General features: G+C 40.7%; 2 protein-coding genes and 8 non-coding genes across 10 annotated transcripts; 3 read left to right on the forward strand and 7 right to left on the reverse strand.

Moving 5' to 3' along the window:
• The first annotated feature begins 9,755 nt into the window (after positions 1 to 9,755).
• On the forward strand, positions 9,756 to 9,828 carry trnav-uac (transfer RNA valine (anticodon UAC)). Its single transcript has one exon. It is a non-coding gene; the product is annotated as a tRNA-Val (tRNA).
• Positions 9,829 to 10,184: 356 nt separating this feature from the next.
• Positions 10,185 to 10,257, forward strand: trnav-aac (transfer RNA valine (anticodon AAC)). Its single transcript has one exon. It is a non-coding gene; the product is annotated as a tRNA-Val (tRNA).
• A 348-nt stretch (positions 10,258 to 10,605) lies between these two features.
• On the forward strand, positions 10,606 to 10,678 carry trnav-aac (transfer RNA valine (anticodon AAC)). The gene has a single exon. It is a non-coding gene; the product is annotated as a tRNA-Val (tRNA).
• Positions 10,679 to 30,189: 19,511 nt separating this feature from the next.
• Positions 30,190 to 30,262, reverse strand: trnav-cac (transfer RNA valine (anticodon CAC)). The gene has a single exon. It is a non-coding gene; the product is annotated as a tRNA-Val (tRNA).
• A 348-nt stretch (positions 30,263 to 30,610) lies between these two features.
• trnav-uac (transfer RNA valine (anticodon UAC)) lies at positions 30,611 to 30,683 on the reverse strand. Its single transcript has one exon. It is a non-coding gene; the product is annotated as a tRNA-Val (tRNA).
• A 1,404-nt stretch (positions 30,684 to 32,087) lies between these two features.
• On the reverse strand, positions 32,088 to 32,160 carry trnav-uac (transfer RNA valine (anticodon UAC)). The gene has a single exon. It is a non-coding gene; the product is annotated as a tRNA-Val (tRNA).
• Positions 32,161 to 32,301: 141 nt separating this feature from the next.
• trnav-aac (transfer RNA valine (anticodon AAC)) lies at positions 32,302 to 32,374 on the reverse strand. Its single transcript has one exon. It is a non-coding gene; the product is annotated as a tRNA-Val (tRNA).
• A 142-nt stretch (positions 32,375 to 32,516) lies between these two features.
• On the reverse strand, positions 32,517 to 32,589 carry trnav-aac (transfer RNA valine (anticodon AAC)). The gene has a single exon. It is a non-coding gene; the product is annotated as a tRNA-Val (tRNA).
• A 3,110-nt stretch (positions 32,590 to 35,699) lies between these two features.
• LOC115186513 (zinc finger protein 2 homolog) lies at positions 35,700 to 48,370 on the reverse strand (the record flags this gene model as incomplete). The annotated part of the gene is made up of 2 exons (XM_029746134.1): positions 35,700 to 36,242; positions 48,077 to 48,370. Coding segments are annotated over 2 exons (837 nt in total), but the record flags the coding sequence as incomplete, so codon positions are not given.
• Positions 48,371 to 66,147: 17,777 nt separating this feature from the next.
• On the reverse strand, positions 66,148 to 66,819 carry LOC115186562 (zinc finger protein 180-like; the record flags this gene model as incomplete). The annotated part of the gene is made up of 1 exon (XM_029746158.1): positions 66,148 to 66,819. A coding segment is annotated over one exon (672 nt), but the record flags the coding sequence as incomplete, so codon positions are not given.
• Between the last annotated feature and the right edge of the window lie 5,270 nt (positions 66,820 to 72,089).

Here is a 72,089-nt window from a genome sequence, read left to right on the forward strand (position 1 = left end):
AGGAGAGAGGGGTACACCTACACAGAACTGAACTGGATCAAAGATGGCAGACAGAAATACTAGGAGAGAGGGGTACCCCTACACAGAACTGAACTGGATCAAAGATGGCAGACAGAAATACTAGGAGAGAGGGGTACCCCTACACAGAACTGAACTGGATCAAAGATGGCGGACAGAAATACTAGGAGAGAGGGGTACCCCTACACAGAACTGAACTGGATCAAAGATGGAGGACAGAAATACTAGGAGAGAGGGGTACCCCTACACAGAACTGAACTGGATCAAAGATGGAGGACAGAAATACTAGGAGAGAGGGGTACCCCTACACAGAACTGAACTGGATCAAAGATGGAGGACAGAAATACTAGGAGAGAGGGGTACCCCTACACAGAACTGAACTGGATCAAAGATGGCGGACAGAAATACTAGGAGTGAGGGGTACCCCTACACAGAACTGAACTGGATCAAAGATGGAGGACAGAAATACTAGGAGAGAGGGGTACCCCTACACAGAACTGATCTGGATCTAAGATGGAGGACAGAAATACTAGGATGGAAGCAAATGTAAGAGATTATAACTTCATAACGAATCATGCAAAAACATGTACAGTTGACAGGAATGTTAGTTAATGTAGAGACAAACGATTATGCATTTTTTTTATCGTAAAGTTCATTTACGAAAATTGCGATTTAGCCAGCTAGCTGACTAGCTAACATTAACATTAACCAGCTAGCTGATTAGCTAACATTAACCAGCAACCTGACTAGCTAACATTAACCAGCTACCTGACTAGCTAACATTAACCAGCTAGCTGACTAGCTAACATTAACCAGCTAGCTGACTAGCTAACATTAACCAGCTAGCTGACTAGCTAACATTAGCCAGCTAGCTGACTAGCTAACATTAACCAGCTAGCTGACTAGCTAACATTAACCAGCTAGCTGACTAGCTAACATTAACCAGCTAGTTGACTAGCTAACATTAACCAGCTAGCTGACTAGCTAACATTAACCAGCTAGCTGACTAGCTAACATTAGCCAGCTAGCTGACTAGCTAACATTAGCCAGATAGCTGGCTAGCTAACATTAGCCAGCTAGCTGACTAGGTAACATTAGCCAGCTAGCAGACTAGCTAACATTAACCAGCTAGCAGACTAGCTAACATTAACCAGCTAGCTGACTAGCTAACATTAACCAGCTAGCTGACTAGCTAACATTAACCAGCTAGCTGACTAGCTAACATTACCCAGCTAGCTGGCTTGCTTTATGGGTGTTGTGACATGAGTATGAAATTGTAATTCTGGTTGTTTTAGGGACTCCTGAAACAACCAGCAAACCAGGCGGTCGTTTTGTGAAACAGTGGATGTATAGAATCTAGCCAGCTGAAGAATTCACTGCAAATTGAATGTACAATTGTGTAAGCTTGCCTTGCTGATATTTGCCATGCAGATAGATGAAATAACGTAGCTAGCTATGTTCTTGCTTATTGTGCAGTGGATGATTAAAATACCTGTATGTCTATGGATGTGTAGCTAGCTATCTAGCCGATCTGTGTATGGACCAAACGTTTGGTATACATATTAGTTCAGAACCTATGAACCTCAGCTATCATAGCCAGTTGTATCAACTTCAAAACAGCCTGAATGACATTAATGAAGCCTATGGATTGAGTAGAATATAATATCATGTTGTGCCAAGGATGCAAGTCGTATATACATGTAGTTATTACCATGCATGAGATCCCCACATTGTAGCCTGTACATTTAATATATTCACTGATCATGTACTCTACCTTGGCAAATAAAGGTGCAGTTTAGGTATGAATGTCTTCGAGATTATTTTTCAGTCATATCCAATACCAGGAGGATCAAATTCCAGTCTTTGAATGACGCTGTGTCTGCATGTATGGATTACAATTATACACTTCAACAGTGTTTACCAATCTTGGTCCTGGGACATCAATGGTTACACATTGTAACTAATAGACTAGAAACAGGATTTAACTAGTTAATTCATATATACAGAAATATAATGTTAAAAAACAGAACACTACACTTCCTATGCATCATGTAAATACTCTAACACTGGTTCATCTCAACATCTAATGCCCTTCATCTGCATTGATCTGATAAACACAGGATAGGTGGAGTATTTCATCACATTACACTTCATTTCAACCAGTAGAGAATGTGAAACGCTTTATTGAAAAGCTCATTAACCAAGTGTTATAAATACAAGTTTAATCTGTCCTTCAATGCACATCTGTTGTGCATTATAAAAACAGAGGAAGAAAGAGGAGGTGGTGAGAGAGGTGTAAAAGACAGAAAGGGAAAGAGGTAAGCACATAGGAGCAGGGAAGGCAGCACATGATTAATGAATCACAGTGCTACCTAAATATTCTCTCAGTTCATCACAATTACATAATAGTGTCTCTCGTCGGCCCAAAGGTTCTTAAAAGCAGGTGAGGTGGCGATGATGGGACTGGGGGTTGGCATCCTCTCACATCAAAACATACCTGCAGACGAGAGACAGATGGAGAGAGAGAGCATGTTTAAACCTTGTGTTTTTATTTTTTATTCTAACATTGTTAGTCATCAATCAGGAGGTGAAATGTAAAACTGACCTTGGATCATTAACTCTGGGACTACTGCATCTCTATCTGTATTTCAATGTAAAGCATCTCTTTAATAATACTTCCTGTATAATATAAACTGACCTTGGATCATTAACTCTGGGACTACTGCATCTCTATCTGTATTTCAATGTAAAGCATCTCTTTAATAATACTTCCTGTATAATATAAACTGACCTTGGATCATTAACTCTGGGACTACTGCATCTCTGTCTGTATTTCAATGTAAAGCATCTCTTTAATAATACTTCCTGTTGACCTGACCAAGTGACCTCTCACCTCTGATCATGCGGTGCCCTCTATGTAGCCAGTTCAGATGCAGGAGGGGTTCACCGACACAGCTGATATAACCTAGAGTATTTAGGGAGAAGAGGAGAGAGGGATGAAGTGAAGGAGAGAGACTGTTATTGAGAAAATAAGGTAGTTAAAGCGACAGTGTTCAACAGGAATCTGTGTGTGGCCTCACCTGGGGTCCACACCACACTAAGTGGCTGCAGAGTACTTTATGCTGAAAAACATGAACGGACACACGAGGACAAACAATATAGCGTAGTTATAGAAATAATGAAGTGTCTTACTATTCTCCATGGTTGGCCCTCTTGCCTATTCTTTGAAGGTGGAAGGAGCCACAGTTATACACCTGAACCTGCTTACTGCACAACACAATCCATCAATCAGATTGATACATGAGTGTGTAGGTGTGGGTTATAGGGTGTCTAATTGTTCTACATTTTTTCAATATGGGTGATTTAAAATAGCTTGTTTTGTTTTTGTACAGACATCACACCCTTACCTACACAGCACCCTCACATGAGAAGTAGAAATCAAAGGGAGATAAACTGTGAACTGAATAACTGCAGTTGACATAGCTCAGTAAATGGAAGAATACTCTTATTGCAATGTGAATGGCTCTTAAAATAGCTTTTGGTTGTGCATAGTGACGTCTATGGTGTTGCCAGGGAACAGCACCCTCTTTGAAGAAGTAGGAGGTGAAGATCTCCTGCACACGGATTGCCTCTCTTGCTGCGTTGTTGGACCCCATCCTTGAAACATCCTGCAGAGCAGCAGACTCCTCCTCTGGCACACGGCGGCGAGCAGCAGATCCCCTCCTGGTCCTTGGTCACCCAACCTTGCAGTGTCCTACACGGTAACTGTAGGCAATCGTTATGAAGGAATCTCCAGTTACAAGGTATCTGTAGGAATATGGAAGACAATGTAATTATTAGACTGTTACATCACCAGGTCATTGTGGATTACTAAAGTATAATATCGCTGATAACAAATCATGATAACATTGGATTGATAGATGCATGGGCACACATATGTACATGTGTAGCATGTGACAATAACAGGATCATATCAAGGATGGCATCACAAATGAATACATAAATACCACTTGAAGCTTGATAATGAGTTGATCATTTGAATCAGCTGTGCAGTGTGAAGGCAAAAACAACAATGTGCCCCTCTGAGTCCCCAGGACTGAGAACCACTGTTCTTCATTGAGACCTCTTCATATGTAGACTGGCTTTCATAGAGCTCTTTATCTGAGGACAGAAATCCTCACAAGAAACAGACTTCATTATAGTCAAATTACACCACACTGAATATTATGTTACTATTATCTCCGTCCTCAATTCTAGGGACAGGAACTACACAAAAGTACCTGCCCTATCCAGAATAGCCTCCTCTCTCACTGACAGTTGGGGCTGCTATCCTTTCACCCTCCTCCATGGCTGTTAGCTAGCTACCTACAAATGCATGTGGAGTTTGTTTTTTACAGTGATACAGTGCCTTGCGAAAGTATTCGGCCGCCTTGAACTTTTCGACCTTTGCCACATTTCAGGCTTCAAACATAAAGATATAAAAGTGTAATTTGTGAAGAATCAACAACAAGTGGGACACAATCATGAAGTGGAATGAAATGTATTGGATATTTCAAACTTTTTTAACAAATAAAAAACTGAAAAATTGGGCGTGCAAAATTATTCAGCCCCCTTAAGTTAATACTTTGTAGCGCCACCTTTTGCTGCGATTACAGCTGTAAGTCGCTTGGGGTATGTCTCTATCAGTTTTGCACATCGAGAGACTGAAATTTTTGCCCATTCCTCCTTGCAAAACAGCTCGAGCTCAGTGAGGTTGGATGGAGAGCGTTTGTGAACAGCAGTTTTCAGTTCTTTCCACAGATTCTCGATTGGATTCAGGTCTGGACTTTGACTTGGCCATTCTAACACCTGGATATGTTTATTTGTGAACCATTCCATTGTAGATTTTGCTTTATGTTTTGGATCATTGTCTTGTTGGAAGACAAATCTCCGTCCCAGTCTCAGGTCTTTTGCAGACTCCATCAGGTGTTCTTCCAGAATGGTCCTGTATTTGGCTCCATTCATCTTCCCGTCAATTTTAACCATCTTCCCTGCCCCTGCTGAAGAAAAGCAGGCCCGAACCATGGTGCTGCCACCACCATGTTTGACAGTGGGGATGGTGTGTTCAGGGTGATGAGCTGTGTTGCTTTTACGCCAAACATAACGTTTTGCATTGTTGCCAAAAAGTTCGATTTTGGTTTCATCTGACCAGAGCACCTTCTTCCACATGTTTGGTGTGTCTCCCAGGTGGCTAGTGGCAAACTTTAAACAACAGTTTTTATGGATATCTTTAAGAAATGGCTTTCTTCTTGCCACTCTTCCATAAAGGCCAGATTTGTGCAGTATACGACTGATTGTTGTCCTATGGACAGAGTCTCCCACCTCAGCTGTAGATCTCTGCAGTTCATCCAGAGTGATCATGGGCCTCTTGGCTGCATCTCTGATCAGTCTTCTCCTTGTATGAGCTGAAAGTTTAGAGGGACGGCCGGGTCTTCGTAGATTTGCAGTGGTCTGATACTCCTTCCATTTCAATATTATCGCTTGCACAGTGCTCCTTGGGATGTTTAAAGCTTGGGAAATCTTTTTGTATCCAAATCCGGCTTTAAACTTCTCCACAACAGTATCTCGGACCTGCCTGGTGTGTTCCTTGTTCTTCATGATGCTCTCTGCGCTTTAAACGGACCTCTGAGACTATCACAGAGCAGGTGCATTTATACGGAGACTTGATTACACACAGGTGGATTCTATTTATCATCATTAGTCATTTAGGTCAACATTGGATCATTCAGAGATCCTCACTGAACTTCTGGAGAGAGTTTGCTGCACTGAAAGTAAAGGGGCTGAATAATTTTGCACGGCCAATTTTTCAGTTTTTTTATTTGTTAAAAAAGTTTGAAATATCCAATAAATTTCGTTCCACTTCATAATTGTGTCCCACTTATTGTTGATTCTTCACAAAAAATTACAGTTTTATATCTTTATGTTTGAAGCCTGAAATGTGGCAAAAGGTCGAAAAGTTCAAGGGGGCCGAATACTTTCGCAAGGCACTGTAAATACATCAAGATAGCTAGCTAAAATGTAGTTAGGTAGCTGGTGATATTTAATTATATCTATACAGAATGTGATATTTAATTCTATGTAGCTATCTATCTATACAGAATGTGAAGTTGGTTAGATAGATAGCTCATTTAGCAGCTCATCTGAGTTAGCCTGCACTGTAGCTAGTTAGCTAATAATACATTGTTGTTTTTTACATTTTCAAAATCTATTTACTTACTTAATTACTTGAATAGGTTCTCCCAGCCATGTGGACAACTGGAAACAGGGCAGTAAAGTTTGTCACCAGGGCGCTTTAGAGGATATTACTATTGAACTATGTACCCATTTAATAACCAGACCTTCATACAAACTTGCTCTGCTGCATTCTTGATGGAGTCACAATGGGCGGCCTAAGAGGCATCTAGTCCATCTGCTGACTGGACGCAGTTCAGTAAAATGTACATTTTATTTTCAGACAACAAGTTAAAGTGTAGGAAGCATGAGTTTTTACTCACCAGTGTAACAACACAGTGTGGTTAAAGACTTAGTAACTGAGTTGTAGTCACGATCTGGTTTCCTATAAGTACAGTTATATTTTTGTGTTATTACATATTTCTTAACTTATTTCTGGATATCTTCTAAACTAGCCACAATGCACTATTTCTCTACGTCATATGGAGGATCTACTATGTGCTACAGAGTTTGTATGCTAGCTCGGTAGCTAGCTCCAGCTTGTCAACATTAGCCACACCTCATGCGTTTCATTTACTGTGTGGTTGTGTTATCTAGTGGGAACCCATGAGTGCAAACGATTGGTTTAATATGAAGTTATACATTTGAAGTTATTTCTGTTGTAGTTTACATCATAGGGTATAGGCTGGTCCTCCATATTACATCACTCCTGACTTTGTCATTCATCTGTATTCTGATTGGTTTTATGTAAGAACTCCAAAAATAGAACAGTGAGGTGTAACTTTACATTGGGACTTAAAAATATTTTATTTGATATTTTATAAACAATAGAAAACATACACATACAAATGACAACATCATATAAACATTAACTACATCACACCTGCCCAGACCCACTAGAACACACCCCCAGACCCACAAGAACACACCTCCATCTCCATTAACTACATCACACCTGTCCAGACCCTCTAGAACACACCTCCATCTCCATTAACTACATCACACCTGCCCAGACTCACTAGAACACACCCCCATCTCCATTAACTACATCACACCTACCCAGACCCACTAGAACACACCCCCATCTCCATTAACTACATCACACCTACCCAGACCCACTAGAACACACCTCCATCTCCATTAACTACATCACACCTGCCCAGACCCACTAGAACACACCCCCATCTCCATTAACTACATCACACCTACCCAGACCCACTAGAACACACCTCCATCTCCATTAACTACATCACACCTGCCCAGACTCACTAGAACACAACCCCATCTCCAGCGCCCGCATCAGCACCATTTAATTTCTCTTAGAAAAGTATCGTCCAACCATCGGATATCTCACTGTATCCCCAAATGCCATGTCTTGAAATATACAGACAGACAGATTAAAAGTAATTTTACATTTATAATACTGTACTTCTGACAGCCAACTTTCTAACTCCTCCCATAACTTTATGACATCATAACATTCCCAGAAGGATTATTGAGTCATTGTTAGATTTACACTGAAGACATGACTCTGCCGTTGTGCTGTAGAATTAGGGGATTTTGTCTCTTGTATAATAAGGGACTATTATCTGTCCCAACATCACAGGCCACAGACTTTGATATAGTTAAAGACTTCCAAAAGTTTTTCCGCCGTTTGAGATCGACTGAGGTTTTTTCTTACACCTGCCAATGTTATTCCATTGAACTAGACAAGTTACTAGACAGGACATATTGCTAATGCTCTTCCTATTGATAACCTGAATGACAATTAACTTGTGGGCGGTGGTCGTGATGACGGCCTATTCGATGTCCATCGGGATTCCCCCAAAAAAGAAGACGCTCTGGATTGATCACTGGAGTCAGATGTGAAGGAGGAGGTTGATCACCAGGAGTCAGATGTGAAGGAGGAGGTTGATCATCAGGAGTCAGATGTGAAGGAGGAGGTTGATCATCAGGAGTCAGATGTGAAGGAGGAGGTTGATCACCAGGAGTCAGATGTGAAGGAGGAGGTTGATCATCAGAAGTCAAATGTGAAGCAGGAGGTTGATCAGCAGGAGTCAGATGTGAAGGAGGAGGTTGATCACCATGAGTCAGATGTGAAGGAGGAGGTTGATCATCAGGAGTCAGATGTGAAGGAGGAGGTTTATCATCAGGAGTCAGATGTGAAGGAGGAGGTTGATCATCAGGAGTCAGATGTGAAGGAGGAGGTTGATCATCAGGAGTCAGATGTGAAGGAGGAGGTTGATCATCAGGAGTCAGATGTGAAGGAGGAGGTTGATCATCAGTGAACCTATAGGATTGTGGCTGGGCTGGCGTTTACACTTCCAGCTTGGTCATATATTTTGATACATTGAATGTTGATATTGTGAACCTATGTTATATATTTTTCCTCCTGTTTCAGGAAGTGATGTCACTAAGTACTGCCCCTATATATACAGTGCATTTGGAAAGTTTTCAGACCCCTTCACTTTTTCCACATTTTGCTACGTTATTCTAAAATGAATTAAATCAATATTTTACCCTCAATCTACACACAATACCCCATAATGACATCACAATAGTTCATAATGACATCACAATACCCCAGAATGACATCACAATACCCCATAACAACAAAGCAAAAACAGGTTTTTATAAATGTTTCAAATGTAACAAAAACAACTGAAATATCACATTTACATAGAGTACCATTCAAGGGTTTGGACACACCTACTCATTCAAGTGTTTTTATTTGTAATATTTTCTACAATGTAGAATAATAATGAAGACATCAAAACTATTAAATAACACATATGGAATCATGTAGTAAGCAAAAAAGGGTTAAACAAATCAAAATATATTTTATATTTGAGATATTTTAAAGAAGTCACCCTTTGCCTTGATAACAGCTTTGCACACTCGTGGCATTCTCTCAAAAAGCTTCATGAGGCAGTCACCTGGAATTAATTTCAATTAAATGTTAATTTGTGGAATTTCTTTCCTTCTTAATGCATTTGAGCCAATCAGTTGTGAGTACTTTCGCGGTAAAAGAGAATTTTATTAATGCCTTATTTTTGAAATTCGAATACGTGCCATGAATATCTGTATAATTCGGTTTACTCCTTGCAGAAAAATCAAGCAGCAGTTTCTGTAGTGTAGTTGTTACCACGTTCGCTTCACATGCGAAAGGTCCCCGCTTCGAAACCAGGTGGAAACAACGCTCATTGACACATTCAATTAGTACCACAGAGAAGTTCATGAATACCTTACTTTGGAAATTCGAATACGTTCCATGAATATCTTTAAAATTCGGTTTACTCCTAGCATCTAATTGTAGCAGTAGTTTCTGTGGTGTAGTGTTTATCACGTTCGCTTCACACACGAAAGGTCCCTGGTTCGAAACCAGCGGAAACAATGCTCATTGACACATTCAAGAAGTACTATAGCGGTAACAGAGAATTTCATTAATCCCTTATTTTGGAAATTCGAATACGTGCCATGAATATTTGTAAAATTCGGTTTACTCCTTGCAGAAAAATCAAGCAGCAGTTTCTGTAGTGTAGTGGTTATCACTTTCGCTTTACACGCGAAAGGTCCTCGGTTCGAAACCGGGTGGAAACAACGCTCTTTGACACGTGCAGTAGGTACTGTACTTTTAACAGAGAAAAGTTATTTTCATAAATTCTGTATTTTGGAAATTCGAATACGTGCCATGAATATCTGTAAAATTTGGTTTACTCCTTGTAGCAAAACGTAGCAGCAGTTTCTGTAGTGTAGTGGTTATCACGTTTGCTTAACACGCCAAAGGTCCTCGGTTCGAAACCGGGTGGAAACAGTGCTCTTTGACACGTCCAGTAAGGTACTGTACTTTTAACAGAGAAAAGTTATTTTCATAAATTCTGTATTTTGGAAGTTTGAATACGTGCCATGAATATCAGTAAAATTCGGTTTACTCCTTGTAGCTAAATGTAGCAGCAGTTTCTGTAGTGTAGTGGTAATCACGTTCGCTTAACACGCGAAAGGTCCTCGGTTCGAAACCGGGCGGAAACAGTGCTCTTTGACATGTGCAGTAGGCACTATACGTTTAACAGAGAATAGTTATTTTCATAAATTCTGTATTTTGGAAATTCGAATACGTGCCATGAATATCTGTAAAATTCGGTTTACTCCTTGTAGCTAAATGTAGCAGCAGTTTCTGTAGTATAGTGTTTATCACTTTTGCTTCACACGCGAAAGGTCCCTGGTTCGAAACCAGGCGGAAACAACGCTAATTGACATATTCATGAAGTATCATAGTGATAACAGAGAAATTCATTAATGACTTGTTTTGGAAATTCGAATACGTGCCATGAATATCGGTAAAATTCGGTTTACTCCTTGCAGCTAATTGTAGAAGCGGTTTCTGTAGTCTAGTGGTTATCACGTTTGCTTAACACGCGAAAGGTCCCTGGTTCGAAACCAGGCGGAAACAACGCTAATAGACATATTCAAGAAGTATCATAGTGATAACAGAGAAATTCATTAATGACTTGTTTTGGAAATTCGAATACGTGCCATGAATATCTGTAAAATTCGGTTTACTCCTTGTAGCAAAATGTAGCAGCAGTTTCTGTAGTGTACTGGTAATCACGTTTGCTTAACACGTGAAAGATCCTCGGTTCGAAACCGGGTGGAAACAGTGCTCTTTGTCACATGCAGTAGGCACTGTACTTTTAACAGAGAATAGTTATTTTCATAAATTCTGTATTTTGGAAATTCGAATACGTGCCATGAATATCTGTAAAATTCGGTTTACTCTTTAAGAAATATATTTGATAAACTGGTCTATTGCGCAACACTTATCTGCTGATACAAAAGACACATTCTGTGTTGAACTGATACTAGCTATACACGCACACCTAGAAACAGATTGGCCGAATTAGACCTTACACAGCACTGATAAAATAGGAAATGACCTGATCACAGGGGTCAACGTCCAGTTTCGCAATAATATCTTGTGACTACAGAGATACACAGACAAGGACTCAGCACAAAGTACACACACACACACACACAAACCCATCCCAGAGGGCTGGGTCAGCGGAACAAAGAACACACTCATGGACCAATGGGGAGTCGATACCGACCCGAGACCAGATCGTCACTCCACTCATCGACCAGTCAGGAGGACGAATCTACAAGACTCAACATACGTCATTACATTACAATCATGTTGTATAAAACAGATGCACACTATGTGTAGGGGCTCGCTTCCGCTAGTTCCATAAGAGCTAAAAGAACGAGTCCGTGCACTTTTTGCCAAATATCTTTGTCTCTTAATAAAGCTGCCTTACGATAATTGAATCCACCCGGTCCAGCGTCTTGACTTGGTCTCCTTCTCAAGTAACTGATCATCAACAAAACTTGGTAGCAGAGGATAGTTTCATACTTCTGAATTCGGTCCATAGATGGTTGATGTGAGAGGGGACAAGTCCAGGACAATCTCGTGAGGACGGGTGACCTGTCCGCAGGAGCCATCGGTGATTCTACTTGCCCCGGGAAACTGATCAACGAGCTCGACTAATAAAAGGTAAGCAGAGCCTGTTAAAACAAAAATCTGCATATTGTATTATAGTCATATCCAAATTTTGATCAGAAGTACCGGGCGTGAGTATGAATTACTGTTAATATTGTATAGGATTGTAATAACGAAATGTAAGGGCTGAGTACAAGGATATTTGTGGTAATAGGCTTGATACCAAGTAGCATCAGTAGAATCTGGGATTGGTACAAATGTATACCGTGAGATTATGACCATTCACCGTGGCGTGTGGATTAGGGACATCAATAGAAAGTCGGATACATAAAAATGGAATAGAGAGATCGTGAATAGAGTGAACAGAGAGATTGTGTGTCGGTCGCCCATGCTAAATTAAAAGCATGGCGAAATATTGATAGTATACATCTGCTAACTAGAGAAGGCCTACTGGAATAGCTGACCAGAAGGGAACACTCAGAACAAGCGGATTCAGTAAAGTAAATATAACTAAAACATATTAATCCTGTTAAAAATTATTTAGTTTCGTCCCGGAGATCTGGAATTTATTCTGGTTCCGGTTTTGACTTTGCTTAGGGAATAATTGAAATAGCAAGTAGATAGATAAACCGATTTTGGTCGGAAGCCCCGTACATTGTAAAATTATTTAGTTTCGTCCCGGAGATCTGGAATTTATTCTGGTTCCGGTTTTGACTTTGCTTAGGGAATAATTGAAATAGCAAGTAGATAGATAAACCGATTTTGGTCGGAAGCCCCGTACATTGTAAAATTATTTAGTTTCGTCCCGGAGATCTGGAATTTATTCTGGTTCCGGTTTTGACTTTGCTTAGGGAATAATTGAAATAGCAAGTAGATAGATAAACCGATTTTGGTCGGAAGCCCCGTACATTGTAAAATTATTTAGTTTCGTCCCGGAGATCTGGAATTTATTCTGGTTCCGGTTTTGACTTTGCTTAGGGAATAATTGAAGTAGCAAGTAGGTAGATAAACCGATTTTGGTCGGAAGTCCCGTACATTGTAATAACGTGTTTAGTTTCGTCCCGGAGATCTAGAAATAGTTCCGGTTTTGACTTTGTTTAGGGAGGGATTTGTGCGCCTCCAGTGCGTCTGGAATTTGTTTCCAGCCCTGTTTGAGTGTGCTTGTTTGTACGTACCCCGAAGGTCCGAAACTATACCAATAGTTTGGGTTTCAGCCCGGGTGTGCGATCTGTCTGTCTATAGAACTGAGTGAGGATTTGATTTGCAAGTACTGCGGGGGACCTAAATAACATTGAACACCAAATTGGGGTAATCACCGGGGAGTTGGTATTGACCGGGTTAATGTTTTAGCCTATTCAAAATATTAGTCCTAATATTTCAAAAAAACTTTGTTTACGAGGGTGGGGCACCAGAGATAAGTCTGAGTCAGCACCGTGAATACATCGCTGGTCTTGACCAACGACGAGCTAAGTATACAAAGATAGAGGGACATTTATACAAATAATAACATGGCAGCTATTCCGCCCACCAAACTTAAATTCAGCGAATATTTGGAACAAAAAATACAGGATAGAGCTGGAGGAGAGGAACAATATAAAGTAATAAGAAAAGTGTGGGAGGAAGTGAAGTTGAGATGGACACATGCGGGCTATTTTAGCGGGGGAGCTCCCACTAAAGGCCAGCTGATGGTGATGGAGGAAGGTTTGAAGGAGGCAGTTCAGAAAGGAATAGAAGGTGAGATAGAAGGTAATAGAAAGCATATGTTTAAGAAAATAGGGACTAAGAACAGAGAAAAGGCAGAAGCAGAACTGAGAATAGGGGTTTGGGCAATAGAGGAAACCAGGAGGACACTCCCATATAAAAAAACAGATATGATGGGGATTGTGACTTCCACAGCCGCCAACTCACATACAGACATATCAAAGGGAGAAGAGGCTACTCAGCCATCGACTCGACTATACCCGGCACTGCCTACTGAACCACCACCATACTTTCAAGGACCCCCAGAAGGGGGTAAGTCACGGAACCCCTTCAGAACGGGATCACCCACTCCGTCACCAGCTGTACAGGCCCCGGTGTTCGCAGTGAAGGGAGGCGAATTGAAAGGGACTGTCAGCATGGGAGTGGATGGAGGACACCTGGTCTGCGAAGAAATACAAGAAGGAGGAATAGGAAGCGGGGGGCCCACCTCGCTCTCGGATATAGAGGGGGGAAGCAGAGCAAAGCACAGCTCTACCCCACTACAGTTCCAATTCAATCCGAACCCCGATCACTATCTGAGGTGCGGCTCCGTTTCCCCGGGGAGCAGTGGGCCCTCCAGCTACTCACACGAAAATCATCCTAGCGAGAATGACGAAGGAGGAACCAGACACACCCCCAGGAATATGGAGTTCAGTCGCCTGCAAAGGCAGGTGAATGACTCCCTCACCCAGGGTAGATCCTATCTAGAACGATCAGAACGAGAAGGGGGGGTGCGTACCATATAGAGGGGGTGATGACTGGGAAAGTGACAGACCTGGTGGAACCAATCAGAAAATCAGTCAGGCTGCAGGGGCTACGGGAACAGGGAATCCACTCTAGGAGAGACTGGGATCCAGAAGGGGGTTACAGCTTCGCCCTACAGCTACCACTCAGACCAGCCGCCGACCCACGATTTGAAGAGTATCAACCATGGAAGATGACGGATCTCACAACTCTGATGGAACAACTCCCGAGCCTACATGGAGGGGCTTCCGCATGGTTGCTCCAGCTCCAAACGCTCACCTCTGGCTTACGTCTGTGTTTGGGGGACATGAAAGCCCTATTGGCTAGAGCAACGGACCATGGGACCATGACCTCCCTTATAAAAGAGGCAGACCTGAAGCACGTACTCCCTACGGCACCTTTGGGAGACATCCGCCAGACACTGTGGGAGGTGTTGCGTAGAGCATACCCAACTGAGAGAAACCATGTGACCCTGTCCTCATTCACCATCACTCCAGGGGAGCAGCCTGCTGCCTACCTGGATAGGGCAAAAACAACGTGGAGAACAGTACATGAGGAACCATATGACCACACCGAAACAACACTCAGCATGTGGAAAGAGATGGTGGTTAACGGGTTTCCAGGGGAAGTGAAAGTCAAACTCAGGAACACTGTGGGCTTGATGGCGCTTCCCTTGCCGCAATTCAACTCCCACACTCACCACCATCTCACTCAATATAACAAAGACAAAGGGGGAGCAGACACCCAAGTTCAGTCCCTCCAAGTTCAACTATTGAAATTACAATTGAAAGAAGCACAGAAGGGGGATAAACCCAAGAAACAGATGGTGGCAGAACAATCAGAGGACCTGTCCCAGGTCATTGAGAAGACAGTGACCCAGATGATGCAACAGCAACAGACACAACAGGTTCCACTCCCATACGGGGGGCCTCAGGTGATACCGCCCACGCCCCAACCCATGCCTATGGCAATTCCAGGCACCTTCCCTGAGACACCAATGAGTCATCCGACACAGTGGGTGCCTCATTCTCCTTACCAACCGCAGTGGAGGGGAGGCCTGTATAGAGGTGGGAGAATACAGTGTTTCAACTGTGGGCTGCATGGGCACATGGCCAGGAATTGCCCGTATCCACCGACTTCACCGTCTCAGCCGTGGGTGACTGGAAGGGGCGGCCCTCAATACATGGGAAGAGGAAGAGGAGGATACCGCCCACAACGCTATCCTGGACCCCAGGCACAACCTGCTTACAATCACCCAAACCCTGCTGATAATCAACAAGTGACTGGATTCCAGGGGATGGCGGACGAATACGCCCCCTGGCCATGAAGGGGCCCACCACCACCGGACGGGGGAAGGACGAGAACTGTTTCCACTCCACACTGAGCCAACTGTGATATGTGGGGTGGAGGGAGTGCCTCATCAATTTCTAGTTGACACTGGTTGTACATACTCAGCCATCCGGACCCGTCAGCCGTTATCTTCGGACTCAATTCAGGTGGTGGGGGTGACAGGTAACCCCGAAGAACAACACAGAACTATTCCCTTACGCTTTTCATGGGGTAAAACATCCATTACTTACCCTTTCCTGTACTGTCCTAACTGCCCAGTCAATCTATTGGGCAGAGATCTCCTGTGCAAATTAGAATGCTCCATTTACCTCACCCTAGACGGTGTAGAGGTCACCACGGGCCCTCTTCGCTCAACCACTGCCAGACCAGTCAAAATTCTCATGCTGCCACAACTACCAGCTCCTGTACTATCACCTACACAGGAGATCTACTGGTTGAAATGCAACCAAACTGGGGTAGGGACACCACACATACAGTTCCAATTCAACCTGCTGAAAAGACAAATCTACGCTTTACATCCGTACAAAACTCCACAAGCTGTGGTACATTGCACTATGAACGTCACAGAAAACGATGACAACCTGTACACCGACGACTGGGATGAAAACATGATGCAGACAGCGCCTATAATCAGATGTAGTGCCATTGTGTGTGGCCCTGAGGGTGTGGCCGCCCCTGTGATCCTGGATGGATCCCTCAAACCATGGTACCAGTTGGGTGCTGAATCCGCTCCTCATGTTACTCTGGCGGTGGGAAATGGGTTTGAAGCACGGAGTTTGGGTCCAATGGTCAGGCGAGCGTCTAAACTTCACTGGGCCCCTACAGCTAAACCTGGTATCAACAAGGCAACGACTGAGAACATGTGGAGATTCATGCATGTTGACACCAACGAAGTTTGTACTCCCGAGCGTCTGACCCTGCCGAGACACCATGGCAAACCCTACTCCGATCATCCATCCAGCCAGGCCTTGCTTTCCTCGGTTGCTGACTCGATTTGGACGACTTCTCCATTCGATGTTGGAAGGCTCCAGGTTCAGCCAGTAACTATAACATTAATAGACCCCAGTCAGCAGCCCATCTTCCGCTCTCAATACCGACTAAAACCAGAACAGATCACAGGCATAAAGCCAACCATTGACGTTCTCCTGGGAGCTAGGGTTATCTATCCCACCATTTCCGCATGGAACACACCCATTTTACCGGTGTTGAAAGCTGGAGGTGAGACTCATCGAATGGTTCAAGACTTCCGGGCAATAAATGAAGTCACTGTCCCTGTTGACCTGCCGGTTCCCGACCCCCACATCACCTTGAGCAACTTGTCACCCAAACACCAATACTTCACAGTGGGGGATCTGGCGAATGCTTTTTTCAGCATCCCATTGGACGTGGCGTCACAACCCTTGTTTGCATTTACATATGAGCATCAGCAATATACGTACTCAGTTCTCCCGCAAGGATACAGGTGCTCACCGGGAATCTTCAACCACATTCTGAAAACTCACTTGGGTGAGCTCACCATCCCTATAGGTGTGGTGCTCATACAATACGTCGACGACCTGCTTATCGCTGCTCCAACCTCGGATCTCTGTCTCCAAGTAACAAAGACACTGCTTGATTTCTTGGCTACTAAAGGGTATAAGGTCAAGAACAGTAAAGTTCAGACCTGCAGAAGAACAGTCTTATTCCTCGGACGAGAAATTTCAGGAGAAGGGGCAGGTCTTTCGAAAGCTCACAGGGACTCCATACTTCACCATCCGAGACCACTGACCGTCTCAGGGATGCTGTCCTTTCTCGGACTAACCGGCTACAGCCGGACCCACATTCCCGATTTCACTGAAAGGACGGAGCCGTTACGAGTGATGGTACGGACGGTGGGGGCTAGGAATCTCCACGCCTCCCTGCCATGGACACCAGAGGCATCAGATGCTTTTGCTCTCCTGAAAACTGACCTCTCGGTGGCGGCTGCTCTTACCGCTCCAGACTACCGATCCAAATTTCATCTGGATGTTTCTGAAAAGGAAGGTTTCACATCCTCCGTCCTATTTCAGAAACAAGAGGGGGAGAGAAGAGTGCTGATGTACCATTCTTCAAAATTGGACCACATCGAGCTAGGACAGACGACGTGCTCAAGGTATGTTGCAGCAGTAGCGAAGGCTATTGAAAAAACAGCCCACCTGGTGATGTGTCATCCACTGGAAATCCACACCCACCATGGTGTAGCAGCTTACCTCATGAGCAAAGAGTTCACGTTCAGTTCCGAAAGAAAGAACAAAATACAGAACAAATGTACACACATCACACATCACGTTTGTCAACACCGATAAGAACATGGCAGATGCGCTGAATGCAGAGGAAGGTTTACCTCACTCATGCACCGAAAGTGCAGCGCAAGAACTAAAGCTGAGACCAGACCTGGAAAATATGCCACAACAAAACCCTGATTTGTGGTTGTACACAGACGGATGCTGCTACAGAGGAGAAGAAGGTAACATAGCAGCCTACGCTGTGGTGCAACAATTACCAGACGGCTCACACAAAACACTAGAAGCAGCCATCATTCCACAACCGGCATCCGCACAACTGGCCGAAATCATAGGCCTAACACAAGCATTGAAAAGAGCAGAAGGAAAAACGGTGAACATTTATACCGATTCCGCCTATGCACATGGAGCTGTCCACATCGACGGACCGCAATGGCTGAGGAGGAATTTCACCACAGCCGGAAACCTTCCAATAAAACACAAGGCTCAAATGGAACGACTGATTACATCCGTTTCCCTGCCTGAAAAGGTAGCCATAATGAAATGCAAGGGACACCAACAAGTGAACGGACGGATTAGCGAAGGAAACGATGCTGCAGACAAAGCAGCGAAGAAAGCTGGAGGCTATACACCACGACAAATGGTTATACGTCCAGAGACATCACAAACCGAACTAACCCCTCAAGCCATCAAGGAGATGCAGCTAGGGGCAGGACCATACGAACACTCAGTTTGGGCACAGAAGGGGGCAACCAAAGGACCTGATGAACTATGGAGATGCCATGACGGCAGACTGGTACCCCCCGCAAACCTGTGCCCTGAACTAATACGAGAGGCCCATGGGCCTACACATGAGGGAAAGCTGAAGACATATCAGAGGGTGTCATACGTCTGGTGGCATCCTCACATGAAAGACATGACGGACCTGTATTACGATGAGTGCGGCGTATGTGGGAGTCACAATCCTAAAAAACCATACCAAACGCCCATGGGATCTTACCCAGTACCAAATGCATGCTTCCAAGACATTAGCATAGATTACACAGACATGGGGCCGGATAATGTGGTGGGAGGGAAAAGATACCTTTTGGTAATGGTAGACAGGTTCTCTAGGTGGGTAGAGGCAATACCAACGGCACGGGAAGATGCCAAATCAGTCATCAAATGGCTGCAAAGGGACCTCATACCTAGGTATGGGGTTCCGAGACAAATCCGTTCCGATAACGGATCCCATTTCAGCAATAAACACCTGAGACAGGTGGAGGAAAGGTTTGGAATTGTGCACAAATTCGGGTCAGTGTACAGGCCACAATCTCAGGGCCTAGCGGAACGTGCAAATCAAACTCTTAAGGCTAAGATTGCTAAGGTATGTGCAGGTTCGAAGCTAACCTGGGTGGAAGCCCTACCACTGGCACTGATGGCCATGAGGGCCTCGCCAGGGGCGGGGACCCATCTCTCTCCCCATGAGATAATGACGGGGAGAGTCATGCCTGGCCCACCAAGGGAGGGAGGTCATATGCCCCCTCTTGATGTGCAAAAAATTGAAATGTCTGACTATGTGAGAAAACTGACGGAACTTTCTGCAGCTCTCTCCACACAGATCCGCAAGGTCCAAGAGGGGGAGCTGCTGGGGGACCCGCCGCCACTGAAGGTAAAAGTTGGGGACTGGGTGAGGGTTCGAGTCCACAAGAGAAAGTGGCTGGAACCCAGGTGGACTGGACCGTACGAAGTGAAGGAAGTTACTTCACACTCAGTCCAGGTCAAAGGTAAATCAGGCGCACCTTGGCACCACCTAACACATTGCACGCCTGCCCCAACCCCTTCCAGAACTTTGACTGAAACTAGGGCCGACTTACGCGCCCTTGATTTGACCCCAACCACTGACTTCTTGGACGAGGAAAATGGTGCCAACGCCCCCTTTTCCTCGCCCTAAGGCTCCTCAAGGAAGGGATCTCCCTCCCTGGGTGAGACGGGGGAAATATGCCCCAATGGTTCTCTTCTTTATAATTCTGATTGGGGTACTGTTTGGCCCGCTCACATGGGGAGTACAACAACTCACGCACAGGAACACACCCAACAATTCACTGTCTTACACTCAGATAACCACTGGTAACAGTACACAGCCGCACTTGACCCATAGGATTCATACTCGCTCCACGCCCTCAAAAGACCAAAAATGCACCCCTGGTCAGGTTAGGAGCACCACACTATGCATACCCAGTAATATTTCCACTTCTGCGTTTATTTTATGGGATACCCTGGGAGGGTCACACCTCTCAGCTAAAAAAGGAACATCAGCAGGATCCTATAGAGGATGGGATTGGTATATGACTGTAGGGGCCCAGCATGGTGACTGGACCTGGGATAATCTAGTGGCTGAGACCGGATATGACTGGTCCAGTTACACCTCAACCGGGTTAGGTACTCAGTGGCGGCCTCGTTTGACTCTCGCCACTGAGCATACAGGATTGAAAGTTGGCATCCGTCCAGTGCCTTCCACGGGCTGTCAAGACTTTAGATTGGCTCCTTATGTAAGTTGCGCCGCCACCCCTGTATATTGGAAAATTAAGGTATGTGTGGTTACTAATTCTACGGCACATTCAATTACTGTAGGGATAAACCACACTAGCCAAATTTTTGATTCCGTCACCATCCTTACAGCTCTTTCTACACCTGATGGGGAGATCCTTACGGCCACTGGCATCTCCGGTTTCGGTAATAATTGGCTGCAGTTGGCTGAGGAAGCCGGGAAAACAACCAACCGGAGCTGTGTGGTATGTATGGGGCCACGGCCACTCCTTCGTATTGTGCCGGTGGTTATCCCTGCGGCGTGTGTACTTCCGGTAATGAAGCATGATAACCCACATCCAAACTGCTCTAGTTGGGATAAAGTCTTCCCATTAGTAAAGGCATCTACACGCAGCCCCTTGTTTTCTTCAACGGTTGCAAAAGCCAAATTTATGTGTGTAAATATGTCCCGAGGCCCACCTGATTACGGTGGGGTGCCCTTAGCTTGGTGTAATCTTACTTATAATCCTAACATGGCTTTTAAACCTGTATCCAGGGCGGACGTGTGGTGGTGGTGCGGCGGAACCCACCTGTACGATGGGTTTCCCGGAAACGCCACCGGACTTTGTGCCCTTGCTTCTCTTCTTCTCCCTATTTCAATTTACCCGGTTGAACTTCAGGACCTGTTGACCAGCATGGAGAACGAGGGGGGCCAAACCCGAGCTAAACGTTCCCTCGGCAGCTCCTCGGGGGACCCCACCTATATTGACGCCATAGGTGTCCCTAGGGGGGTTCCCGATGAATACAAGTTAGTAGATCAAGTGGCTGCCGGCTTCGAATCCTCTATATGCTGGTGGTGCACCATTAACAAAAATATCGATCGAATTAACTATATCCATTATAATGTCCAGAAATTGGGTAATCTCACTCAACAGGGTTTCGAGGCAATACATAGTCAGTTGTCTGCAACTTCCCTTATGGCTTACCAGAACCGCATAGCTGTTGACATGTTGTTGGCTGAAAAGGGTAGTGTTTGCTCAATCTTTGGGGAAAAATGTTGCACTTTCATTCCCAACAATACGGCACCGGATGGAAGCTTCTCCCTTGCCGTTGAGGGCCTTCGGACCCTTAACGGTAAAATGAAGCGGCACTCTGGGGTTGATACCTCTATGTGGGACTCCTCCTCTATGCCTGGATGGATGCCTTTGGTAAATATAAAACTCTGGTGTCTTCCATCCTGGTTTCTATTTCTGTCTTTGTTGCTATCCTAGTGCTATGCGGTTGCTGTTGTATTCCTTGTGCACGCACGTTGGTCAATAGATTAATTACTACTGCGATCTCCCCTAACCATGCGGATGCGGCCCTAATGTACCCACTGCTTGACACTGCTGATATAGATCCAGTTTGGATCCAAGACGATCCTCCGTAATTGTCACATCTCTTAGGAGACGTGAAGAGAGGGATTTGTAAGAAATATATTTCATAAACTGGTCTATTGCGCAACACTTATCTGCTGATACAAAAGACACATTCTGTGTTGAACTGATACTAGCTATACACGCACACCTAGAAACAGATTGGCCGAATTAGACCTTACACAGCACTGATAAAATAGGAAATGACCTGATCACAGGGGTCAACGTCCAGTTTCGTAATAATATCTTGTGACTACAGCGATACACAGACAAGGACTCAGCACAAAGTACACACACACACACACAAACCCATCCCAGAGGGCTGGGTCAGCGGAACAAAGAACACACTCATGGACCAATGGGGAGTCGATACCGACCCGAGACCAGATCGTCACTCCACTCATCGACCAGTCAGGAGGACGAATCTACAAGACTCAACATACGTCATTACATTACAATCATGTTGTATAAAACAGATGCACAATATGTTTACGGGGCTTGCTTCCGCTAGTTCCCTAAGAACTGAAAGAACGAGCCCGTGCACGTTTTGCCAAATATCTTTGTCTCTTAATAAAGCTGCCTTACTATAATTGAATCCACCCGGTCCAGCGTCTTGACTTGGTCTCCTTCTCAAGTAACTGATCATCAACACGTCTCTTGTGAGACGTGAAGAGGGGGACTCACAAAATTTGTCTTTGACAAATTTGTGTTTTACTCCAACCTTGTGTAATCTGTTCGTGTAATGTTATTCTTCCGGGTGTGAAGGTTTTAAGTTCCTGGGTGACTGGTACCCAGCACATTTTAGGTGTAGCCGGAAGTTGTCACGTCTTTTAGACGTGAAGAGGGGGACTAAAAATTTGCTTCTGCAAATTTACTTTTAAACTTGTTTGGTGGTCACGTCTCTTTGGAGATGTGAAGAGGGGGATTTGTAATAAATATATTCTTTATGTCTCTTGATACTAATGCGATATTGCCTAAACACTGCCAGTAACCTTACACAATCATTATACCAAGATAACATCTTGCAGAACAGTTAATCCTAACCACCCACACACACACACAATGCCTGGTTGTGGGGCCGCTCAAGGACAGGTGTACGGGAGGGGCTGGTAGCAGAAACTGTCTTAACTGTAGCATAAAAACAGGCACTGTCCTTGGGTGTCTGACTCTCGGGTACACACATGAAGATAAGCTAGAAGCAGTGTAGGCTGAGTAGACTCGTGACACACACACACACACACACATCCCTGAGGGCTGGGTTTCAAGAACAAAGAACACTGTCAAGAGCCAATGAGAAGTCGACATCAGTCGGGGACGGGACCGCCCTCAACACTCATCGACCAGTCAGGAGAGCGAATCTACCAGACTCAACCTACGTCATTTCATTATTGTTACACTGTATAAAATGTAAACACAACATGTTCTCGGGGCTCTTTTCTGCTGTCTCCTTAAGAGGTGACAGAACGAGTCCGTGCACGCTATGCCAAATATCTTTGTATCTTAATAAAGCTGCCTTACGATAATTGAATCCACCCTGTCCGGCGTCTTGACTTGGTCTCCTTCTCAAGTAACTGATCATCAACAGGAGTAAACCGAATTTTACACATATCCATGGCACGTTTTCGAATTTCCAAAATACAGAATTTATGAAAATAACTATTTTCTGTTAAAAGTATAGTGCCTACTGCACGTGTCAAAGAGCACTGTTTCCACCCGGTTTCGAACCGAGAACCTTTCGCGTGTTAAGCGAACGTGATTTTTTTTTTTTTTTTTTATTATCAAAAATGTTTGTTTACAATATTTACAGTACAATCTACTGTTTACAGTACAATCCACAGAGAACAATACAGAAGACACTAGACTAACAGAAGCTGGTGAACAATTCACCCCCTATCAAATTCAAGGGACCCAATGAAAAACAAAGTAAATATCAAAACAGTGCTTTCAAAAATTATAAGTGATACCTCCACTCTCCTCTCGTGAAATTAACCCACTCCCTTCAACAAAAGATTCATCAAAATGTTCCATCCCATAATTAAACAACATATCTATGTGTTTACTGAACAGTGCTATAAAGATACTCCACACCAGAACCCTCTTTCTGTCAAAAGAAACATAATTCCTCCTACAAAAAATAGCATACCTCACAAAACTCAAAACCATATTCAACAAACACACATTAACACCCTCACATTTACCAGACACTCCAAATAACAAAAGTTCCTCCCACGCATACTTTTTCACGAAATCTCCCCCCCAGTTTCTACATAACATTTCCTTAACTTTACAAAAAAAATATTTTAAATCCTCACATTCTATAAACAAATGCATTAGAGTTTCCGGGAAACGTCCACATACATCGCATTCCCTTTCTATCTCACCATTAATTTGCTTTAACACCACCTTTGTAAATATTCTATTATGTCTTAATTTGAAATCATTATTTTCACACTCCTTACTATTATATTTTACATTTAAATTTTCCCATATATTTTTTTCATCTAATTCCGGAAAAACTACTTTCCAAAATTTCTCAGCAGCCGGCCTTCTACACACTTTTCCTACCATTATTCTATACAATCTTTTCACTGGTATACTAGATAAATGTACTTTCTTCTTACTGCTACCAATGAACAAATTAGGAAATACAAATAAATCTTCTCTTTCAACTTCACTATTTATTAAATCAACCCATTCTCTTGGTATACTATTCTTTATCTTGTTATACATATTATTCACTGTTCCCCTTCCCACCTCTTCATCCCATTCATTGATTATGTCAAAAATAGCTTCCCCAGGTAAAAACCCTGGAATTACCTCATATGTATAATCTTTTATTTGCCGTAGACCTGCACTCATAAATACTTTATTATACAAAACTTTTTCTTTGTTCTTGATTTTCTCATTCAGAAATATAGGTTGATTCATAATCAGGTCAATATGTCCACATTCATAATATACATTAGGCAACAACTCTGCCCATGCATTTAGCACCTCTTTATAAAAATCTGGTACCTTTTCAAACATTGCCCTTTTAAGCCCCATCAATAAACCATTATCCTCACAACCACCACTCTCCTCTAAGTAGACTTTAAAGAAGTGTTTCCAGCCATAATCTTCACTGTCATACAAATATTTCTTTACTGTTTTTATCCTAATAGCTTTTCTTTTGACATCTAAATCTACAAGTTTTAAACCTCCATCCACATAGTCAGCAATCAATGTTTTCTGAGCTATTCTCACTCCTTTACCATCCCATATAAAATTTGACACCACATTATTCAATTCATTTAGGACCCACTCCGGCATGTCCAGGACTCCCAAAACATACACAAATTTGGATAATACCAAAGCATTTGCAACAATTACTTTCCCTTGTAACTTAAGTTTTCTATTTTTCCAGAAATTCAACGTTAGCTTGACTTTATTAAGGATCCCAGTCCAAGTTATATCTTTTGCCTCTTTCTCCTTTACACCAATGTTTACTCCCAGCACTTTAATAAAATCCTTTGCGCTCTTGAATGGAATCTCACACCCTTTTACATTGATATCCCCAACAAACATTATTTCAGTCTTCTCTATATTAACTTTAGCACCCGATGCCTTGCCATATATATCTATGATTTCCATAATGCTTCCAATACTTTCTATATCCTTCACAGTACAAGTAGTGTCATCAGCGTACTGATGTACAACACTGACACCGCCACCTGGGATTCCAACACCCCTTACTTCTTTATTACTATTTATCAATGTAGCTAACGGTTCTGTAGAAACACTGTACAGCAGAGCTGACAAAGGACAGCCCTGCCTTACTGACCTCTCCACAGGGAAAGTATCTGTTAACACTCCGTTACATTTCACACAACTTTTAGCCCCACTATACAACAGGTTGATCCAAGATACAAACTTTGGCCCAAACCCAAACCTCTCCATAGTTTGTAATAAAAAGCTGTGCTCCACTCTATCAAAAGCTTTGTTAAAATCCAAACTTAAAACTATACCACCTTCATTTTTCATTTGATTAACAACATCCCTAATTGTACAAATTACATCTGCAATATCTCTTCCAGGTATGCCGTAGGCTTGTGTTGATTCAATAATACTCCCAATCACCTTTTTCATCCTATTCGCTAACACTTTAGTCAGTATCTTATAGTCCGAATTTAGAAGGCTAATAGGCCTATAATTTTCTAACTTTAATCTACTGCCCCTATTTTTGAATAAGATCGTTAACATTCCAGTTGACATAGACTCAGGGATTTCCTTATTCTCTTCCATATAATGAAACACCCTCACTAAAATGGGTGCCAAAATATCTACAAAGACTTTATAGAACTCATTTGTTAAACCGTCCAAACCCGGACTTTTATTACCTTGCGTGCTAACAATTGCTTCCTTGATTTCCATAATCGAAATCTCTTCATCACACATCATTCTCTCTGCCTGCGATACTTTGGCACTAATTGTATCCAACACTTTTACAACACACACTTTATCTACATCATTCTTTTTGTAAAGATTTCTGTAAAAGTTTTCAACTGTCTCTAAGATCCAGACAAAATCGTTTACCTTTACACCTCTTTCATCTTCCAACTCTACAATGTAACTCTTAGTTTGTTTTCTTTTTTCCAGACCCAAAAAAAAGGATGTACATTTCTCTCCCTCCAAAGCGTACTGTGCCCTGCTCCTAACAATAGCACCCAAACATTTCTTTTTTTCATAACTACCCAGCTCTGCATGGATTTTCAAATAATTCACAACATCATAGTCTGGATCCGTATCAGCCTTTTCAAGTTCATGCAACATCCTATTCCTAAACATTATTTCTTTCTGCTTATCTAACCGGTTATGATTTTTTGCGTACCTAATACTCCTATTTTTTACTTTTACTTTCACTTCCTCCCACCATAAACACACATTCTCTTTTAACAGTACATTAGACATTTCATCATTAATACATTCAACAATTTCATTTCTATATCCTTCCTCCTTTAACAGACTGGCATTTAAACACCATACACCTCCCCCTCTCCTCTCCACACCAAAACCCATTTCAAATGACATTACTGCATGATCACTATATGCTGTAAAGGTATATGACACCTTCTTAACATTCTGCACCAATTCTTGTTTTGCTAGACATAAATCAATTCTGCTTTGTTTTAATTCCTTTAGAACCACCTGCCTTCTAGAGAATACTCTTCTGTTTGGATTTTCAGCCCTCCATATATCTACTAGATTCTCCTCATTCATAAGTTTCCATAATGCATTTCTAGAAGAGTCATATCTGAATTTAGCACAACTAGAGGCATCCATTCTACTACACCTCACATTAAAATCTCCTATCAGTATACAGTTTTCTGAGCACAGTGTTTTTAATTTGTGAAACATTTCTCTCCTTTCAGATTCAATATTTGAAGCATAAACATTAATTAAACGAAAAACTACATTTTGAACTTCAAATTCAATTACAATAAGTCTACCATCATTGTCAGCATATATTTGTTTTACATTCTGCACCACATCATTTTTTATCAAAATAGCCACACCACATGTTTTATCTCCTCCATGACTACAAAAAATTAAATCAGACCATTTACTCTTAATCTCCTGCATTTTGGATTCTGTCCAATTGGTCTCTTGAAAACACAACATGTCTGCCTTAACAGACACTAATACCTGCTCAAATTTTCTCATGTTTCTCAAACTGTTACCGTTTAGGGATGCGACTGTAATCATTATTAATGTTTGCAGAAGTATAATCAGAGTCAAACAAGTCCTTTCAAATCCTACTTTTTCTTTTTTCCAAATCCCATCATCTCCCTGGTTTTCGACAATGACCTCTTATTTTTTACAAACAACTGAAGATCTTCACCATCTATTTCATCATCCGTCTCTTTATTTGGATTTTTGGGGGGAGCGGCTGTGAAGCCTTTTGAAAAGTGCGCTTTAACAGTGCCCGTGACTTCAGTGGACCCAACCCACTCTTTGGTGTAATTCTCACACAGGCTTAAAGCTGGCTCAGGCACCTGAGAAGCACCTTGCACCATCTCCACCTGTGTATGTATTTCACCCATCATGTGCTGCTGTTCCACCTTGTCAGCAGCAGAGACTAAAACCCCGTCTCGTGCTTTGCCATAAGACATTACAGGCTCTTCAAGCTTATCTGCCATTGTCTCTGGAGTCACACTCTCCATGTCACTCTCATCCTCTCTCTCCATCGGCACACTCCCCTCCCCTTCCTCAGACGTGAGGTCCATTGTTTGCAAAAGTAAGTGATCTTCTCCCTTATTACAGCTACATCTAACTTTGGGTCTGTCACACATTTTGCACACATTTCCTATGTTCCGACATTCTCTGGCATAATGCCCTTGTTCACTACATTTGTGGCATGTGAATTCCGGACATAACTTTAGTATGTGCCCCGGCTGAATACATAATCTACATACCTTCACTTGATTGTCGTGGATAACACGAAAATATTCAAATCCCTCGACAGTGTTAAATTTAGTAGAATATGGCAAGGATTGCACATTGTCTGTAAACTTTACCTTGCAAAATCTCGTCCCATCTACAATGTCCGTTCCTGGCCACATCCTCCTCTTGATTGGCGTGGTCGCCTTCACATTCCAGCCTTTTAGTTTCTCTTCTATCTCCTCATCCGTAATGTATGCGGGCAAGTTCAAAAAGGACACCACCAGCTCATCGTTCCCTAATTCTTTAGCCATGATTTGACAGTTCTTTATCTTTAGCCCGTCTATTAGTCTTTCTTTTCCATTTACATGAGACATTGTTATTTCATACTTATTTCCGTCTTTCATTCGACATCCCAGTATTGCTCCGCAAACTTCCTTTATTCCTCTCAGCAATTCCATCGTTGTTATTTTCCCTTCTCCACTTATTTCCACGTTCACCGTCAGTTCCTTCTCATATGTTCTTTTTTTCAGTTCTTCGTTTAACATTCTGATTTCACTGTTGTCCTTTCTCGTCGTCGTTTGTATTCTTGATGTCGAAGCCATGTTGTCTGTCCGGTTATTTTAAGCAATATCCCCCAAACAGCTCACGCTGATGGGGGACAATAGCAAAAAAGTTTCACAGAAACTTCACTACAGTCACTCACAAACTTTCAAACTTATAAAGCAAATAGACCTCCAAAAACAACGATATTCTCTCTCAAGCACTCAGACACCTGCTTCTCTTCCACTTCCTGAAACTCCAAAAAGGGGCGTGTGAAGCGAACGTGATAACCACTACACTACAGAAACTGCTACTTGATTTTTTTGCAAGGAGTAAACCGAATTTTACAGATATTCATGGCACGTATTCGAATTTCCAAAATACAGCAGTAATGAATTTCTCTGTTACCGCTATAGTACTTCTTCAATGTATCAATGAGCGTTGTTTCCGCCCGCTTTCGAACCAGGGACCTTTCGTGTGTGAATCAAACATGATAACCACTACACTACAGAAACTGCTGCTACAATTATCTGCAATGAGTAAACCGAATTTTACAGATATTCATGGCACGTATTCAAATTTCCAAAATACAGAATATATGAAAATAACTTTTCTCTGTTAAAAGTACAGTACCTACTGCATATGTCAAAGAGCACTGTTTCCACCCGGTTTCGAACCGAGGACCTTTGCGTGTTAAGCAAACGTGATAACCACTAGACTACAGAAACTGCTGCTACAAGTAGCTGCAAGGAGTAAACCGAATTTTACCGATATTCATGGCACGTATTCGAATTTCCAAAATAAGTCATTAATGAATTTCTCTGTTATCACTATGATACTTCTTGAATGTGTCAATTAGCGTTGTTTCCGCAACGTTTCGAACCAGGGACTTTTCACGTGTGATGCAAACGTGATAACCACTACACTACAGAAACTGCTGCTACAATTATCTGAAAGGAGTAAACCGAATTTTACAGATATTCATGGCATGTATTCGAATTTCCAAAATTAGGCATTTATGAAAATAACTATTCTCTGTTAAAAGTACAGTACCTACTGCACATGTCAAATAGCACTGTTTCCACACAGTTTCGAACCGAGGACCTTTCGCGTGTGAAGCGAACGTGATAACCACTACACTACAGAAACTGCTGCTTGCTTTTTCTGCAAGGAGTAAACCGAATTTTACAGATATTCATGGCACGAATTCGAATTTCCAAAATACAGCAGTAATGAAATTCTCTGTTACCACAATAGTACTTCTTGAATGTGTCAATGAGCGTTGTTTCCGCCCGGTTTCGAACCAGGGACCTTTCGCGTGTGAAGCAAATGTGACAACCACTACACTACAGAAACTGCTGCTACAATTAGCTGCAAGGAGTAAACCGAATTTTACCGATATTCATGGCACGTATTCGAATTTCCAAAAAAGTCATTAATGAATTTCTCTGTTATCACTATGATACTTCTTGAATATGTCAATTAGCGTTGTTTCTGCCTGGTTTCGAACCAGGGACCTTTCGCGTGTGAAGCAAAAGTGATAACCACTACACTACAGAAACGGCTGCTACATTTAGCTACAAGGAGTAAACCGAATTTTACAGATATTCATGGCACGTATTCGAATTTCCAAAATACAGAATTTATGAAAATAACTATTCTCTGTTAAACGTATAGTGCCTACTGCACGTGTCAAAGAGCACTGTTTCCGCCCGGTTTCGAACCGAGGACCTTTCGCGGGTTAAGCTAACGTGATAACCACTACACTACAGAAACTGCTGCTACATTTTGCTACAAGGAGTAAACCGAATTTTACAGATATTCATGGCACGTATTCGAATTTCCAAAATAAGGCATTCATGAAATTCTCTGTTACCGTTATAGTACTTCTTGAATGTGTCAATGAGCGTTGTTTCCGCCTGGTTTCGAACCAGGGACCTTTCGCATGTAAAGTGAACGTGATAACCACTACACTACAGAAACTGCTGCTACATTTAGCTACAAGGAGTAAACCGAATTTTACAGATATTCATGGCACGTATTGGAATTTCCAAAATACAGAATTTATGAAAATAACTATTCTCTGTTAAACGTATAGTGCCTACTGCACGTGTCAAAGAGCACTGTTTCCGCCCGGTTTCGAACCGAGGACCTTTCGCGTGTGAAGCAAACATGATAACCACTACACTACAGAAACTGCTGCTACATTGAGCTACAAGGAGTAAACCGAATTTTACTGATATTCATGGCACGTATTCGAACTTCCAAAATACAGAATTTATGAAAATAACTTTTCTCTGTTAAAAGTACAGTACCTTACTAGACGTGTCAAAGAACACTGTTTCCACCCGGTTTCGAACCGAGGACCTTTCGCGGGTTAAGCTAACGTGATAACCACTACACTACAGAAACTGCTGCTACATTTTGCTACAAGGAGTAAACCGAATTTTACAGATATTCATGGCACGTATTCGAATTTCCAAAATAAGGCATTAATGAAATTCTCTGTTACCGTTATAGTACTTCTTGAATGTGTCAATGAGCGTCGTTTCCGCACGGTTTCGAACCAAGGACCTTTCGCGTGTGAAGCAAACATGATAACCACTACACTACAGAAACTGCTGCTACAATTATCTGCAATGAGTAAACCGAATTTTACAGATATTCATGGCACGTATTATAATTTCCAAAATACAGAATATAAGAAAATAACTTTTCTCTGTTAAAAGTACAGTACCTACTGCACATGTCAAAGAGCACTGTTTCCAACCGGTTTCGAACCGAGGACCTTTGCGTGTTAAGCAAACCTGATAACCACTAGACTACAGAAACTGCTGCTACAATTAGCTGCAAGGAGTAAACCGAATTTTACCGATATTCATGGCACGTATTCGAATTTCCAAAATAAGTCATTAATGAAGTTCTCTGTTACCACTATGATACTTCTTGAATGTGTCAATTAGCGTTGTTTGCACCGGGTTTCGAACCAGGGACTTTTCAAGTGTGAAGCAAACGTGATAACCACTACACTACAGACACTGCTGCTACAATTATCTGCAAGGAGTAAACCGAATTTTACAGATATTCATGGCACGCGTTCAAATTTCCAAAATTAGGCATTTATGAAAACAACTATTCTCTGTTAAAAGTATAGTACCTACTGCACGTGTTAAAGAGCACTGTTTCCACCCAGTTTCGAACCGAGGACATTTCGCATGTAAAGCGAACGTGATAACCACTAGACTACAGAAACTGCTGCTTCAATTAGCTACAAGGAGTAAACCGAATTTTAAAGATATTCATGGCAGGTATTCGAATTTCCAAAATAAGTCATTAATGAATTTCTCTGTTATCACTATGATACTTCTTGAATGTGTCAATTAGCGTTGTTTCCGCCTGGTTTCGAACCAGGAACCTTTCGCATGTAAAGCAAAAGTGATAACCACTACACTACAGAAACTGCTGCTACATTTAGCTACAAGGAGTAAACTGAATTTTACAGATATTCATGGCACGTATTCGAATTTCCAAAATACAGAATTTATGAAAATAACTATTCTCTGTTAAACGTATAGTGCCTACTGCACGTGTCAAAGAGCACTGTTTCCGCCCGGTTTCGAACCGAGGACCTTTCGCGTGTTAAGCGAACGTGATTACCACTACACTACAGAAACTGCTGCTACATTGAGCTACAATGAGTAAACCGAATTTTACTGATATTCATGGCACGTATTCAAACTTCCAAAATACAGAATTTATGAAAATAACTTTTCTCTGTTAAAAGTACAGTACCTTACTGGACGTGTCAAAGAGCACTGTTTCCACCCGGTTTCGAACCGAGGACCTTTCGCGTGTTAAGCGAACGTGATAACCACTACACTACAGAAACTGCTGCTACAATTATCTGCAATGAGTAAACCGAATTTTACAGATAACTTTATAGTTGGCTTGACCAGCAGCATCAGGAAACTAGATGTAAAGACTCCTCCTGCAGACTTTATAGTTGGCTTGGCCAGCAGCATCAGGAAACTAGATGTAAAGACTCCTCCTGCAGACTTTATAGTTGGCTTGGCCAGCAGCATCAGGAAACTAGATGTAAAGACTCCTCCTGCAGACTTTATAGTTGGCTTGGCCAGCAGCATCAGGAAACTAGATGTAAAGACTCCTCCTGCAGACTTTATAGTTGGCTTGGCCAGCAGCATCAGGAAACTAGATGTAAAGACTCCTGCAGACTTTGTCAACTATTAAACACACAGTTGCTTCACTGGCACTGACACAAATCACCAGTTTCACAATGAAATATTCCAGATGCCAAAAACCTCAGTGATCAGAACTTGGAGAGAATTGGGTGAAGGCCTTCCTCTTTGAGACAGAGAGGAAAGTCTAGGCTCAAGCAGAGATATTATCTCCAATGCATTTTCTTTGTACATAAGAAAGCGGTCTCAAGGTAATGTAATGTCATGGATTCCTCCTATCCACAAGTACTGGTCTGGCCTCTGTAGTGCATGTTGGTCTTCATTTAGACATTCCACATAGTCCAGGCTCCCTCACAAACAGCACTAAGCAGAAGTTAAACCTGCCTCTTTGAAAGATTCATTTAATCTTCCATTTAGTCCTGGAGTAGCTCTAATCCTCCCTCTTGCAATCGGCTTTGATTAGTCCAGAACAGGCTAAATCTACCACTATTTTAACATAACTCAAAGCGACTTGCACAGACTTAAGACAGCTCAAACAAGCATTTTAGTCTGGGACTAAGCTTAAGCCTTGTCTGTGAAACCGGCCCTGAGTGTTTTATATAATATGACTAAATGTGTTTATTTCTGTGTTGCAGTCAAGAAATGGAACAGCAAGGCCACAGAACATGACATAAGCAGAGCTGTGGGAGACCACCTCAAGCCCCTGGTAGAGCCGGGGGTGGTGTTTACCACTCCACCACGCCTTCAGCAGGCTGGAAAAGTGGGATTGATACTGTTTTTCATATTAAGATGGACCAAGAAATGTGTTGCTTTTACACATATTTGTTCATTGGTTTGGAAATAGTCTTGATTGGTCAGTCATTGGATTCATTTGTTTTACAATATGTTTAAATCAAATCAAGCTTTATTTATACAGCACATTTCAGACATGGATGCAACACAATGGTTTCACAGGGGGAAAAAAACTATGAAAACAAACAGAAATATTTAGTACACAACAAACAGAGGATAAAAAACAAGATTAACAACTGAAAGACTAATGAGCACCCTAAAGAAATGCCATTGATTAAAATATTAACAATTGGATGCAACATCCAACCCAAAATATAAACTTGTTTTACTACATTGTTTGTTGTTACGTTCCCCAGCAAGAAAAATCTAAAATGTTGCTCAAACAGAAGAGGAACTAACAAAGAGTCACTGACAACAACCACAACTAAACAGGTGGGGTTTTAGGAGGGGCTCTGAAAGACACTATGGGGGTGTCCACTGGAAGTTGACTAGTAACAACAACTGGGACCTAAAAGACACCCACCATGAGACCCACTAAATCTGCCCAAGAAGAGGAAAACAAAAGAAAAACCCACACCAAACTTAAAGACAGGAAGTAAACCAAAAAGGTAGAACAACTAAAGGTGTTGACTCTCCACATGTATCAAGACAACTGGAGCACTGGGCCAGACACTCTTAAATAGAACCTGGACCAGCTCAGGTGAAACACCTTCCCACTAACGAGATGGACAAGCCAGCACAGGTGTAACACATACTGACTAACGAGGTGACACCAATCAGTGCGTCCTACGTGCTAACGAGCTAGACGTGCTAACGAGCTAGACGGGCTAACGAGCTGGACGGGCTAACGAGCTAGACGTGCTAACGAGCTAGACGTGCTAACGAGCTAGACGAGCTAAAGGGCTAGACGTGCTAACGAGCTAGACGAGCTAAAGGGCTAGACGTGCTAACGAGCTAGACGTGCTAACGAGCTAGATGTGCTAAAGTCCAACCTCAAAACATAAATGGAAAAACCAATGCCTGAAACACCTTCCCCCTTTAAGACAACAAATATATCCTATATTTTTGTTGGAAAAGTTTGCTCACCACCAACAGAAAACAACTTCCATTTCACATTTTAATCAACTACAATGCTTCACCTTCTACAATATAATCACTGGATGTCAACAATTAAAAACAAGAAAAAAACACGTATTTCTAAATAATAATATACAATAGGATTGTTTTTCTCATTTTTCTTTCTATAGAATCCTAAAACTCACTAGCTTCTAGAACTCTCGTCTCCTTGGAACGAGCACAAACAAAATTCATCTCCAATACAGAAAAACATGCAGTCAAAATAAATAAAGATCCATGGCAAAGCACTGGCTAAACGCAAAACACAAATCTTATATAGATTAGGGGGGAAACCAGGTTGAATCTGCTCTTCAAACTAACACAACAAAACAAAAAACACATGGAAATGGAGATATATTTTACCTCACTGGTTAGAGGACAACCTACGGAAGTCAGTCAGCTACATTTCGGAGTGATGCATTTAAATTTAGGGGTCGCTAAACAAAGGAACGCAACACTTATGTCATAACTCTTCGATATCATGCTAAAATCATTTGTGCGAGAGGAGGGAGATGAGGTTGCACGTCCTGTTAAAACTAACAGCTCAAAAACCACACGGAATCTGGGAATAATGTGTACATCACTGGTTAGAGGACAATTTATAGAAAACAGCTAGATACATTTTGATTCAAGTGCGTCACCAACGTGTGTAACACAACTCTTTTTTGTTAAATCTCATAAATAGTACTCTTTCAATTCAGAGCTTGTATTTTTCCATGAGGCTGATATCCATTTCATGCTGAAATCAATAGAACAGGGGGCAAACGTTTAGGGTTCTACATTGTGACACTATTAAAATATTCCTACTACAATGTTAAAACATTCTACATTGTGACATATCATTGATATCATGTAACAACCCCTTCATGTATTTTCTGGTGTTTGATCAGATGTCTTATCGGAGAATGTTCACAGCTATAAGGCTATAAGGTTTCTCTCCTGTGTGTGTTCTCTGGTGTGATACCAGATGGTCAGATCGACCAAAACTCATCCCACATTGAACACAGCTATAAGGTTTCTCTCCTGTGTGTGTTCTCTGGTGTGATATCAGGTTGCTTAGCTGAGTAAAACTGTTCCCACATTGATCACAGCTATAAGGTTTCTCTCCTGTGTGTATTCTCTGGTGTGATATCAGGTTGCTTGACATAGTAAAACTCTTCCCACATTGACCACAGCTATAAGGTTTCTCTCCTGTGTGTATTCTTTGGTGTAGAGTCAGAGAGCCAGATGCAGCAAAACTCTTCCCACAGTGACCACAGCTATAAGATTTCTCTCCTGTGTGTATTCTCTGGTGTTGAGTCAGAGAGCTAGATGTAGTAAAACTCTTCCCACATTGATCACAGCTATAAGATTTATCTCCTGTGTGTGTTCTCTGGTGTGATATCAGGCTGCCTGACTGAGTAAAACTCCTCCCACATTGACCACAGCTATAAGGTTTCTCTCCTGTGTGCGTTCTCTGGTGCATTGTCAGATAGCTAGATTGACTAAAACTCTTCCCACATTGACCACAGATATAAGGTTTCTCTCCTGTGTGCGTTCTCTGATGAATTTTAATGCCTGCTGGAGAGGTGAATCTCTTCCCACAGTCAGAGCAGCAGTGAGTTCTCTTCACTGTGGATCTCTGCAGGTGTTTATTGAGGTGTTCTGATCTGGAGAGACTCTCCTCTGCCTCTTCAGCATCACGAGGTTGTTGAGGCTCCCCAGAGGATCCACGATAGGTAAGTATCTCTCCTGTGTGAACAACAAAGTCAGACAGATGATTAAAGGCCCACAACAGCGGTAATCCACTGTAAAAGGTGATGCCAACAGCGTAGCCATGATCTTGTACAACAATTGACGTCTGTAATGAATGTTAAAATTATTTGACAATTGTCTTAAAATGACTTCTTTTCACATTAGTAGTAACATCGATGATTGTAGGCTATAAATAAGATATTCATGTTGTTGAAATCCTAAGCAGTGTGCCAGACGACTTTTGGTCTCCAATATAGGCCCCTTTCTGTGTTTGCTAAAATTGCGGCACGAGGGCAATTTGATTGCAGAAACTCCTCCCTGCTAATGAGGAAACCGAAAGTTATGGATGTACTATATCTGCCTGGAGCAAAAATGGTGAGCAAAGATTTTAGTTTTTGCACAATGTATTCTGAATGTGAATGGGGAAACTCAGGGGAGTAACCTCCATTTCCAGGTTGGTTATGAGTGCATTTCACACTACTTTGGATTATAATTGTAAGGCTCATTTGAATGTCCTGCTTAATATAATGTTTGCTACAGTATTATGAATTATGTGTAATTATTGAAGAACCGTGTTAATGACAGTATCCATTTGGGTGTTGTCAATAAAGTTAAGTTTACAGATGGGCTGTGTACAGCTGCAGCGATCGGTAAGCTGCTCAGATAGCTGATGCTTAAAGTTAGTGAGGGAGATATAAGTCTCCAACTTGATTTTTGCAAATCATTCCAGTGATTGGCAGTAGAGAACTGGAAGGAAATGCAGCCAAAGTAGGTATTGGCTTTGGGGATGACCAGTGAGATATACCTCCTGGAGCGCGTGCTATGGGTGGGTGTTGCTATGGTGACCAGTGAGTGAAGGCGGCCTAGCAAAGACTTATAGATGACCTGGAGCCAGTGGGTTTGGCGACGAATATGTAGCGAGGGCCAGCCGATGAGAGCATACAGGTCACAGTGGTGGGTGGTATATGGGGCTTTGGTGACAAAACGGATGGAACTGTGATAGACTGCATCCAGTTTGCTGAGTCGAGTGTTGGAGGCTATTTTGAAAATGACATCGCCGAAGTCAAGGATCGGTAGGATAGTCAGTTTTACGAGAGTATGTTTGGCAGCGTGAGTGAAAGAGGCTTTGTTTGCGAAATAGGAAGCCGATTCTAGATTTAATTTTGGATTGGAGATGCTTAATATTAGTCTGGAAGGAGAGTTTGCAGTCTAGCCAGACACCTAGGTATTTTTTGTTGTCCACATATTCTAAGTCAGAAACGTCCAGAGAAGCGATGCTGGACGGGCGGGTAGTGATCGGTTGAAGAGCATACATTTAGTTTTACTAGCGTTTAACCTGTTAGGGTATAGGGGGCAGTATTTTCACGGCTGGATAAAAAAATGTACCCGATTTAATCTGGTTACTAATCCTACCCAGTAACTACAATATGTATATACTTATTATATATGGATAGAAAACACCCTAAAGTTTCTAAAACTGTTTGAATGGTGTCTGTGTATAACAGAACTCATTTGGCAGGCAAAACCCTGAGACAGATTCTGACAGGAAGTGGATACCTGATGTGTTGAATTGACTTTAAGCCTATACTATTGAAAAACAAAGGGGCTGAGGAATATTTTGGCACTTCCTATTGCTTCCACAAGATGTCCCCAGCCTTTACAAAGTGTTTTGAGTCTTCTACTCTGAGATCTGACTGAAGAAGAGCCTTGGAACGGTGATGGCCCATTAGACACCTTGCGCACGAGTTGATGGTGGGTACTCTCATTCCGAAACGTTTTAAAAGAGAACCCAATGGTCCGCCTTGAATTTTATTCATGTTCTGGATAAAAAAGGCCCTAATGATTTATGCGATACAACGTTTGACATGTTTGAACGAACGTAAATACATTTTTTCCGTTCGTTCGTGAAGTGAAGTCCGGCTGGCTTAGATCATGTGCTAACAACACGGAGGTTTTTGGACATAAATGATGAGCTTTTTTGAACAAAACTACATTCATTATGGACCTGGGATTCTTTGGAAGTGACATCTGATGAAGAGAATCAAAGGTAATGGATTATTTACATAGTATTTTCGATTTTAGATCTCTCCAACATGGCGGTTAGTCTGTATCGCAATGTGAATTTTTCTGGGCGCAGTGCTCAGATTATTGCAAAGTGTGATTTCCCAGTAAGGTTAATTTTAAATCTGGCAAGTCCATTGCGTTCAAGAGATGTAAATCTATAATTCTTTGAATGACAATATAATATTTTACCAATGTTTTCTAATATTAATTAATTATTTTGTTGTGATGACTTGACTGCCGGTATTGGAGGGAAACGATTTCCAGAACATCAAAGCCATAGTAAAACACTGTTTTTAGATATAAATATGAACTTGATAGAACTAAAAATGCATGCATTGTCTAACATAATGTCCTAGGAGTGTCATCTGATGGAGATTGTCAAAGGTTAGTGCATAATTTTAGCTGATTTTATGGTTTTGGTGACGCCTGTCTTTGAATTGACAATACAATACACACAGCTATTGTCATTGTAATCTCCTAACATAACCTAACTTTATGCTTTCGCCGTAAAACCTTTTTGAAATCGGAAAACGTGGTTAGATTAAGGAGATGTTTATCTTTCAAAGGGTGCCAGATAGTTGTATGTTTGAAAAACTTGAATTTTGACATTTATTTGGTTTCAAATTTGCCGCTCTTGAAATGCACCTGCTGTTGATAGGGTGCGCCACGGGTGGCACGCTAACGTCCCACATAGCCCAAAGAAGTTAAGAGCAGTTGGAGGCCACGGGTGGAGTGTTGTATGGCATTGAAGCTCGTTTGGAGGATTGTTAACAGTGTCCAAAGGGCCAGATGTATACAGAATGGTGTCATCTGCGTAGAGGTGGATCAAGGAATCACACGCAGCAAGAGCAACATCGTTGAACAGAGAAAAGAGTCGGTCCGAGAATTGAACCCTGTGGTACCCCCATAGAGACTGCCAGAGGTCCGGACAACAGGCCCTTCGATTTGACACACTGAACTCTGAGAAGTAGTTGGTGAACCAGGCGAGTCAGTCATTTGAGAAACCAAGGCTATTGAGTCTGCCAATAAGAATACGGTGATTGACAAAGTCGAAAGCCTTGGCCAGGTTGATGAAGACAGCTGCACAGTACTGTCTTTTATCGATGGCGGTTATGATATCGTTTAGTACCTTGAGCGTGGCTGAGGTGCACCTGTGACCACCTCGGAAAGTGGATTGCACAGCAGAGAAGGTACGGTGGGATTCAAAATGGTCAGTGATCTGTTTGTTAACTTGACTTCCGAAGACTTTAGAACGGCAGGGCAGGATGGATATAGGTCTGTAATAGTTTGGGTCTAGAGTGTCAGCCCCTTTGAAGAGGGGGATGACCGCGGAAGCGTTCCAATCTTTAGGAATCTTGGACGATACTAAAGAGAGGTTGAACAGACTAGTAATGGGGTTGCCACAATGGCGGCGGATAATTTTAGAAAGAGAGGGTCCAGATTGTCTAGCCCAGCTGATTTGTACGGGTCCAGGTTTTGCAACTCTTTCAGAACATCAGCTATCTGGATTTGGGTGAAGGAGAAGATGGGGAGGCTTGGGGAAGTAGCTGCGGGGAGCTGTTGGCCGGGGTTGGGGTAGCCAGGAGGAAAGCATGGCCAGCCGTAGAGAATTGCTTCTTGAAATTCTCAATTATCGTGGAGTTATTGGTGGTGACAGTGTTTCCTAGCCTCAGTGCAGTGGGCAGCTGGGAAGAGGTGCTCTTATTCTCCATGGACTTTACAGTGTCCCAAAACTTTTTGGAGTTAGAGTTACAGGATGCAAATTTCTGTTTGAAAAAGCTAGCCTTTGCTTTCCTAACTGACTGTGTGTATTGGTTCCTGACTCTCTGAAAGTTGCATATCGCGGAGACTATTCTATGTTTTTGTGCTGGTCGAGGGCAGTCAGGTCTGGAGTGAACCAAGGGCTATATCTGTTCTTAGTTCTACATTTTTTGAAAGGGGCATGCTTATCTGAGGTGGTGAGGAAATTACAATTAAAGAACAACCAGGCATCCCCTACTGACGGGATGAGGTCATTATCCTTCCAGGATACCCGGGCCAGGTCGATTAGAAAGGCCTGCTTGCAGAAGTGTTTTAGGGAGCGTTTGACAGTGATGAGGGGTGGTCGTTTGACCGCAAACCCATAACGGATGCAGGTAATGAGACAGTAATCGCTGAGATCCTGATTGAAAACAGCAGAGGTATTTGGAGGGCAAGTTGGTCAGGATAATATCTATGAGGGTGCCCATGTTTACAGATTTAGGGTTGTACCTGGTGGGTTCCTTGATAATTTGTGTGAGATTGAGGGCATCTAGTTTGGATTGTAGGACAGCCGGGGTGTTAACCTCACTAGGGTAGGGGGCACTATTTTCACCTCTGGATGAAAAGCGTGCCAAAGTAAGTTTAGATTTGGATAGAAAACACTCTACAGTTTCCAAAACGGTTAAAATAATGTCTGTGAGTATAACAGAACTGATATGACCTGAGTAAAATCCATCCAGGAAGTGGGATTTTGTTGTTGTTGTAGTGTTCCATTGACTGCCTATACAGATTCCATTGACTTAGGTCTCAAATTGCACTTCCTATGGCTTCCACTAGATGTCAACAGTCTTTAGAAATGGTTTCCGGCTTGTATTCTGAAAAATGAGAGTGTAAGACCACTCTGAATGAGTGGACCATTCAGTGTCCCATAGATTTTTCATGCGCGAGATCGACAGCGCGCCTTTCTTGTTTACCTTTTATACTGAAGACGTTATTGTCCGGTTGAAATGTTATCTATTATTTAGGCTAAAAACAACCTGAGGATTGATTATCAACATCGTTTGACATGTTTCTACGAACTTTACTGATACTTTTCTGATTTTTGGTCTGGCTGTTGTGATTGCCTTTGAGCCTGTGGATTACTGAACAAAACGCATGAACAAAACTGAGGTTTTTGGATATAAAGAGAGACTTTACCGAACACAACGAACATTTATTGAGTAAATGGGAGTCTTGCGAGTGCAACGATATGAAGATCATCAAAAGTAAGTGATTCATTTTATCGCTATTTCTGACTTGTGTAACTCTACTTGGCTGGTAACTGTTTGTAATGATTTGTCTGCTGGGCGCTGTTCTCAGATAATCGTATGGTATGCTTTCACGGTAAAGCCTTTTTGAAATCTGACACCGTGGTTTGATTAAAAAGAAGTTAATCTTTAACCTCTATGGGACAGGCGGGACGAATTCGTCCCACCTACGTAACAGCCAGTTGAATCCTGTGGCGCAATTTTTAAAACGTTTGAAATACTATTACTTCAATTTCTCAAACATATGACTATTTTACAGCTATTTAAAGACAAGACTCTCGTTAATCTAACCACACTGTCTGATTTCAAAAAGGCTTTACAACGAAAGCAAAACATTAGATTATGTCAGGAGAGTGCCCAGCCAGAAATAATCAGACACCCATTTTTCAAGCTAGCATTTAATGTCACAAAAACCCAAACCACAGCTAAAACCATTTTTTACAAATCCGGCAAGGCACCAATTTTGAGAAGGGTTTAAAACAAAGGTTTCAAACCAATTCATGAATGTAATTGAATCTAGGTATGTCTTGCCTTTAATGTAATGGCATGAAAAACAATTGGCTGAATATTATACAATGACTTATCAACAGCTCTAATAATTTGCCTCCACAGGAAATCTACACTGGCAGTTATAGAATATACTATATCTATACTATATCTAAATACTATATCTAAACCTGGTTAAACTATCATTATGACATCATGGATGAATTCTAGAATATACTATATATCCTAGAAACCTGGTTAAACTGTCATTATGACATCATGGATGAATTCTAGAATATACTATATATCCTAGAAACCTGGTTAAACTATCATTATGACATCATGGATGAATTCTAGAATATACTATATAGCCTAGAAACCTGGTTAAACTATCATTATGACATCATGGATGAATTCTAGAATATACTATATAGCCTAGAAACCTGGTTAAACTATCATTATGACATCATGGATGAATTCTAGAATATACCATATAGCCTAGAAACCTGGTTAAACTATCATTATGACATCATGGATGAATTCTAGAATATACTATATAGCCTAGAAACCTGGTTAAACTATCATTATGACATCATGGATGAATTCTAGAATATACTATATATCCTAGAAACCTGGTTAAACTATCATTATGACATCATGGATGAATTCTAGAATATACTATATAGCCTAGAAACCTGGTTAAACTATCAATATGACATCATGGATGAATTCTAGAATATACTATATAGCCTAGAAACCTGGTTAAACTATCATTATGACATCATGGATGAATTCTAGAATATACTATATATCCTAGAAACCTGGTTAAACTATCATTATGACATCCTGGATGAATAAATTTGAGTGGTTACACTCCTCCTTCCCCCATCCCTCAGCTGTTTACCAAACCAAGCCTCTGGGCAGCCATTTTGTTACTGTTTAAAAAACCCACACAACCCAGCAATCTGCAGTTCAAACAATAACAAATCTGTCATTCCACCACTGTTTTGGTTATAAGATGATTATGGGGTTGGAGAAATGTAACTACTTTCAAATTCATAGACAGACCTATGGATGCAAGGACTGACCATCCATGATATCAACATTATAGTTTTAACTATGTTGAGGCTATACAGTGTTGATTTACATTGTTTCTAAACATTGGAGTAAAAAAAAGCTTATTTGTGGTTCTGATGGGGTACAACAGTTGAACTAAGCTCATGAAGCATGTGTTATATTCTTCAAGAATCAATGGCTATAAATAAATAATTTAAAAGTCACAATATGGATGTAGCTATTGCAGATTTCCCCTTTAACACCACACATCAGTTCAACAACTGCAGAGTTTGTGCCTCTGTATTTAAGACAGTACTTACTAGTGTTAATCAGGGAACGGTTTCTCAAACCCATCTTATTGCTAAGTTCACCGTTAGAACCATTGGACGCCTTAAGATGCGTTTGGGAAACCGGGCCTAGATATCCAGTTTCCTCCTTTATCGATGTGACAGTCATCTCCCCCTCTTCCTCTTTCACTCCATAAACTGCATCCTCCTCTTCTTTTACTGTAACATCCTCCTCCTCTTTCACTCTGAACGCGTCTTTTTCTTCTTTCACAGTAACGGCCTCACCCTCTACTTCTTGTTTTACTGTAACATCCTCCTCCTCTTTCACTCTGAACGCGTCTTTTTCTTCTTTCACAGTAACGGCCTCACCCTCTACTTCTTGTTTTACTGTGACATCCTCATCTTCTTTAGCAGGAGGAGAGTAGCTCAGTGACCGCATGGTCGGAGATGTTAGCTAGCTAGGCTAATGCTAACTTAACCAGCCAGCTTGCTGAATAATAACAACAACACCGTAAATATGAAATTAAAACGGATAACTAACTAGACGACAGAAGTGGGTTTAAAACACAGTGGCTAATATACACTAACGCGTCTAAAGAGCTTTATCGGTTCGGCTATTTTGTCTAGCAAGCTACCGAGGAGGCTGAATAACTGTTGCTACTGTTTAAAGAAGAGTTCCGTCCACTAGATTATACGTCACACCAACAGCATTACCTTATATTCCCACACCGCCATCTGCTGACTGGAGTGGGTAACGCAGTTGAGTAAAATGTTTATTTTATTGTCAGACAAAAAGTTAAAGGGTAGGAATAAGGGACATCGCTGGTACTAAAATATTCATTAGCCCCCCCCTAAATAAATCAATATCAGTCAATATATTTTTTCTGTGATTTCTTTTTTTCGTCAACGTCGCATCTTAAACTTCCTATCAGGGCCGGCACTAGGACCCGGGGAGGCTGCTGCTGCACTAGTGACTGTTAGACTTTCTTCAGCAAAGATGGCGGACAGAAATACTAGGAGAGAGGGGTACCCCTACACAGAACTGAACTGGATCAAAGATGGAGGACAGATATACTAGGAGAGAGGGGTACCACTACACAGAACTGATCTGGATCAAAGATGGCGGACAGAAATACTAGGAGAGAGGGGTACCCCTACACAGAACTGAACTGGATCAAAGATGGCGGACAGAAATACTAGGAGAGAGGGGTACCCCTACACAGAACTGAACTGGATCAAAGATGGCGGACAGAAATACTAGGAGAGAGGGGTACCCCTACACAGAACTGATCTGGATCAAAGATGGCAGACAGAAATACTAGGAGAGAGGGGTACCCCTACACAGAACTGATCTGGATCAAAGATGGCGGACAGAAATACAGAAATACTAGGAGAGAGTGGTACCCCTACACAGAACTGATCTGGATCAAAGATGGCGGACAGAAATACTAGGAGAGAGGGGTACCCCTACACAGAACTGAAATGGATCAAAGATGGCGAACAGAAATACTAGGAGAGAGGGGTACCCCCACACAGAACTGAACTGGATCAAAGATGGCGGACAGAAATACTAGGAGAGAGGGGTACCCCTACACAGAACTGATCTGGATTAAAGTTGGCGGACAGAAATACTAGGAGAGAGGGGTACCCCTACACAGAACTGAACTGGTACAAAGATGGCGGACAGAAACACTAGGAGAGAGGGGTACCCCTACACAGAACTGAACTGGATCAAAGATGGAGGACAGAAATACTAGGAGAGAGGGGTACCCCTACACAGAACTGAACTGGATCAAAGATGGCGGACAGAAATACTAGGAGAGAGTGGTACCGCTACACAGAACTGAACTGGATCAAAGATGGAGGACAGAAATACTAGGAGAGAGGGGTACCCCTACACAGAACTGAACTGGATCAAAGATGGCCGACAGAAATACTAGGATGGAAGCAAATGTAAGGGATTATAGCGTCATAACGAATCATGCAGAAACATGTACAGTTGACAGGAATGTTAGTTAATGTAGAGACAAACGATTATGCATTTTATATCGTAAAGTTCATTTATGAAAATCGCGATTTAGCCAGCTAGCTGACTAGCTAACATTAGCCAACTAGCTGACTAGCTAACATTAACCAACTAGCTGACTAGCTAACTTTAACCAACTAGCTGACTAGCTAACATTAGCCAGCTAACTGACTTGCTAACATTATCCAGCTAGCTGACTAGCTGACATTAACCAACTAGCTGACTAGCTAACATTATCCAGCTAGCTGACTAGCTAACATTAACCAGCTAGCTGACTAGCTAACATTAGCCAGCTTGCTGACTAGCTAACTTTAGCCAGCTAGCCGACTAGCTAACATTAGCCAGCTAGCTGACTAGCTAACATTAGCCAGCTAGCCGACTAGCTAACATTAGCCAGCTAGCCGACTAGCTAACATTAGCCAGCTAGCCGACTAGCTAACATTAGCCAGCTAGCTGACTAGCTAACTTTAGCCAGCTAGCCGACTAGCTAACATTAGCCAGCTAGCTGACTAGCTAACATTAGCCAGCTAGCTGACTAGCTAACTTTAGCCAACTAATCGACTAGCTAACATTAGCCAGCTAGCTGACTAGCTAACATTAACCAACTAGCTGACTAGCTAACTTTAGCCAGCTAGCTGACTAGCTAACATTAGCCAGCTAGCTGACTAGCTTTATGGGTGTTGTGACATGAGTATGAAATTGTCATTCTGGTTGTTTTAGGGACTCCTAAAACAACTGCTGCGTTAACGCGTCTAGCTCGTTAGCCCGTCTAGCTCGTTAACGCGTCTAACGAGCTAGACGCGTTAACGGGCTAGACGTGCTAACGAGCTAGACGTGCTAACGAGCTAGACGTGCTAACGAGCTAGACGTGCTAACGAGCTAGACGGGCTAACGAGCTAGACGTGCTAACGAGCTAGACGTGCTAACGGAGCTAGACGTGCTAACGAGCTAGACGTGATAACGAGCTATACGGGCTAACGAGCTAGACGGGCTAACGAGCTAGACGTGCTAACGAGCTAGACGGGCTAACGGGCTAAAGTCCAAACTCAAAACATAAATGGAAAAAACAAAGACAGTAACACCATAAGAGAATTTTTGTTGGACAAGTTTGCTCACCACCAACAGAAAGCTTCGATTTGACATTATAATCAACTACAATGCTTCACCTCCTACAATATAAACATGGTGTCTACTGGCTGTCAACAATTAAAAACAAGAAAAAACATATTTCTAAATATATATTTTTCTACAACCTTATTTTTTTTTAAACTCACTAGCTTCTAGAACTCTCATCACCCCAATCAGGAACCAAGTCGTCCAAAAAAGGAAAACACAAAACTTTTTGACTGCCCACCCTTGAGACAATCAGAAACCAAGTTGTCCTTACCACAGACATGTCTGATTTCAAGAGGAAACTCCTGCAATATCCGTAGTAACTTTCCACCTCACTGCAGAGCTTCTCTCCCTTTTCAGGGTTCACTAGATAGACATGTTGTTGGATCGGGTCCCAGTCCCCAATGTCATGTTCTAGTACATTTGGGTTGGCACATCTGAGAATGATTCCTGATATTCTAAAAGCAGGGCAACAATGTCAATATAATTGTACCAAAAATTGTCAGTTGGTTGCATAAATAAATATTTGGTTGCATAGTCCTTTTTTCAAAGTATTTTCAATTACATTTTTCTAGGTGGGATAGCCCCAATGTCAAAACACAGTTTTAACATGTACAAATCAATAACCAATATGCAGAAACAGTTTGTGATAAATTGAAAACCTAAACATAACATGTGCTATATACACAAACATCTGCCACATTAATCATATTACTTTTTAAGCACAAGCACCAAAAACGCTGTTGTTTTGACAAGTAGCAATAAATCACTGATATCGATTAGGGGTGAAATCAGGTTGTACGGGATGTTGAAACTAACACAACTAAAAAAACACATGGAAATGGGAGATATATTTTACCTCACTGGTTAGAGGACAACCTGCCGAAGACAGTCAGCTACATTTTGGAGTGATGCATTTAAATTTAGGGGTCGCTAAACAAAGGAACACAACACTTATTTGTCATAACTCATCGCTAAAATCATTTGTGCGAGAGGAGGGAGATGAGGTTGCACACCCTGTTAAAACTAACAGCTCAAAAACCACACGGAATCTGGGAATAATGTGTACATCCCTGGTTAGAAGACAATTTGTAGAAAACAGCTCGCTACATTTTGAAGTGTTGCATTTTGATTCCAGTGGGTCACCAACATGGTAAGTGTAACAACTTTTTGTGTTAGTCACTTTTTGTTAAATCACATAAATAGTAACTCTTCCATTTCAGAGCCTGGATTTTCCCCCTGAGGCTAATATCCATATCATGTTGAAATCAATAGAACAGGGGACAAACGTTTAGGGTTCTACATTGTGACATCACTAAAATACTCCTTGTACAATGTTAAAAACATTCTACATTGTGAGATTTAATTTCATTGATATCATGAAACAATTCCTTCATGTATGTATTTTCTGATGTTTGATCAGATATCTTTTATCAGAGTATCTCTTCCCACATTGAACACAGCTATAAGGTTTCTCTCCTGTGTGTATTCTCTGGTGCACTGTCAGATGGACAGATTGAATAAAACTCTTCCCACATTGACCACAGCTATAAGGTTTCTCTCCTGTGTGTATTCTCTGGTGCACTGTCAGATTGCCAGATTTATGAAAACTTTTCCCACATTGACCACAGCTATAAGATTTCTCTGCTGTGTGTATTCTCTGGTGCACTGTCAGAGATGTAGATTGAACAAAACTCTTCCCACATTGAGTACAGCTATAAGGTCTCTCTCCTGTGTGGATTCTCTGATGAATTTTAATGCCTGAGGAGGTGAATCTCTTCCCACAGTCAGAGCAGCAGTGAGATTTCTTCCCTGTGGATCTCTGCAGGTGTTTATTGAGGTGTTCTGATCTGGAGAGACTCTTCTCTGCCTCTTCAGCATCAAGAGGTTGTTGAGACTCCCCAGAGGATCCACAACTGTCCCGCCTCTCTCCTGTGTGAACAACAAAGACAGAAAGATGGTTAAAGGCCCACAACAGCAGTAATCCACTGTAAAAGTGTTGCCAACAGCGCAGCCATGATGTTGTACAACAATTGACGTCTGTAATGAATGTTAAAATTATTTGACAATTGTCTTAAAATGAGCTAGAATAGTCATATTTTGTCTTGTTTTCACATTAGTAGTAAAATCGATGAAGGTAGGCTAGAAATAAGTTAAAGTTATTGAAACTCGAAGCAGTGTGCCAGACAACTCTTTGTATCCAATGTAGGCCCCTTTTTGTGTTTGCTAAAATTGCGGCACGAGGGCGATGCACATGCAATTTGATTGCAGAAACTCCTCCCTGCTAATGAGGAAACCGCTAGTTATGGATGTAGTATATCTGCCTGGAGCAAAAATGGTGAGCAAAGATTTTAGTTTTTCACAATGTATTCTGAATGTGAACGGGGAAAACTCAGGGGAGAAACCTCCATTTCCAGGTTGCTTATGAGTACATTTCACACTACTTTGGATTATAATTGTAAGGCTCGTTTGAATGTCCTGCTTAATATAATGTTTGTGTCATCATCGCAAATAAACTACTTTGTACTTAAAAACACTTCAACCATTAAAATGCTCTTTGGCTTTTCCATCAGCTTGACAATGAGGGTTTGTACAGTTTGCCAAATTGGCCCATAACTTCACCTAACAATAACATAGACCTACTTTAGGACCCATAACTTCACCAAACAATAACATAGACCTACTGTAGGGCCCATAACTTCACCTAACAACAACATAGACCTACTGTAGGACCCATAACTTCACCTAACAATAACATAGACCTACTGTCGGACCCATAACTTCACCTAACAACAAATATAGGAAAATATCTCTGTGTGTTGTACAATAGCCTATCCATCAAGGAACAGTTCTCTACACATTATGAGCGAAGTATCTCTGTGTCCAAACAGACTAACGAGACCCTACAGTAAATCAAGCAGACAATAACACTTTATAAACATCAATTTGTTAGGGATGTTGGATCCAACATGGAGCACGGCATAACTTTCTTTACCAGAGTAATGAATGAAGAAGCACTTTTGTTGTTGTTGCATGTCGTGATGTTTGTCATGTGACTGTCATTCAGAAAATGATTTCCTGGATCAGCTGATGATAGTTGAACATGTGACTGTAACTAAACAGCTACAGTATTAAGTATTATGTGTAATTATTTAAGAACCGCATTAATGACAGTATCCATTTGGGTGTCAATAAAGTTAAGGTGACTCTCGGTTAGAACCATTGGATTTAGCAAACTCTGAAATGATTTATGAGTATAACTACTGTTCCCTGAAGGAGGGAAACTAGGTACAACATACTATTAAATCCGTGCCTCTCTGGAAGCCCCGCCTTCCACAGGTGATGACCGTGAGGCTCGGATTTATTCCTTAAATTTATTACCGCTCTTCACCGACCCAGGAAGGGGTGGTGCCAAACAGGTGTTGTACCTCGTTTCCCTCCTTCAGGGAAGTGTAATTATAATCAAAGTTACACTCCCTTTCAGTCAGTCAACTTCAGTACAACATACTATGGGGAAATACAATCATTCCCCATGCCGACCCAAACAGATACTAAATGAAACGGCCCCTGGCAGACCACCCAGACCTGACCCCGCAAGATGCGTCAGTTGTCAATTTATTAATTGTCTTTTGTTTGAAACTCCTGTCAATGTTGAGTAAGGACGGGCACCTGATTACACATATAGAAGTAGGATTAATCTACCTGGCCTGTACACAAATGTAGGCCTATAAATGTGCCCATTTGGGGATGTCTGATAGTATTTCAACCTGGTCGAGAATAATTTTTATTTTATTAATACACGTGGGTGGTGTTTATATATGGAAAAATACACATAGGAATTTTCAACCAATCGATTGGTAGAAACAAAATTAGACTCTTGGTTGGCCAAGATTTATTTTAGTTGGGGACAGCACTAGAAGATGATTTTGGGGCTCCCGTATGGTGCAGCGGTCTAAGGCACTGCATTTCAGTGCTTGAGGCGTCACTACAGACCCTGGTTCGAATCCTGGCTGTATCCCAACCGGCCGTGATTGGGAGTCCCATAGGGAGACGCACAATTGGCCAAGCGTCGTCCGTCATTGTAAATAAGAATTTGTTTTTAACTGACTTACCTAGTTAAATAAAAGGTTACATTTGAAAAATGTAATAAAACATAGAGCATTCAGAAAGTCCAGACCCCTTCCCTTTTCCACATTTTGTTAAATTACAGCTTTATTCAAATGTTTAATGCCCATCCAAGAGACTGTCAACCAATCATGTTCACATTGTCATGCTGTGACACGCAGTTCCTAAAATACACGTTATAAACTAAGCTAATTGTCCCAAAATCCCTTTTTAAAAAGTCAGGGTACGAGTGAGAAACCGTCAAGGCACCAACTTTGAGAAGGTTCTAAAACAAAGGTTTCAAACCAATTCATTAATGTTATTGAATCATATAAATGTTATTGAATCTAGGTATGCTTCACCCTTATTAATGTAATTGAATCTAGGTATGTTTCACCTTTAACCTCACTAGGGTACGGGGCAGCAATAGGAATTTTGGATGAAAAGCATGCCCAAAGTAAACTGCCTGCTACTCAGGCCCAGAAGCCCGAGTAGGATATGCATATAATTGGTAGATGTGGATAGAAAACACTCTACAGTTTCCAAAACTGTTAAAATAATGTCTGTGAGTATAACAGAACTGATATGGCAGGTGAAAACCTGAGGAAAATCCATCCAGGAAGTGCTATTATTTTGAAATGGCTGTTTTTCCATTGAAAGCCTATCCACCATACCAAGACTTATGACCCAGTTCACGATCCCTATGGCTTTCACAACATGTGGCCAGTCTTTAGGCAATGTTTCAGGCTTTTACTCTGAAAAATGAGGGAGAAACACCACTTTCAATGAGAGGACATGAGTCCTCATTCCAGACATGAGTCCTGCGCATGACCAGGAGCGTGCCTTTCTTGTTTTTCCTTTTCTATTGACGAAGCTATTGTCCGGTTGAAATATGATAGATTATTTATGACAAAAACAACCTGAGGATTTACGTTTGATATGTTTCTACGAACTTTTATGGTACTTTTTTGATTTTTTGTCTGCCTGTTGTGACTGTGCTTTGTTCCAATGGATTACTGAACAAAATGCACCAACAAAACAGAGGTTTTTGGAGATAAAGAGGGACATTATCGAACAAAACGAACATTTATTGTGTGACATGGAGTCTTGGGAGTGTAACCATATGAAGCTCATCAAAGGTAAGTGATACATTTTATCGCTATTTCTGTGTTTTGTTACTCCTCTACTTGGCTGGTTACTGTTTGTAATGATTTGTCTGCTGGGCGCTGTTCTCAGATAATCGCATGGTTTGCTTTCGCCGTAAAGTCTTTTTGAAATCTGACACCGTGGTTGGATTCACAAGAAGTTCATCTTAAAACCAATGTATAACACTTGTATGTTTTCTGAATGAATTTTTATTTATATAATATTTCTGTTTTTGAATTTGGCGCTCTGCAATTTCACTGGATGTGGTAGGACGTTAGTGTCCCACTCCCCCTAGAGAGGTTAATGTTATTGTATCTAGGTATGTTTCACCTTCAATGTAATGGCATGAAAAAATAAATGGCTGAATATTTTACAATGACTTACAGTTGAAGTGGGAAGTTTACATACACATTAGCCAAATACATTTAAACTCAGTTATTCACGACTCCTGACATTTAATCCGAGTAGAAATTCCCTGTCTTAGGTCAGGTAGGATCACCACTTTATTTTAAGAATGTGAAATGTCAGAATAATAGTAGAGAGAATTATTTATTTCAGCTTTTATTTCTTTCATCACATTCCCAGTGGGTCAGAAGTTTACATACACTCAATTAGCATTTGGTAGTATTGCCTTTAAATTGTTTAACTTGGGTCAAACGTTATGGGTAGCCTCCCACAAGAAGTTGGGTGAATTTTGGCCCATTCCTCCTGACAGAGGTGGTGTAACTGAGTCAGGTTTGTAGGCCTCCTTGCTCGCACACGCTTTTTCAGATCTGCCCACAAAGGTTCTATAGGATTGAGGTCAGGGCTTTGTGATGGCCACTCCAATACCTTGACATTGTTGTCCTTAAGCCATTTTGCCACAACTTGGAAGTATGCCAATTTGTAAGTCGCTCTGGATAAGAGCGTCTGCTAAATGACTTAAATGTAAATGTAAATGTATGCTTGGGGTTATTGTCCATCTGGAAGACTCACTTGCAACCAAGCTTTAACTTCCTGATGGATGTCTTGAGATGTAGCTTCAATATATCAACATACTTTTCCTTCCTCATGATGCCATCTATTTTGTGAAGTGCACCAGTCCCTAATGCAGCAAAGCACCACCACAACATGATGCTGCCACCCCCGTACTTCACGGTTGGGATGGTGTTCTTCGGCTTGCAAGCTTCCCCCTTTTTCCTCCAAACATAACGATGGTTATTATGGCCAAACAATTCTATTTTTGTTTAATCAGACCAGATGACATTTTTCCAAAATGTACGATCTTTGTCCCCATGTGCAGTTGCAAACCGTAGTCTGCCTATTTTAATGGCAGTTTTGGAGCAGTGGCTTCTTCCTTGCTGAGCGGCCTTTCAGATATGTCGATATAGGACTCGTTTTACTGTGGATCTATATCCACAGTAAAAGTCCATACTTTTCTACCTGTTTCCTCCAGCATCTTCACAAGGTCCTTTGATGTTGTTCTGGGATTGATTTGCTCTTTTCGCACCAAAGTACGTTCATCTCTAGGAGACAGAATGCGTCTCCTTCCTGAGCGGTATGACGGCTGCGTGGTCCCATGGTGTTTATACTTGCGTACTATTGTTTGTAAAGATGAACGTGGTACCTTCAGGCGTTTGGAAATTGCTCCCAAGGATGAACCAGACTGAGGTCTTGGCTGATTTCCTTTGATATTCCAATGATGTCAAGCAAAGAGGCACCGAGTTTGAAGGTATGCCTTGAAACACATCCACAGGTACACCTCCAATTGACTCAAATTATGTCAATTAGCCAATCAGAAGCTTCTAAAGCCATGGCATAATTCTCTGGAATTCTCCAAGCTGTTTAAAGGCACAGTTAACTTAGTGTATGTAAACTTCAAACCCACTGGAATTGTGATACAGTGAATTATAAGTGAAATAATCTGTCTGTAAACAACTGTTGAAAAAATTACTTGTGTCATGCACAAAGTAGATGTCCTAACCGACTTGCCAAAATTATAGTTTGTTAACAAGAAATGTATGGAGTGGTTGAAAAACGAGTTTTAATGACTCCAACATAAGTGTATGTAAAATTCCCACTTCAACTGTATCAACAGCTGTAACAATTTGACCCCCACAGCAAATTTTAACTGGCAATTATAGAATATACTATATAGCCTTGAAATCAGGTTAAAATGATAATTTTGACCTCATGGGTGGCCAGTCCTTGTATTTATAGTGTAGTCAATTCAGGGGGTAGCCCTGAGCTGGACTCAAACCTGGGTCCAGCGACTGTCAAGCCAACACCTTATAACTGTTACACCAAGATGTCTGAACTTCTTGAAGAGGTCGCTAGGTGTTGGGTTACGGTTGCTACAATAGCTTTCTCTATGAATTTGAAAGTGGTTACATTTCTCCAGTCCCCATCCCTCAGATGTTTACCAAACAAAGTCTCTGGACAGCCATTTTGTTTCGGTTTAAATCCTAGGTTGCCCCTTTAAACAAGCCACACAACAATCAATCAATCTGCAGTTCAAACAATAACAAAGCTGTAATTCCACCACTGTTTTGGTAATAAGATGATGATGGGGCTGGAGAAATGTAACTACTCTCAAATTCATAGACAGACCTTTGGATGCAAGGACTGACCATCCATGATATCAACATTATAGTTTTAACCATGTTGAGGCTATACAGTGTTGATTTACATTGTTTCTAAACATTGGAGTAAAAAAAGCTTATTTGGAGTTCTGATGGGGTACAACAGTTGAACTAAGCTCATGAGGCACGTGTTATATTCTTCAAGAATCAATGGCTATAAATAACTAATATAAAAGTCCAAATATGGATGTAACAATTGCAGATTTCCGCTTTAACACCAAACATCAGTTCAACAACTGCAGAGTTTGTGCCTCTGTATTTAAGACAGTACTTACTAGTGTTAATCAGGGAACGGTTTCTCAAAACCATCTTATGGCTGAGTTCACCGTTAGAACCATTGGATGCCTTAAGATGCGTTTGTGAAACCGGGACCAGATATCCAGTTTCCTCCTCTTCTTCCTCCTTTTTGGATGTAACAGTCATCTCCCCCTCCTCTTTCACTCTGAACGCATCTTCCAATTTCTCTTCCTCCTCTTCTTTTACTGTAACATCCTCCTCCTCTTTCACTCTGAACGCGTCTTCCTCTTCTTTCACTGAAACGTCTTTCTCTTCTTCTTTCACGGTAACAGCCTCACCCTCTACTTGTTTTTGTATTGTAACATCCTTCTCTTCCTCCTCCTCTTTCACTAGAGCTTCTTTCTCCGTCCAGCAGACCTCCTCTTTAACAGCAGGAGAGTAGCTTAGTGAACTCATGGTCGGGAATAATAGCTAGCATTAGCGACTAGCCTAGTTCTAAGCTAACTTAGCAAACCAGCTAGCTGACAAACAACGTAAATATATAATTAAATGGGCCAACAAGTACATACAACAGAAGTGTGTTTAATACACAGCGACTAATATACACCAAAACAGTGTAAAGAGCGTGAATGTTGTAGCTATGTTTGCTAGAAAGCTACCGAGGTGTCTGACTAGCTGTTGTTGTTGAAGGAGCGTCCCGTCCACTAGATTATACGTCACACTGGCAGCATCGCCTGAACCTAAAAGACGCACATCGCCATCTGCTGACTGGAGTGGGCAACGCAGTTGAGGAACCAAACGTTTATTTTTCATTTATTTCAGAAAAGGTTAATATTATATTAAGTCGTTCAAAGAGAAGCATGTGTTGATTGATTTGTGTTTAATAAGTGAGAATTGAAAACAAACTTTACACCCACTACATATTTGCGTTGAACCATACTTCTGACATGGATCATTTTGACCCCAGAGGCATATCTTTTATCATAGCCAAAATGTGGTTTATTCAATTCTTCCAAATTTTCATGACTTTGTCAATCAACTTGTTCTTAAGAAATCTATATCATGGTTTAGTGTTTCTGTATCAATATGGACTTTTAACAAATTCAAATCCTTTGGAGTCATTTTGACTCCAGCCAAAAGCATCTTTGATAAATAGGACGTTTATTTCAAATCAAAATCACATTTTATTGGTCACATACACGTGTTTAGCAGATGTTATTGTGGGTGTAGTGAAATGCTTGTGTTTCTAGCTCCGACAGTGCAGTAATATCTAATAAGTAATATCTAACAATTTCACGACATATACCCAATACACACAAATCTAAGTATTTGAATCTAGGTTTCTCTGTTGACATGATCCATCCCACCAGAGGGTGGAGGGGCTCCTGTATCAGTGGTTTTGACCAGATAGACACCTGCAGACACACATTATAGTGCCTCTCATGTACTCTCCTAAGATTGGACTCTTCTATACCACGTATCACATGACTGTGTACAAAACTGCAAGGGGTATACAGTGCATTCATTAAGTATTCAGACCCCTTCACTTTTTAAACATTTAGTTACATTACAGCCTTATTCTAAAGTTGAATAATTTTATAATTGAATAATCAATACCCCATAATGACATCACAATAACCCATAATGACAAAACAAAATCATTTTTAAAAACATTTTTACAAATGTATTTACTTAAGTATTCAGACCCTTTGCTATGAGACTCGAAATTGAGCTCAGATGCATCCTGATTCAATTGATCTTCCTTGAAATGTTTCTACAACTTGATTGGAGTCCACTTGTGGTAAATTCAATTGATTGGACATGATTAGGAAAGACTCACACCTGTCTATATAAGGTTCCACAGTTGACAGTGCATGTCAGAACAAAAACCGAGCCATGAGGTCAAAGGAATTGTCCATATTGCTCTGAGACAGGATTGTGTCGAGGCACAGATCTGTGGAAGGGTACCAAAAAATGTCTTCAGCATTGAAGGTCTCCAAGAACACAGTGGCCTCCATCATTCTTAAATGGAAGAAGTTTGGAACCACCAAGACTCTTCCTAGAGCCGGCCGCCTGACAATGAGGGTTTGTACACTAAGTGTTTAACAAATTGGCACATAACTTCACCTAACAATAACATAGTAGAGGCCCATAACATCACCAACAATAACATAGTAGAGGTCCATAACATCACCACCAATAACATAGTAGAGGTCCACCCATAACATCACCAACAATAACATAGTAGAGGTCCATAACATCACCACCAATAACATAGTAGAGGTTCATAACATCACCACCAATAACATAGTAGAGGTCCACCCATAACATCACCAACAATAACATAGTAGAGGTCCACCCATAACATCACCAACAATAACATAGTAGAGGTCCATAACATCACCAACAATAACATAGTAGAGATTCATAACATCACCACCAATAACATAGTAGAGGTCCACCCATAACATCACCAACAATAACATAGTAGAGGTCCACCCATAACATCACCACCAAAAACATAGTAGAGGTCCACCCATAACATCACCACCAATAACATAGTAGAGGTCGACCGATTATGATTTTTCAATGCCGATACCGATTATTGGAAGACCAAAAAAAGCCAATTCAATTGGCCGATTTTACATTTATATTTGTAATAATGACAACTACAACTATAACAATACTGAATGAACACTATTATTTTAACTTAATATAATACATAAATAAAATCTATTCAGTCTCAAATTCAGTCTCAAATAAATAATGACACACGTTCCATTTGGTTTAAATAAATAATGAAACATGTTCCATTTGGTTTAAATAAATAATGAAACATGTTCCATTTGGTTTAAATAATGCAAAAACACAGTGTTGGAGAAGAAAGTAAAAGTGCAATATGAGACATGTAAAAAAGCTCTTAACATATAACTATTTCTCTCTATATCATTTGAAATTCATATACATTTTTTTTAATTTATTTAATTTATATCTTTTCTTACCTTTAGTGAACTGCCTGTTCAGGGGCAGAACGACAGATTTGTACCTTGTCATCTCGGGGATTTGAACTTGCAACCTTTCAGTTACTAGTCCAACGCTCTAACCACTAGGCTACCCTGCCGCCCAGAATGTTCTTATAGGCACTATAGTGTTGCCAGCCTACTCTTGGGAGTTGATAGGCTTGAAGTCATTAACAGAGCTGTGCTTCAAGAATTGCGATGAGCTGCTGGCAAACGCAGGAAAGTGCTGTTTGAATGAATGCTTACGAGCCTGCTGCTGCCTACCACCACTCAGTCACAGCTCAGTCAGACTGCTCTATCAAATATCAAATCATAGACTTAATTATAATATAATAAACACAGATATACGAGCCTTAGGTCATATTCAATTTAATATCGCTCTTCACCGAGCCCAGGAAGGGATGGAGCCAAACAGGTGTTGTACCTCGTTTCCCTCCTTCAGGGAACAGTAATTATAGTCATAAAGTTACACTCCCTTTCAGTCGGTCAACTTCGGTACAACATACTATGGGGAAATACAATCATTCCCCATGCCGACCCAAACAGATACTAAATGAAACGGCCCCTGGCAGACCACCCAGACCTTACCCCGCAAGATGCGTCAGTTCTGTCAATTTATTCATTTTATTTTGTTTGAAACACTCCTGTCAATGTTGAGTAAGGACCCACACCTGATTACACATATAGAAGTAGGACTAGTCTACCTGGCCTGTGTGCAAATGTAGGCCTATAAATGTGCCCATTTGGGGATGTCTGATAGTATTTCTGGTTGTCTTAACACACCACCACTAATGAGTTGGAGCTTCTCAAAGTAATTTTTTCTTCACCTCAAACAGCAAGTAAACAAAGTCTAATCAAAATCAATTGCATACGACAATAGTTCCTCAAAGTATTTTCGTAAAATATTTCCACTCGGCACGAAAGGGAAAAACTGTAATGTGCTGATCCAGTGGAAATGTCAAAATACCTGATTACTTCTTATCCCTTTAACAAATAGCCTACAGCTGCGTCTGTCCCAAACTCACTGGCGGGAAACTGAGGGCCCAGAATATTTTATACTGTGTTTCAAGTTTGTTATAGACAGGCCATGTGATTTATAGGATATTTATTTGCAATGGCTTATTTGTTGGCTTTATGTAGGGAATTTTCACATAGTTGGCAATGGCAATAAAAGTTCCTTTTAGATTTGTAATTTTCATTTAGATTTAGATAGAATGTAGATTAATCACAGACAATGATTTTGAGATACTATTATTAATTAAATTAAACTGTTCCATGAAAATGTGCATATGAAAATCATAACTGGCACGCAGATTGGTAGAAATGGTCAGATAAATTTGAACTCCAAACGTAGGTTGCTGACTGCTTGTGTAGCCTATTACCAGCAACGTCAGAATGTATGAAGGCCAGCAGGAAGTGGTGGTTCAGGAAGAGTTTATTCTCTTCTGGTTGGGCCATATTGATGTAATGGCATGAAAAAAAATTGGCTGAATATTATACAATGACTTATCAACAGCTCTAACAATGTGCCTCCACAGGAAATCTACAACGGCAGTTCTAGAATATACTATATATCCTAGAAACCTGGTTAAACAATCATTATGACATCATAGATGAATTCTAGAATATACTATATATCCTAGAAACCTGGTTAAACTATCATTATGACATCATGGATGAATTCTAGAATATACTATATATCCTAGAAACCTGGTTAAACTATCATTATGACATCATGGATGAATTCTAGAATATACTATATATCCTAGAAACCTGGTTAAACTATCATTATGACATCATGGATGAATTAAGTGAAATAAAATGTAGAATGTTTAAACATTGTAGAAGGAGTATTTGAATGATGTCACAATGTAGAACCCTAAACGTTTGCCCCCTGTTCTATTGATTTCAGACTGATATGGATATTAGCCTCAGGGGGAAAATCCAGGCTCTGAAATGGAAGAGTTACTATTTATGAGATTTAACAAAAAGTGACTAACAAAAAAAGAGTTGTGTTACACTTACCACGTTGGTGACCCACTTGAATCAAAATGCAACACTTCAAAATGTATCTAGCTGCTTTCTACAAATTGTCCTCTAACCAGTGATGTACACATTATTCCCAGATTCCGTGTGGTTTTTGAGCTGTTAATTTTAACAGGACGTGCAACCTCATCTCCCTCCTGTCGTACAATTGATTTCAACATGATATTAATGAGTGATGACAAATAAGTGTTGTGTTCCTTTGTTTAGCGACCCCTACATTTAAATGCATCACTCCAAAATGTAGCTGACTGTCTTCTTCAGGTTGTCCTCTAGTGAGGGAAAATACATCTTCCATTTCCATATGTTTATTTTTTAGTTGTGTTAGTTTCAACAGCACGTACATTCTGATTTCCCCCCTAATCGATATCAGTGATTTTTTGCTACTTGTCAAAACAACAGCGTTTTTGGTCCTTGTACAGTTTTATAAGGTGCTTGTTTTAAATAATACAAGTAATATGATTATTGTGGCAGATGTTTGTATGTGTACATAGCACATTTTATGTTTAGGTTTTCAATTTATCACAAACTGTTTCTGCATTTGGACTATTGATTTGGACACGTTTAAACTGTGACATTGGGGATATCCCACCTAGCAAAATGTCATTGAAAATAAGACTTTGCCCGATGTACAATATAAGTTTGGTTTTAGTTGAAAGTTGAAAAGAAAACAATTTAATTTCAACTTACTTGCAGCCTAAACACATAGTCACAGTACAATAATCAATTATATGAACAATCCTACATCACTCCAGTATTTATTTACAACATTCATGTGCTAAATGTCTTTATTCCACTACTGAAGTAGCAGGTCTCAAATCACCTCATATTTCAAACATCCAGCCTGACAAAAGATACATTTTATTATTTCATGCCTATACAATTAGTACAATAACCTCAACACATAGTCGCAGTATAATAAATTGGTATATAATCAATTATATGAACAATCCTACATCACTCCAGTATTTATTTACAACATTCAAGTACTAATTGTCTTTATTCCACTACTGAAGAAGCAGGCCTCAAACATTAATCCTGACAAAATATACATTTTATGCCTCACCGTTAAGTGAATTATTGCTAATACATATTAACAAAGGGGTGTACATTTGGTTTTTATATTTCATGTTTAATATTCATGTAAGATTTAGTAATCATAATTATTCATGCAACCAACTGACAATTTTTGGTACAATTATATTGACATTGCTGCCCTGCTTTTAGAATATCAGGATTCATTCAGATGTGCCAATCCAAGTGTGCTAGAGCATGACATTGGGGACTGGGCCCCGATCCAACAACATGCCTATCTAGTGAACCCTGAAAAGAGAGAGAAGCTCTGCAGTGAGGTGGAAAGTTACTACGGATATTGCAGGAGTTTCCTCTTGAAATCAGACATGTCTGTGGTAAGGACAACTTGGTTGCTGATTGTCTCAAGGATGGGCAGTCAAAAAGATTTGTGTTTTGTCAGTGCATTACAATTTATTTTGACTGGATGTTTTTCTGTATTGGAGATGAGTTTTGTTTGGGTTCGTTCCAAGAGGAGGAGAGTTCTAGAAGCTAGTGAGTTTTAGGAAGACGAGAGTTCTAGAAGCTAGTGAGTTTTAGGAAGACGAGAGTTCTAGAAGCTAGTGAGTTTTAGGAAGACGAGAGTTCTAGAAGCTAGTGAGTTTTAGGAAGATGAGAGTTCTAGAAGCTAGTGAGTTTTAGGATTCTATAGTAAGAAAAAGGATACAAAAATATTTTGATTGTATATTATTATTTAGAAATGTGTTTTTCTTGTTTTTAATTGTTGACACTTCTCGCTCGTTAGCACGTATAGCCCGTTAGCACGTTTAGCACGTACAGCTCGAGCCCGTTAGCACGTCTAGCTCGTTAGCACGTACAGCCCGTTAGCACGTATAGCTCGTTAGCCCGTACAGCCCGTTAGCACATCTAGCTCGTTAGCCCGTCTAGCTCGTTAGCCCGTCTAGCTCGTTAGCCCGTCTAGCTCGTTAGCACGTCTAGCTCGTTAGCACGTCTAGCCCGTTAGCACGTAGGACGCACTGATTGGTGTCACCTCGTTAGTCAGTATGTGTTACACCTGTGCTGGCTTGTCCATCTCGTTAGTGGGAAGGTGTTTCACCTGAGCTGGTCCAGGTTCTATTTAAGAGTGTCTGGCCCAGTGCTCCAGTTGTCTTGATACATGTGGAGAGTCAACACCTTTAGTTGCTCCACCTTTTTGGTTTGCTTCCTGTCTTTAAGTTTGGTGTGGGTTTTTCTTTTGTTTTCCTCTTCTTGGGCAGATTTAGTGGGTCTCATGGTGGGTGTCTTTTAGGTCCCAGTTGTTGTTACTAGTCAACTTTCAGTGGACACCCCCATAGTGTCTTTCAGAGACCCTCCTAAAAAACAAGTTATATTTTGGGTTGGATATTGCATCATATTGTTGATATTTTAATCAATGGCATTTCCTTACAATGCTCATTAGTCTTTCAGTTGTTATTATTGTTTTTTATCCTCATATTTGTGTACTAAATATTTCTGATTATTTTCATCGTTTTTTCCTGTGAAGCCATTGTGTTGCATCCATGTCTGACATGTGCTGTATAAATAAAGCTTGATTTGATTTGAACATATTGTAAAACAAATTAACCCAATGACTGACCAATCAACAGACTCTTGGTCCACCTTAGTATGAAAAACTGTATCAATCCCACTTTTCCAGCCTGCTGAAGGCGTGGTGGAGTGGTAAACACCACCCCCGGCTCTACCAGGGGCTTGAGGTGGTCTCCCACAGCTCTGCTTATGTCATGTTCTGTGGCCTTGCTGTTCCATTTATTGACTGTCCCTGCAACACAGAAACACATTTAGTCATATTATATATAACACTCAAAGTAATGGATATGGAGCATCTATGGCCTCAGTTACACCTGGCACCTAAATGTGACTAATGTCATCTGATCACTCCAAGCTGCATTAGGTTCAGATCTACCAGGATGGGCCTTTGACATCGTATGGATGCAGCCAGGCCACCAAATATGGATCAGCAATGTAAAGAGATGGGGTGAATGAGTGGGGAAAGGTACATTTGACACAAATGACCTTCATAATATCAAAGAACAAATGTGTGTGTCTGAGGGGAAATTAACTTTCATACAGCCAAAAGGGGTGAGAAATTACACCAATATCAGTGGACAATTTGCACTAATGTAAATAAACATAGATGATGGAACATATTCCCTTTTGCTGACGTGATGAACCACTAAGGGGACATAAATATTTACCATCTAAACCATGTGTGACCTCACCTCTCTGGCTGTAGAAGTGTTCTTCATAACCAGTCCCTCAACAGCTCTCTGACTGAGCTCCACCCTCACTGGGTCTTCAGAGGAGAGGAAGGCTGAGGAGGGATGGAAGGATGAATGGATCAGTCAGTCAATAAAGTGTAGAGCTGCTGTCTGACAAAATCACTATTTTAGTAGTTCATTAAAGTAAATAAGGCTTTATGACTGCTGAATACCAACTATCAATAACTTAGATCATGTATTTTCAGGTAGAGATACATCCTTGGGACGTCCCTAGCCCATTGAAGTTGGCATTTAAAATGGTTAAGGTAGGGGTTAAGGTTAGGGTTTAGGGTAGAGATGTCCCAAGGATCCCAGATAGCATTGACCATTGTACATTCTTCTGTCTCTTTTACATAGTAGGTGATGGGTTCTGTCTTCTGAACTTGAAAATATGAAATATCCTTATTTATATGAAATTGAATGAAACAATAATGTATGTTGATGCTAATATGATGTACAATATTCCATGATGTTTCTATATGATAACAATAGAGTAATATATTTAATAGAATGTACAATATTCCATGATGTTTCTATATGATAACAATAACGTAATATATTTAATATAATGTACAATATTCCATGATGTTTCTATATGATAACAATAGAGTAATATATTTAATATAATGTACAATATTCCATGATGTTTCTATATGATAACAATACAGTAATATATTTAATATGATGTACAATATCCCATGATGTTTCTATATGATAACAATAGAGTAATATATTTAATGATGTACAATATTCCATGATGTTTCTATATGATAACAATAGAGTAATATATTTAATATGACATATACTATTTTTTTAAAGTTTCTTCAAAGAACTTGTTAGAAAGTGGGTTCATCGAGGAACCTCCGTTGTTGCTGGACTTCTTCCGGGAACTTCGCAATTACAAATGAAAACGATGGTGACAAGTTTGGATGCGACAACAGTTAAAAAGGTTAAGTTGGGTTGATGTTTGGCTCTGAATATGTCTCGAAATCATTTATTATAATAATATAACATACTAATAATGAATAACGAAGACAATGATGGTTTTCTGTGAATATCTTCCATAACGTTACTATAGTTAATGAACGTAAATATTAGAAAGCCGGGTTTGACCGTCGGCGTTGTATGAGCTACAGTACAGTACCGTTAGCTAGCTAGTTAACGTTATGTCCTAACTAGGCACAACTAGGTTTGGATTATTCCCTCAACTATATTCTTTCCCATATATTGTATATCGTTTCCATAAAGCCAACATGGCTTTACACTCATTAATGTAAGTTTCCAATCTAGAGCAGTTCTCACTTTTGTGATAATGAATTAGCTAACGTTAGCTTCGTTAACTAACTAACTAACTAACTAACTAACTAAGGACGGTGACCTGTCCTGCTTCTCATCTCATCTACCCCCCCCCCCCCCCAAACAATTGTACCTGGACGTTTTATAGTTACATCGTTAGGGTAACTTAACCTAATGTGGACACACTCCCATCAGTTTCTGAGACAACTGGCCAGACTTTGTAGACTGTTTAATAATGCTTAAACCTCATCTTTATCAAATTATCCATTATTAAAAGATACCAACTCAAAACCTACGTTCGTCTACATATGGGTTGTTTAAATTGTATCTAATTATATTCCCAGTATTACTTCATCAAATCTCTAGTAATCATTATACACACATACAATTCATCATATTTTCATATATTCACAGAATCCATATAAAACGTAAGAAATTCTCAGGTACTCACGACAACCATTCCATTTGCTTTTTCAAGGACTCTCCACAGCTACAAAGCAGCTCTCCAAACATACTCAAGGCAGAACAAAAAATAAACTTTTGTTTCCCGGACAATGACCATGGGATCCTCAACGGTTCTCTAACCTCCCAGAGTCCATGGCAAAATCAAGCCTCCCAGGAACTATAGACCTTCCGCTGCTTTCTAAAATATCATTATTTATTATCCAAATTTCAATCATTTGATTAAGCATATTTCTATATGTTACTATCCAGACGACAGATTACGACTCCTTTCAACAGTCACACAACTCTCATATCACAGTCACACAACTCCCATATCACAGCCACACAATGCTATTCTCAAACATACCTAATCAATTAGTTGTTTTTCAACAATATTTTAACCTGCAGGAATATTTTCACATTTCTATCTCATGGTTAGTTCCTAGAATAATGCAACACATACATTTATATCTTTCAATACTTCTAAAATGGGGTACAGGTGTAAAATAATTACAGGTTTAAAACAATTACAGGTGCACCTTACTAGCTTATACTATATCATAAATTGTCTTAAATAGTAAACAAAGATTCTAGTTTTCATCCAGTTCACACAGATAGCTGACTCAGCCCTGTTTACACCTCCAAGGTGCCCCCCACTTAGGAATACACACTCAGAGGCTTTTCTAAAAACTCCACTTTACGTGCTTACCACCAACAGAAAACAACTTCCATTCCTCATTATAATCAACTACAATGCTTCACCTTCACCAATATAAACATGGTCTCTACTGGCTGTCAACAATTAAAAACAATTTAAAAAATAATAATTACCACTAGCTTCTAGAACTCTCGTCCCCTTGGAATGAACCCAAACAAAACTCATCTCCAATACAGAAAACTAACTTCTTAATAATTTGTAGAAAACAGCTAGATACATTTTGAAGTGTTGCATTTTGATTCAAGTGGGTCACCAACGTGGTAAGTGTAACACAGCTCTTTTTTTGTTAGTCACTTTTTGTTAAATCTTATAAATAGTAACTCTTCCATTTCAGAGCCTGGATTTTCCCCCTGAGGCTAATATCCATATCATGTTGAAATCAATAGAACAGGGGACAAACGTTTAGGTTCTACATTGTGACATCATTAAAATACTCCTTCTACAATGGTAAAACATTCTACATTGTGACATTAATTCATTGATATCATGAAACAACTCCTTCATGTATGTATTTTCTGATATTTGATCAGAGATCTTTTATCAGATTATCTCTGGTCACAGCTATGAGGTTTCTCTCCTGTGTGTGTTCTCTGGTGTTGAGTCAGATGGCCAGATTGACCAAAACTCTTCCCACATTGATCACAGCTATAAGGCTTCTCTCCTGTGTGTATTCTCTGGTGCACTGTCAGCTGGCCAGATCTACCAAAACTCTTCCCACATTGATCACAGCTATAGGATTTCTCTCCTGTGTGTATTCTCTGGTGCACTGTCAGATTGCTAGATTGACCAAAACTCTTCCCACATTGATCACAGCTATAAGGTTTCTCTCCTGTGTGTCTTCTCTGGTGTAATATCAGACCCCCAGACTCAGTAAAACTCTTCCCACACTGATCACAGCTATAAGGTTTCTCTCCTGTGTGTGTTCTCTGGTGTGATGTCAGAATGCAAGATTTACCAAAACTCTTCCCACATTGATCACAGCTATAGGGTTTCTCTCCTGTGTGTGTTCTCTGGTGTACTGTCAGACTGCTTGATTGACCAAAACTCTTCCCACATTGATCACAGCTATAAGGTTTCTCTCCTGTGTGTCTTCTCTGGTGTTTAGTCAGACCCCCAGACTCAGTAAAACTCTTCCCACACTGATCACAGCTATATGGTTTCTCTCCTGTGTGTGTTCTCTGGTGTGATGTCAGATTGCTAGATTTACCAAAACTCTTCCCACATTGATCACAGCTATAGGGTTTCTCTCCTGTGTGTGTTCTCTGATGAATTTTAATGCCTGATGAGGAGGTGAATCTCTTCCCACAGTCAGAGCAGCAGTGAGTTCTCTTCCCTGTGGGTCTCTGCTGGTGTTTCTTGAGGTGTTCTGATCTGGAGAGACTCTTCTCTGCCTCGTCAGCATCATGAGGTTGTTGAGGCTCCCCAGAGGGTCCACGATAGTCACGTCTCTCTCCTGTATGAACAACAAAGTCAGACAGACGGTTAAAGGCCCACAACAGCAGAAATCCATTGTTTATTTTAGGTAAAAAGGGATGACCAAATCAAATCAAATGTATTTGTCAGATCATACCCATGAAGTTGTACAACAATTGACGTCTGTTAAATTATTTGACCATTACGACAGTCAACTTAGCAACAATCATATTTTGTCTTGTTTTCACATTAGTAGTAACTAGAAATAAGTTATTCATGTTGTTGAAACTCTAAGCAGTGTGCCAGACGACTTTTGGTCTCCAATATAGGCCCCTTTCTGTGTTTAATAAAATTGCAGCACGAGGGCAATGCGCATGCAATTTGATTGCAGAAACACCTCCCTGCTAATGAGGAAACCACTAGTTATGGATGTAGTATATCTGGTAATGAGGAAACCACTAGTTATGGATGTAGTATATCTGCTAATGAGGAAACCACTAGTTATGGATGTAGTATATCTGGTAATGAGGAAACCACTAGTTATGGATGTAGTATATCTGGTAATGAGGAAACCACTAGTTATGGATGTAGTATATCTGGTAATGAGGAAAGCACTAGTTATGGATGTAGTATATCTGCTAATGAGGAAACCACTAGTTATGGATGTAGTATATCTGCTAATGAGGAAACCACTAGTTATGGATGTAGTATATCTGGTAATGAGGAAACCACTAGTTATGGATGTAGTATATCTGCTAATGAGGAAACCACTAGTTATGGATGTAGTTTATCTGGTAATGAGGAAACCACTAGTTATGGATGTAGTATATCTGCTAATGAGGAAACCACTAGTTATGGATGTAGTATATCTGGTAATGAGGAAACCACTAGTTATGGATGTAGTTTTTTTCTCTCTGCCTGGAGAAAAAATGGTGAGCGACGATTTTAGTTTTTCACAAGGCATTCTGAATATTACAGCGCACTATCAGGAGTGCTACTGAAGGAAACTCACATTAAGCTCTGTGTCTATTCACTAATTCACCACCATGGGGGAAAACTCAGGGGAGTTCTCATAGGATGACTGCAAATATAGCCTCCATTTACAGGTTGCTTATGAGTGCATTTCACATTACTTTTGGATTATAATTGTAAGGCTCGCTTGAATCTCCTGCTTAATATGCTTGTGTTATTGTCACAAATCAACTGCTTTATACTTAAAAAACACTTCAACCAGTAAAATGCTCCTTGGCTAGCTTTTCCATCAGCCTGACAATGAGGGTTTGTACACTAAGTGTTTAACAAACAATAACATAGTAGAGGTCGACCGATTATGATTTTTCAACGCCGATACCGATTATTGGATGACCCCCCCCAAAAAAAACATACCGATTAAATCGGCCGATTTTAAATATATATATTTGTAATAATGACAATTACAACAATACTGAATGAACACATTTATTTTAACTCAATATAATACATCAATAAAATCAATTTAGTCTCAAATAAATAATGAAACATGTTCCATTTGGTTTAAATAAATAATGAAACATGTTCCATTTGGTTTAAATAAATAATGAAACATGTTCCATTTGGTTTAAATAATGCAAAAACACAGTGTTGGAGAAGAAAGTAAAAGTCCAATATGTGCCATGTAAAAAAGCTAACGTTTAAGTTCCTTGCTCAGAACATGGGAACATATGAAAGCTGGTGGTTCCTTTTAACATGAGTCTTCAATATTCCCAGTTAAGAAGTTTTAGGTTGCAGTTATTATAGGAATTATAGGACTATTTCTCTCTATACCATTTGTATTTCATAAACCTTTGACTATTGGATGTTCTTATAGGCACTTTAGTATTGCCAGTCTAATCTTGGGAGTTGTCAGGCTTGAAATCATAAACAGAGCTGTGCTTCAAGCATTGCAAAGAGCTGCTGGCAAACGCAGGAAAGTGCTGTTTGAATGAATGTTTGAATGAATGCTTACGAGCCTGCTGCTGCCTACCACCACTCAGTCACCGCTCAGTCAGACTGCTCTATCAAATATCAAATCATAGACTTAATTATAATATAATAAACACAGAAATATGAGCCTTAGGTCATATTCAATTTAATATCGCTCTTCAACGACCCAGGAAGGGGTGGAGCCAAACAGGTGTTGTACCTCGTATCCCTCCTTCAGGGAACAGTAATTATAGTCATAAAGTTACACTCCCTTTCAGTCGGTCAACTTCGGTACAACATACTATGGGGAAAAAGAATCATTCCCCATGCCGACCCAAACGGACCCTAAATGAAATGGCCCCTGGCAGACCACCCAGACCTGACCCCGCAAGATGCGTCAGTTTTGTCGATTTATTAATTGTCTTTTGTTTGAAACACTCCCGTCAATGTTGAGTAAGAATGCACACCTTATTAAGCATATAGAAGTAGGACTAGTCTACCTGGCCTGTGTGCAAATGTAGGCCTATAAATGTGCCCATTTGGGGATGTCTGATAGTATTTCTGATTGTCTTAATGCACCACCACTAATGAGTTGGAGCTTCTCAAAGTAATTTTCTCTTCACCTCAAACAGCAAGTAAACAAAGTCTAATCAAAATCAATTGCAAATGACAATAGTTCCTCAAAGTATTTAAAAAATATATTTCCAGCTCTCACCCTTTCGATAACCACTCGGCATAAAAGGGAAAAATGTAATGCTTTGATCCAGTGGAAATGTCATAAAATACATGATTACTTCTTATCCTTTGCACAAATAGCCAACAGCTGTGTCTGTCCAGAACTCACTGGAGCAGGAAACTCTGAGGGCCCAGAATATTTTATACAATGTTGCAAGCTGCTATCACAAGTTTAGGAGGACCCAGTTGATAGTTGATATGTTTCAAGTTCGTTGTAGACAGGCAATGTGCAGCAAATGTGATTTATAGGATATTTTCTACCTGCAAGCTGCAATGTTTTTATTTGTTGGCTTTATGTAGGCTATTTTTACATAGTTGCAATGGCAATAAAAGTTACTTTTAGATTTGTATAATTTTCTTTTAGATTTAGATAGAATGTAGATTAATCACAGACAATGATTTTAAAATCTTCCATGAAAATGTGCATATGAAAATCCTAACTGGCACCAGATCAGTAGAAATGGTCAGATAAATTGCCACTCGAAATGGAAAAGGTTTGAGTCATCCCTCGAGTCATTTGTGTGTCTTAATTATTTGGTCAAACAGCGTGCTTAACGCATCAGACCAGTTCAGTACATATAGTTGATTTTATTAAAACACATGGGTTGTGTCTATATATGGAAAAATATACATAACATTTCAACAATCGATTGGTAGAAAGAACAGGCAACTCTTGGTTGACCAAGATTTATTTTAGGTGGGGACAGCACTAGAACATGATTTTGGGGCCCCTGAGTGGTGCAGCGGTCTAAAACACTGTATCTCAGTGCTTGAGGCGTCACTACAGACACCCTGGTTCAAGTCCAGGCTGTGTCACAACTGGCCGTGATTGGGAGTTACAGTGAGGGAAAAAAGTATTTGATCCCCTGCTGATTTTGTACATTTGCCCACTGACAAAGAAATAATCAGTCTATAATTTTAATGGTAGGTTTATTTGAACAGTGAGAGACAGAATAACAACAAAAAAATCCAGAAAAACACATGTCAAAAATGTTATAAATTGATTTGCATTCACTGTTTGGGGCATCGCGACTGGTTACCTATTTTGATGTGATATGAAAGTATTGTGTGAAATAATTTTGATGTGATATTTAAGTATTGTGTGAAATTATTCTGAATTGATATGAAAGTACAGCAATTTATGTTTCTAGAAACGTATTGCAATTGAGAATCGATTCACATTTAGATGGAATATTTGACTATTTTAGCTGCTAGAGCCAGTCTACCTCTGAAAATAACATACAGTCATTGGACCTTGAGGAGTAACAGGGGCAGCAATCAGCAGTAGAAACAATAATAAAGCGAACTCCCTGCCCGTTTCGGTAAAAAGCTGAGGGATGGGGCTGGAGAAATGTAACCATCCATGATATCAACATTATAGTTTTAACCATGTTTTGAGTATATACAGTGTTTATATTTACTGACAAACATTGGAGTAAATAAAAGCTTATATTTTGGGTTCTGATGGGGTACGACAGTTGAACTAAGCTCATGAGGCATTTATAAGTGAATTATTCAAGAAACAGATGGGTACATATCATTAATGTATAAGTCCCAAAATGGATGTAACAACTGCTGATTGCCCCTTTAAGAGAACATCTTGGGCTAATCTAATAGGAGATATTGAGGACTACAGTATTTCAGGCATTGTCATTGGATGCATTTGATCAATTGTTAACGTGTTGTTGATGGTCCACTCTTGATGTTCTACACGTTACAGTGAAGCTTCAGCCATTCCTACAGAACAACATTAAAGTGTAGAACCCCTTTACTGCATATTGGTTCAACGACTGCAGAGACGGTACTTACTGGTGTTAAACAGATCTCCAACCTCCTCTTCTTCCTCCAATGTGACAGTCATCTCCCCCTCCTCCTCTTTCACTCCATAAACTGCTTCCTCCTCTTCTTTCACAGTAACATCCTCCTCCTCTTTCACTCTGAACGCGTCTTCCTCTTCTTTCACTGTAACGTCTTTCTCTTCTTCTTTCACTGTAACAGCCTCACCCTCTACTTGTTTTTGTATTGTAACATCTTTCTCTTCCTCCTCCTCTTTAACAGGAGGAGAGTAGCTTAGTGAACTCATGGTCGGAGATGTTAGCTAGCTAGCATTATCGACTAGCCTAGTTCTAAGCTAACTTAGCAAACCAGCTAGCTGACAAACAACGTAAATATATAATTAAATGGGCCAACAAGTACATACAACAGAAGTGTGTTTAATACACAGCGACTAATATACACCAAACCAGTGTAAAGAGCGTGAATGTTGTAGCTATGTTTGCTAGAAAGCTACCGAGGTGTCTGACTAGCTGTTGTTGTTGAAGGAGCGTACCGTCCACTAGATTATACGTCACACTGGCAGCATCGCCTGAACCTAAAAGACGCACATCGCCATCTGCTGACTGGAGGGCAACGCAGTGGAGGAACC

The sequence above is a fragment of the Salmo trutta genome, unplaced genomic scaffold (genome assembly GCF_901001165.1).
Source record: "Salmo trutta unplaced genomic scaffold, fSalTru1.1, whole genome shotgun sequence".
NCBI lineage: Eukaryota > Metazoa > Chordata > Actinopteri > Salmoniformes > Salmonidae > Salmo > Salmo trutta.